General features: G+C 46.6%; 1 protein-coding gene across 1 annotated transcript; it reads right to left on the bottom strand.

The window, feature by feature from the left end:
- Positions 1 to 24,365: 24,365 nt before the first annotated feature.
- CDKN3 (cyclin dependent kinase inhibitor 3) lies at positions 24,366 to 59,033 on the bottom strand. The gene is made up of 5 exons (XM_078766251.1): positions 59,015 to 59,033; positions 40,122 to 40,344; positions 33,263 to 33,294; positions 28,431 to 28,534; positions 24,366 to 25,852 (listed from the first exon to the last, which is right to left on the bottom strand). The coding sequence occupies exons 1-5, from the start codon at positions 59,031 to 59,033 to the stop codon at positions 25,760 to 25,762; spliced, it is 471 nt and encodes a 156-aa protein (XP_078622377.1). The 3' UTR covers positions 24,366 to 25,759.
- Positions 59,034 to 72,089: the final 13,056 nt, after the last annotated feature.

The raw sequence follows: 72,089 nt of genomic DNA, 5'->3' as shown, positions 1-72,089 counted from the left end.
CGAGGACTTCATTTGCAATAACACATCAATATTAATGACGTGCTGATTTTTCTGAACTATGAAAATTATTCTCTTGGATTTATGTATAAACACTTAGCCAAATACAGAAAGCTTGACGTACACAGCCTGAAGCAATGTTTCACTCTGGAAAACAGCAAAGACAGAGCAGTTGAACCAGTTTTTTTTTCCCTCCATCACATGGGACAAAGTGTCTCCATCTAAGAATCTCATGCACGCCATGTGTCAGTCTCCAAAATTGTACACTGTTCAAATACAAATCACCGGTGGTGAGAATTGCTTGTACGTGCTTGTGACTTGCATTTACCCTTAATATCATCAAGCTATGGTATACTACAAATCAGACAAAAAGAAAACGATGAAAAAAACATGTCAGGATGGAATCCCCCAAAATAACAACCAAACAAGGTACGAATGACACCACAATCCTTTTACGAATCGCCACCATGACATCTTTCGACCAACCTCAGGTCTTCTATCGACTCCTCTCCGGCCTTGCTCCCCCAGCTCTGTCTGTGCTCTGTCCCCAAATATTCCTACAGGTCGCACAAGATCTGCCAGTAACCCTCTGATGGTTAAACTGCCAAAATCTCAGCTCTCTGCTCACCTTCACTCTTTCATTCCCCTTTACTCCCACCTCTGGAACAAACTCCCCCACTCCCTTCAATCCCACTCCTCCCTCCAGGTCTTTAAAACAGCTGTTCACCACCATCTCTTATGGGTCACCCCCCATCCAAAACCTTGATATTGTTGCGGATATGGGATTTGGATCCATCCATATCCGCTTGTAAATATTCCCCTATTTCCCCAATACTTCCCAACTATCCCCAATCCCCCATTCCCTAGTCCCATTTTCTGTAAACAACACTCTGTAGCCCCGACCTTCCCCTATTTCCCCCCTTAAATGTCGCATCCAGGTCCACCGCATCTCACGTAGACAACTATAGGACCTCTTGCTAGTTATTCTTAGTCTATGTCAGTTAAGGACTCGTTTCCATTAATTCTGACTCTTCGTTGCACCAGAATGTGATTGTATGGCACCGTTAGAAAGTTTAGGACCTCCCAATACCTCCCCGCAGCTCTCCCTCATGGTACAACAACAACAACAACAACAGCGGCGGCGGCGCGGGGAGTGTGCGTCCTCACTCCGGCTTGGTTAGCCGCCATTGAACATGTGCTCCGACGGGGTTACCACGCAGGGGCTCGCTGTCAGCTCCTCGTCAAGGGCGGAGCCCGGTAACCCCCCGCACCCAATAGAAGCGGCGGACCGATTCCATCTGGGGCGGAGCCAACGAGCCGAGGGCGTGTCACTCCCCGCTGAGCATGCGCAGGAAGAGGGAGGTGACGTCAGATGCGCCCTCAGCTTGGAGAGAGAAGACGCCACCTCCGAGCGCTGAAAAACCTCCCCGCATCTCTGGACCGGACCGCGTTTGATTCTGCCCCTGAGCCAAGGTGCACCTTGTGCTATCGACTGCCTGTCCTTCCCTGCCATCAATCCCCGTGTAAGTCAGTCTTGTCCCGTTTGTCTGTGGTCTGTCGGGGATAGATAAGACTGTGTTTAAGTGCCCATCTTTTCTGTGCTTTACCTCTTACCGTGTAATCTACCCCTTTTCTGCATCGCCAATTATATCCTCCTCCGGAGGTCTTGAGAACTGTACCCCTTGTGTCGTTTCATTTAACCCAGCCGTTGTGTCCTTTCCATCATTGATTTTGCGTAGCGCGATTCGGCCAACGTTCGAGTGGAATCGGGCGGGATAGGGTTCTAATCGGGGAGTAACTGTTCGGACGCAGTAATACCAAACCGCTCGGTAAACTAACATCTAAAACCGCGTCTGTAACAATTGGTAGTCAGGAGTTGGGATTCGGACCTGGGACTAAATTTGTTAGGCCCAAATTTTGGAACACCAATTGTGTTATCTGTAACAATTGGTGTCGAGGAGTGAGATCGGACCCGAAGCGCGCTTCACGCGCTCGAAATTATTAACGGCGAAATTTGATTTTGTTTTACAAAAAAAAAAAAAAACCCGAATTTTGAAAGTCGCGCTATGGCGGATCAAGACGGCTGGGTTCCGGTAGAGGAGAGTGAGGCAGGGTCGATCCAGGACCAAATTGAGGGACATGAGGGACATGAGGAGAGCGAAGCAGTGAGGGCGGCAGGTTCGCAAAATGGCGCCTCGCACATAGCTACGGCGGCCGCACCCGCTGCACAAGTGGGAGGGATGGCCCAAATGCAGGCCCTCATGGAGCAATTTATGGCGCAAATGCAGGCGTCCCTCAAACTGCAGAGTGAGCAAATGGGGGTAATGGGAAACCAAATGGGGGTAATGGGGAACCGGATGGATGCTCAGGGTGAGCGATTGGAGGGCCAAATGGGGGTAATGGGGAACCGGATGGATGCTCAGGGTGAGCGATTGGAGGGCCAAATGGGGGTAATGAGGGACGAAGCGAGGGGTACCGGTGAGGGATTAGACAAGAAATTAGAGGGGTTAGACAATGGGATAGAAGGGGTGAAACATGGGTTAATGGGGGTGGAAAATAGAATGGCTGCCCAGGAGAATCAGATAGAGGGAGTGAAAAATGGGTTAGAGGGGTTAGAAAACAGTATGGAAGGCAAATTGAGGGACATGAGGGACCAAGCGGAAAGGGAAGTTAAAAAAATGGGGCAGCAGATAGAGGGGGTCAGAATGGGGGTGGAAACTAGGTTGGATGCTCACAGGGAGGAAATGGAGCAGATGAGGGTGGCATCTGGGCAGGAGATGCAAGTGATGGGAGAAGAGATCAGAAGAGGTGTGAGTGAGGAGGTCGGAGGGGTGCGCGAGGAGGTGAGGCACTGTAAGGAGCGCATGGAGAAGGAGGTGAGAAAGGGGACTGTAAAGTTACAAGGGGGCATAGAGGCCCTGACGCAGGAGGTGGAACAGCTGACGGTGGGACAGACTGATTTAGTGGAGCAGGTACAAAGGAACACTGCGGTACTAGGAGGGTTAAAAGCGACACAGAAAGAACTGAAAGACGACTTGATAGCGACGAAGAGGGAATGTCAGATGGTACGTGAGGGACTGACAACGAGGTTGGACGAGGTGACAGAGGTAATGGAGACGAAGGACCGGCAGGTGAGGACGCACATGGAAATGGTCAAGGTAGCCTTAGAGGACGAGCTTGAGGAGACGTACCGGGACATAAAAGAGGTGAAGCAGAAATTAGAAGAAGTGGAAGGAGGGGTGAGCGAAATTAAGAAGCGACGGAGAGAGGATAAGAAAGAGATAAAGGAGGAAGTAAAAGAATTGGTCCAAAGTCTGTGTTCGGATCGTGATGATGTGCTCATTAACCGGATGAGGGATTCGCAGGTGATGGAGGAGAAGCGAAGAGGAAGAGGACCCGGTGTAAGTGGTGACCAATATGGTCGTGCGTATGATGCGCCAGGTGATTTAAGAAGCTTGGGGGTCGAGATGGACCCGGGTGTTCGTGAGAGGCCGTTGGTGAAGTGTGCGACAGGTCTGGTGTGCGAAAAAGGAGGTGTGCGAGAAAGTCCGACTCTGGGGTGTGTGAGGAAAAAGTGCGTGCCAAGGAGTGAGGGTGCTGTCGAGAGTGAGTCGGTCGTAGCGCGTGTGCGAGGGAGCACATGGAAGCGCGTAGTGAGGAGTGTTACGGAGGGTGTAAAGGGAGAATGCACGCCTGTGGTGAGTGTTACAGAGGATGTAACGGGAGAGGGTGCGCGAGAAAGATGTGTGACGGACAGGTGCATGGGGAAAGAGTGCGCTGTCAAAAGTAAGGAAGAATGCACGCCTGTGGTGAGTGTTACAGAGGGTGTGACGGGAGAGTGTGCGCAAGAGTGTGCGCGAGAAAGGTGTGTAACGGACGGGTGCATGAGGAAAGAGTGCGCTGTCGAGAGTAAGGGTGAGTGCGCTGTCAAGAGTGGAGGTGAGAGTAGTAAGAGTGACACGGAGCGTGAGTTGGTTGTGACAGGTGAGAAAGGATGTACACCTGGAATGGAAGGATGCACACCTGGAATGGTAGAGCGTGTGTGGGAATGCACGCTGGAATTGGTCGTGAGGCACGTGGTTGGGTGTGCGAGTGAGGGCACACCTGTGATTGTCACAGAGGAGGTGACCGAGGAGGGGGCGCGAAGAGGTGTGTTGGTGAGGTGTGCGACCAACGAATGTGTGCCAAGGTGTTCGGTGGGCAGGTGTGTGACCAAGTCGGTGAGCGGAATGAGTGTACCGAGGTGTGTAAGGAAAGGTACGAGGAGCATGGGGACAGCTGGAGGTATGAGCAAGAAAGGGGTAGCGTATGCATGTAAGCATGCAGGTGAAGCATCGACGGTAACCGGGTTAGAGGTTAGAACGACTTATAGCTATTGCTATTATAGCACTTACTATTATAGCATATAACGACTTATAGCTATTATAGCATTCGCTTGCTGGTTCTATTATTCGCTTGCCGGTTTATTGCCGGTTATATACTGCAGAAGTGTCGAGGTGACCGAGCTGGTGACCGGTGGTGGTTGCTGGTGCCGCAATTCGCTCCTCTCGGACAGGACCACATCGTTGAGATTTCGCGTTGAGATTGAGAGACCACATCTCGTTGAGACCACATCGTTGAGATTGGAGATTTCGCGAGATCTTGCAGACGGCGGCAGGGATTTTCGAAGCTCCACACGGTCTCCACGTTTTTCGAAGACCACATCGTTGAGATTTCGCGTTGAGATTGAGAGACCACATCTCGTTGAGACCACATCGTTGAGATTGGAGATTTCGCGAGATCTTGCAGACGGCGGCAGGGATTTTCGAAGCTCCACACGGTCTCCACGTTTTTCGAAGTTAAGTCTGTTCACAATTGTATTTTGTCGAAACTGTATTTATCTTTCGGTGTGTGAAGTTATTGTGTGCAACTTTGGTTGTTTCTCGGTGTTTATCTTTCATAAATTGATCGTCTGTTTGCCGTGTCGCGAGCAAGGCCTTGTACAGTGTGCACTGTACAACCTTGAGGCTTTGTTTTTCTCTCAGTGGTCCGTCGTTTGTGATCCAATAACTTTCGTTCTCTGTATTCCCAGTCTTTTCACCCATAGCCTACTTCCTTGTGTAAATCTCAACTCAAAAAAAAAAAAAAAAAAAAAAACATTTCCTTCTCTGTTCTCATTCGTTTATTAATTCTTATTCGTTCGTTCGTTCTTCGACCACGTGTTTCTCCCCCATTTCCCCAGATAGTTTTCACTCATTAACCTTCAATGTTTACACTTTCCCCTCAAGTTATGTATTCCGTCATATTTTATAACACCTTTTTCTTCTTCTTCTTTAAAAGGCTGCTTTCGACTTGCTCACCAAATCAATTCATCCCAAAAAAAATATCCATCTCCTATAGTGCCTTTGTTCTACATTCCCTAAACTCTCCTGCACTCCATCCTCCATCCAGCGTCCTTAAACGTATTTTTAACTCGAAGGTCACAAGAAACTCATTTTGCAATAAATGTTCGTTTCCCATAAATCGTACACTTTCAAAAATCCAATCTCACCCCTCCCCTCCAAATCTTCCCCATAACCCCTCCCCTCCAAATCTTCCCCATCACCCCTCCCCTCCAAATCTTCCCCATCACCCATCCCTTTCAAATCTCCCCCCTTGCCCCCTCCCTCCTAAACTACTCCCTCACCCCTCCCCGCCAAGACGCCCCCTCGCCCCTCCCCTCCTAGACTCCTGCCTCACCCCTCCCCTCCAAATCTCCCCCATATCCCATCCCTTTCAAATCCCTCCCCTTGTCCCTTCCCTCCCAAACTCCCCCCTCACCCCTCCCCTTCAAATCTCCCCACCCTCATTGCTTCTCAATTTCCCCCCGCTCACTCCCCCTCCTCAAAGCGTCCTCCCCGCTTCTTCCCCCTTCAAACTCTCACCTCCATCTCCCCCAACCTTCTGCCTCGCTCTTCCCCCTCCTCAAATAACACCTCATTGTGGCTCACCCAATCACCATCAAACCTTTTGTCCGCCCCATCCTTCCCTTTCTCCGAGCTATTCTGAAATCTCTGACACACCTTCAACAGCTCTCCCTACCTCTTCCACCGCTTCCACATCTTACCCTACCCCTCCTCCCCCCTGTTCTGTATCTGATGCTCCCCCTTCCTCTTCATTAACGGTATGGACCTCAAACATCCGGGGCCTTCGTTCAAACTTAACTGATCTCTCCATACAGGTTGCTTCTGTCAAACCAGACGTGATCTGCTTAACAGAAACTTTCCTCCTTTATGATGTCTCTGATTCCATAGTATCTCTCCCGGGCTACTCCCTCCTCCGGTATGATAGACCTGAGCCTCGTCCTGGAGGCGGGGTTGCTATCTTTATCAAAAACTCTCTTCCTCACTCGCCCTGCACTGCACTCTCTCCACCTCACCCCCAGGAATACCTCTGGCTACGGCTTCCCCTTCGCTCCCACCTCTTGTTCATATGTGTGTTGTACCGTCCACCAAACAGTGATGACTCCATCTACATCTCGCTGTCTGATGATATGGACCAACTTCTATCTACTCATCCCAACTCTCTCTTCCTCATATGTGGTGATTTCAACTGTCATCATGCCAGTTGGCTGGGTGTGGGTACCTCTCTCACCAGCCATGGCTCCTCAGCAAAGGACTTCTGCGACTCACTGGGACTGACACAATCTGTCAATTTCCCGACCCGGATCTCAGTCAACGGAACATCTTCTCTTCTGGACTTGGTTATGACTAACTTCCCTGAAAATGTCTGCTGCTCTTCTTCTGCTCCGATCGGATCATCTGATCATGTCCTTGTTAAAGTGGACATCTCTCTGACCATCCTCAGGGAGCCTGCTCAGCGTCGACGAGTCTGGCATTTCACTCAGGCCAACTGGCACGGTCTTCAAGCAGCCATCAATCATCTGGACTGGTCTCCCATCTCTACCACCTCTGACATCAACTCATCCTGGGAATTCTTCCAAAGTAAATTGCTCTCTCTCATGCACAGATTTATCCCATCTCGTCTTCAGTTGTCATACCCTTCCTCCCGTCCATGGTACACGGAATCTTGTGGTGAGGCTGTTGCCCAGAAACAACTTGCCTTCGTCTCCTGGAAAGCAAATCCAACGGAAGGAAATCTCATTTCCTTTCACAAAGCCCGAAACAAGTGTGTGTCCACCCTCAGGAGAGCCAGGAAACAATATCTCTCCGTTCTCAAGACCAAACTCTCTTATCTGTCTCCCTCTTCCAAATCCTGGTGGCGTCTGGTCAAATCCGTTTCTGGTGTTTGTTCCCCCTCCATCCCCTCCCTTACCTCAAACGGCTACACAGCTGACTCCGCACGTGAAAAAGCTGAATGCCTCAACTCTGTGTTTGCCTCTAAATCTTGTGTCCCAAACCCATCCCTCTCTGTACCCACCATACCCAGTCGTACCCTGCTGCTCCTGGACTCCGTGTCCTTTCCTCCTGACAAGGTGGAAAAGTTTCTGTCAACCCTCGACTCTGATTCTGCAACTGGACCCGACGGCATCAGCCCACGGGTCCTAAAATCCTGCTCTGCTGCTCTATCTCACCCTCTCTCTGTTCTCTTCACTCTCTCTTTTGCTCAAGGTCAACTGCCATCTGCTTGGAAATCAGCCAACATCACCGCTTTGCACAAAAAAGGTGCAAAAACAGATCCTAGCAACTACAGACCAATCAGCCTTCTCCCAATTATCAGCAAAGTCATGGAATCCATCATTGCTTCTGATATGAAATCTTTCCTCTTCTCCAATGGCTTGATCTCTGATCATCAATTTGGTTTCAGACCAGGTCACTCTACTCTGGACATGCTGCTTCTGCTGTCTCAACAATGGATGGAGGTCCTCAATGCCAAACAGGAAATTAGAGCTGTCTCCCTCGACATATCACGTGCCTTCGACACGGTCTGGCACCCCGCTCTGCTCACCAAACTCTCCTCCTTTGGTATCCATGGAAATCTCCACGCATGGCTGGCGGACTTCCTCTCTAGTCGTCGTCAACGTGTGGCCCTGAATGGGTTTCTCTCATCTCCTCTTCCTGTTCAGGCTGGAGTTCCCCAAGGCAGTGTTCTGGGCCCCGTGCTTTTTCTGGTCTTCATCAATGATCTCTCTGACTCTCTCGAAAATCCTCTCTATCTCTTTGCTGATGACTCCACTCTCTGCCGCTCCATTCCTCTTCCCTCAGATCGGCAGTCTGCTGCCTCCTCACTCTCTGAAGACCTGGACAAAATCACAGACTGGTCAAACAAGTGGAACATGTCTTTCAATCCTGACAAATCTCACACTCTTACTATGTCTCTCCGAAAAGATCGACTGGACAACCCTCCCATCTACTTTCTCAACAATCCTCTCCAAGAAGTTCTGTCGCTGAAGATTTTGGGTCTCACTATCTGCCATGATCTTTCTTGGGAAAACCACATTTCCAAGCTGGCCTCCAAAGCCAGTCGCCGACTGGGCATCCTCCGTCGTGCGAAGTCCTTCCTCGGCACACCTGAGCTCCTCACCACATACAAGGCTTTCATCCGCAGCTCAATGGAATACTGTTCTCCCCTATGGGCCGGTGCTCCTGCTTCACACCTAGCTCGGCTTCACGCTGTTGAAACCAAAGCTTTCAGAATTATTGGAATCTCCCGCGATGAAGCTATCTCTGAGGGCCTTTCACTCACTCACCGCAGGCAGGTAGGTGGTCTTTCTGTCTTCTACCGACTCCTCTCCGGCCTTGCACCCCCAGCTCTCTCTGTGCTCTGTCCCCCAAATATTCCTACAGGTCGCACAAGATCTGCCAGCAACCCTCTGATGGTTAAACTGCCGAAATCTCGGCTCTCCGCTCACCTTCACTCTTTCATTCCTCTTTTCTCCCGCCTCTGGAACAAACTCCCTCACTCCCTTCAATCCCACTCCTCCCTCCAGGTCTTTAAAACAGCTGTTCACCACCATCTCTTATCTTCCCCCATCCAAAACCTTGATCTTTTCTACCCCCGCTAATTCACCCCAGATCCACCTTGTTTGAAATTCCAACTTCTTTCCTGGAAGTCCTGGCAGTGTCCATATGTTTTATACCTCTCCCACTGCCCCCTTCCCACGCCCCCCCCCCCCAAAGCCCTCGCCCTCTGTCAGATCTCTCGATGTCTCCATGTCTCTCGGTCCCTGCTCTCAAATGTTGTGTTTGTGTCCTTCCCCCTCTCTCCCCATCTTGTCTACCGCTCCCTATGTTATATGTTTTATGTGTCGGTTTGTCTTTCTGTGTGATTAATGTTCGCTCTTTCACGAGCCTCGATATTGTATACAAAAAAAAAAAAAAAAAAAAAAAAAAAAAAAAAAAAAAAGCCGAATCGGGCCCTCGGTGCACGTCGGGCAGCTTCGCGTGCCGCGAGGACCAGCGGGGATCCGAACCACGGCGGTTTCGAAAGAACCGCCGTACGCGATCCACGCTGTGCCTCGCTTGGAACGGCCGCGTCCGGGCTCCACTAGGCGGAGTGGGCAGCCCGATAGGAAGGGTCGTCATGGCGACCACTTTCTATTGAGACGTGCCGGCAGGTCGAGATCCGGACATTGGATGGCTCCGCGCCGAGGTGGTGCGTGGGATCTCGGCACGGTTAAGCCCCCGTCCCTGCACCGAGTGCCGGACGCATCCAGCCGCCGGCACCAAACAACCCGCATTCATTGCTCGGCTTTACGAAGCCGGGCTTTGGACAGGAATTGGCGCACCGAGAGGATGTAATAAGTAGACTGTAATGACGAGGATAGTGTTTTGGACCCAAAATTAGAGAAAAACAAAATTTGATGATTGGCAAAGGATTGGCAGTAATGATTGGCAGAGGATGAGTAGTGATTGGCAAATTTTTGATTTGTTGAAATTTGATGTGCAAAATTGGTAGTGGGAGATGCCCGATGTGGTGGGATGGCAACTCTGTCATCCCTCACAAAAGGGGGGGCAAATGCGCAATAGTTTATGGGGTGTATGGCAGTGAAATCTAGCCCGGGTGGGTTAGGTTATATTGTGTGTAGGGATCTAGCGAAGATGACATTACCCGAGTTACCCGGGTACCCGGGTACCCGAGATACCCGGGTTAGGTAACGTTAAGATTAGTTAGTGACTGATACCTGTAGTGGGGACGCAGGTAGAGTAGAGTGGATGATAATGACGAGGGAGCGCAATAGTTTAAAGGGACGACTGGGAAGCGCAAGTTTCAGAGGGGAGTAGTTAGATGAGATGATGCTGTGTGAGAACTGGACGGGTGTGTGGAGCAGTGTATGAGTAGTGAGTGTGTGGATCAGCGCGAATGCGCTTGGGGAGAGAAGGGTGCAGGTGGCACCAGGTGTGAGAGCACAGGTGTGCAAGTGCAGGTGTGTGGAATACATGGAGTATTGGAATGAGTGGTGTGGAGAGAGTTGGAGTAAGTGGTACGGAGTGGTGTGCATGGTGCGAAGGTGTGGATGGGGGAAGAGTGGACCCCTTTCACGAGTACCCGGGGCGGGTAGTGTAAGTGTTAGGTAGAGGGTATAGGTAAATTGTGGTTGGATATTGGCATTTGTGGTGCGGTTGCAGAATGGTATTGTGGATGGGTGCATTAGTGTTGTGGAAATGGCTGGGCGTGTAGCCTGTTAGTGTGTGTAGTTGGTTTGGGCACTCCACCACTGTGAGGATGTCGGCCAGGTGAGGCCGCAGGTGGGCTCTGGGAGCCGTTAGTGTCAGTGGGTGCCTGAGGATCCCGGGTGTGGATCGGGCAGCCCGTGCCAGAGAGGGCACTGAGGGGGTGAGAGTGCGAGAGGGCCTTCCCCAGTTAGTTAGGTTAGGGTGAGGAGCAGGTAAGCTCGGGTGGCAACTACAGTGGTGGAGGTGTGCAGGTGGGTAGACCTGCTGGGAGAGCTACACGTCACAGCCCAGAAATTGTGCGAGGGCACCGGGAGATGAATCGGGGGAGTGAGACCCCAAATTGAGAAGCACCACAGTTTGGTCAATGGGAATTGGTTTTTAGAACCCTTAGAGTAAGTTGGCCAATGGATTGGCAGGGAGAGACCCCGGGTAATGTAAAGTTGTTAAAGTCATTTAGGAAATAGTTAGGATTGATGAACCTGTCGCACCATACGCAGCCACTTACCTGAGGTGATGATGATGACTCCACACCTGTGTTTCTTTGTTCTGTGTTGCAGGAAATAAGAATTGCTGTTTGGATTTGTGAGACGCATCACGACGTGGATGAGACATTGGGGTGAGTCCATCTCTCCCTCCTTAGGAGGGACTGATGATGAATTGGAAATGGCAAATTTGATTGGTTAGGAGGGAGAGAAGACGAATTTGGTTTATGGGAGGAACGGGGAAGACAGTAGGGACGTTTGTTGATGTGTAAAGTAGATGTTTATGGGTAGTGTTGTGTTTTGTGGATACAGTAAGGGGTAAGGGAGGGGCAATGTAGGTTACCTGGTGGGACGGGGGGGGGGCGTACGGTAGGAACGTACCTGTCTCACCTGGTTCCCATGTGCCCCCAGTGTGCATTATCTTGCATTGCGTGCACTTTTGCGCCCTTACCACCTTACTCACTTGTCTTCTTTTTGTCTCCCACCTCCGAGGATCTGGCTTTGTGGCAGAGAGAGAGGAGAGAGAGGTGCTGGCTCTGCAGTTGTGGGCCTGTACTTTCGCTGCTTGCTGCCTGGATCGATACACCATATGGACCGCAATTTTTGTGGCCGCCCACCATGGACCGCAGTTCTTCTGCGGGCAAGCACCACCCGTGGATGGACCTATGGGTCAACGTGGCACCTATGGCATACAGGTGAACCACTTATAGTTGGCCCCCTGACGGCCACAATTCAGAAATGGCCGCGGTTGGCGCCTTTCTTTATTTCTAGGGAAGCCAGGACACCAAGTGGGCTCCAAGGCAAGACCAGCGGCAGAACATCGGCCGGCTGCGACACCACCGGTGATTATTGAACACTTTATTGGTGCACCGGATGGTGCTGACTGTACATGATGGGGTGGTGCTTTTGGTGCTTGGATGGGGTGCTCTGCACATTATTAAAGGCCGTAGGGCCACAGAGCACTCGTGGGTTGGTGTATCGATGCTGGCATGCGTGCTCTCTCTATGCATAACATCTGCATGTGTTCCTCAAAGAACAGGTCCTGGATCGTAGTGTAAATATCAGTGTAGTCTTGTATAAATGATGCTCCCTACCGGCTGTATGTTTAGTTTGAGGATTCTTTCCGCGATTCGGTTATCCTGTGGGTGTGTTTCTGTGAGGAGAAGGGTGCAACGTCGCAGGGGGACATATTTACTCATTTGTGAACATCTGTAAAACTGTCGCACTCAGGGTTGAGTTAATAGTAGAGGGAACTACATCTGAGTGCCACACTAATGTAGGTAAAAATTTATCGGGTCGGGATGCCCCGAGGTAGAGAAGGGTGCAATGTTGCGGATATGGGATTTGGATCCATCCATATCCGCTTGTAAATATTCCCCTATTTCCCCAATACTTCCCAACTATCCCCAATCCCCCATTCCCTAGTCCCATTTTCTGTAAACAACACTCTGTAGCCCCGACCTTCCCCTATTTCCCCCCTTAAATGTCGCATCCAGGTCCACCGCATCTCACGTAGACAACTATAGGACATCTTGCTAGTTATTCTTAGTCTATGTCAGTTAAGGACTCGTTTCCATTAATTCTGACTCTTCGTTGCACCAGAATGTGATTGTATGGCACCGTTAGAAAGTTTAGGACCTCCCAATACCTCCCCGCAGCTCTCCCTCATGGTACAACAACAACAACAACAACAGTGGCGGCGGCACGGGGAGTGTGCGTCCTCACTCCGGCTTGGTTAGCCGCCATTGAGCATGTGCTCCGACGGGGTTACCACGCAGGGGCTCGCTGTCAGCTCCTCGTCAAGGGCGGAGCCCGGTAACCCCCCGCACCCAATAGAAGCGGCGGACCGATTCCATCTGGGGCGGAGCCAACGAGCCGAGGGCGTGTCACTCCCCGCTGAGCATGCGCAGGAAGAGGGAGGTGACGTCAGATGCGCCCTCAGCTTGGAGAGAGAAGACGCCACCTCCGAGCGCTGAAAAACCTCCCCGCATCTCTGGACCGGACCGCGTTTGATTCTGCCCCTGAGCCAAGGTGCACTTTGTGCTATCGACTGCCTGTCCTTCCCTGCCATCAATCCCCGTGTAAGTCAGTCTTGTCCCGTTTGTCTGTGGTCTGTCGGGGATAGATAAGACTGTGTTTAAGTGCCCATCTTTTCTGTGCTTTACCTCTTACCGTGTAATCTACCCCTTTTCTGCATCGCCAATTATATCCTCCTCCGGAGGTCTTGAGAACTGTACCCCTTGTGTCGTTTCATTTAACCCAGCCGTTGTGTCCTTTCCATCATTGATTTAGCGTAGCGCGATTCGGCCAACGTTCGAGTGGAATCGGGCGGGATAGGGTTCTAATCGGGGAGTAACTGTTCGGACGCGGTAATACCAAACCGCTCGGTAAACTAACATCTAAAACCGCGTCTGTAACAATATTTTCAACCTAAGTCAATTCACCCCAGATCTACTTTTCTGAAATACCGACTTCTTTCCTGGAAGTCCTAGCAGTGTCCATGTGTTTTATACCTCTCCCACCCCCTTCCCATGCCTCCTCCTCCCTCCTACAGATCTTCCGTTGTCCCTGTTCTCTGCTGTTGGACTTGTGTGCTTCCCTCTCTCTCCCCATCTTGTATCTTGTCTCCCACTCCCTTTATTGTATGCTTTGACTGTTTTGTGTGTCCATTTGTATTTTTTGTGATTGATGTTAGCTCTTACACGAGCCTCGATCTTGTATTAAAAAAATAAAAAATGTCCAAATGCCGGTTTCAGAGGGTGGAACGGAGTCCTCCCAGTACTCGAAGTATCCACCTCCGCTTCAGTAAAGGATTACGATTCATGGGCAAAGTTGTGAAGTTTTGTTGTTCTCAGAGTTTTGTTTCAAGTGCTCTTTTCAGGATCGTCACTGAGCCCCGTAGAGCCTCCAACTGTCGTTTGTTTGTGGTAATGTTCCCAGGGATGGTTTTTAAGATCCCTGTGAGGTTCCTCTTTATCAATCTCGTTGCCCCAATTATCACTGGTACAATGTCAGCACTCTTCATCTTCCAGGATCTTTTCACTTCATTTTTTAGGTGTTGGTATTTGGTCATTTTCTTGATTTCTGCATTATTTAGGCCAAAGTCGCTGGGTACTGAAACCTCAATTTGCAATGCTGTCTTTTCATTTTTGTTCCTGAGTACTATGTCGGTCACAATGCTTTGTTTTTTATATGTCTTGTTGGGTGGGATCATCACGTCATATGTGAGCATTATGCCCTTGTTTCCAATGATTGTTTTTGGTTCGTGTTTTGCGGAACTGGGATATTGAAATTTCTGCAGATGTTCCAGTAGATTACTCGACATACCTTGTTGTGCCTTTGGGTGCACAGCTGTTCTGACATGAGTTTTTTACATCCCGATAGGAGGTGACTCATGCTTTCTGTTTCTATCTTGCAGAACCGACACTTGTCCAATTGACTCAGTCCCACCATCTTCTTAAATCTATTTGTGTAGTGTCCTTGGTCTTGTGCATTAATAATGCTTCGTTCTATGTCCTAGTTGAGCTGACATCTTCTTAGCCATTCCAGTAATTCTCCTTTGTCTATCCCCAATCTGTCCAACTCTTTCTTTATATCTCATTGCTCTTCTGTCTTTCTCCCAGTTATCACTATATATCTGCTGGTATTTCATCTTGTATTTTTCTTTTGTCTTTTTTTTCAATCGTTAGGGCTGTATTCGTTGCTGTTTCGGTTTGGTGTTTGACATCTTCTATTCACACCTGTTTTAGGAAGTTTTTGCAAGGTGAGTGAGAGATACCTTTTCTAGTTTGTTGTGTTCATGCTTGTACACAATTTGTATTCAGTAGTCTGTTGAGCATTTCACGCCCTCTGCTCATCCTACAGTCGTCGTTCTCGGCACTTGATTGAGTTCCATCAGGCCACGACCTCCTTCTTTCCTCGGCAGGTACATTCTTGGGATGCACTGATTTTTGTAGAACAGTTTGGATCGTGAGGAGTTTCCTTGTTTTGATATCGAGTTTTTTGATATCCACTTGTATCCAGTTTACTATTCTGCAACTGTACTGGAACACTGGTACTGCTGTTTGGTTTATGGCTTTGATTTTGTTTCTTGGGGGTGAGATATGTTTTCAGGATCAGCCTCGTTCTTTGCAGGTATTCTTTGATAATTGCTTTGCATATTTTTAGGACAAATTTGGTGGACCTCTTCTAGTCCAAGTTATTTGTAAGATGCTTCGTTATCTAGCTCCTGTGTTGTTGTATCTAGGTCTATGTTTATGTTGTCCATTTTTGTTTGTCTACCCTGCATGAATGTGCACTTTATTTTTTTTGTATACAAGATCGAGGCTCATGAAAGAGCTAACATGAATCACAAAAAAGGACAAACAGATACACATAGCATACAATAAAGGGAGCGGGAGACAAGATGGGGAGAGAGAGGGAAGCACACAAGTACAACAGTAGAGAACAGGGACAACGGAAGATCCGTGGGAGGGAGGGAGCTTGGGGGGGAGGAGGCATTGGAAGGCGGGGGAGGGGGTGGGAAAGGTATAAAACACATGGACACTGCGAGAACTTCCAGGAAAAAGTTATTTCCACACTTATTTAGGCCAAATTCCATTTGGATGTCGTCAGACAAACATTTCACAAATTTCAGTTGCTCTGCCAATTTTTCTTGCAGTACAAAGAGTTTAAAATCATCCACGTACTGTAGATATGTCACCTTTCTTATTTCTTTGGACATTATTTTATTCAATACTAGGGTGTATCCGTGTCCTTGCTCATTAATGAGTCATTTGTGGTTATTCTTGCCAACACTGTGGATAGCTTCTCCCATCACTGGGGACGAGTACTTTTGCGAGTGATCAACAGTGTCACAATTGTGTTCTTAAAGATCTCGTTATACATTCGTTTAGCTGGTTGAGGTCGGAAAAACATCAAGGGTTTTATAGAAAGTTGTCCTAAAGTTATATAGAATTCAAAAGAAAATAGAAATCTCCAGAGAAATGTTCTTTAGGATTTCTACAGAACATTTTTTGAAGAGTGAATTTTTTTTATATGCATGATCGACGCTTGTGGAAGAGCTAGAGCAGAATGGAAAGGGGAAACATCAACAGCAGAGTAGAAGTGAAAGTGAGTGTGCGTGAGATCAAGGGGAGGGGGAGAAGGACACATGGGTGTGAGCAAGCTGCACATAAGCTGAAGGAAACACAGTGAGAGGAGGGAGAGGAAGGCAGGGATCAAGCAGAAAAGGAATAAACCAATCAACAACGACCAAATGAATGGATGTGTGGGAGAGAGACGAAAAATCACAATAACATGGAAAATGGGAGTGCTTGGCAATGGAGTCATTTTGGGGTAAAAGGAAAATGGGAGTGCTTGGAAAATTGGAGTAAAAGGAAAATGGGAGTGCTTGGAAAATGGGAGAAAAAGGAAAATGGAGAAAATGGGAGTAATAATGTAAAAAAAACCCAAAAAAAAACACTTCCATGTGAAAAGGTTTTGAGGAGTCATTTAGATGTCATGTAAGATTCCTACAATTCATCGAGCCTTAAATTCCTTAATATACCAGGGAAGAGCAATTGTACATAAGTCATTCATCAGTGGGGTCAATATGCGCACAGCAACATGCGGTGCAATAAATGGTCTCCAATTGTACTGGAAAATGTGATCACAGAAAGATAGCAGCAGAGTTAACTTACTGGATGACCATGCGCTTCCCATCCTCGAGACATTCACGTAGCTCGTCTAGCAGAGCCAGGCAGGATACGATGTCCGGCGCTATGCCCTCGTGCACTGGGTAGTGGTGGGTCACAACAACCCTGGCCCTGTACCCATCCAAAAGTCCGTTGACTCGGTAACGACACATCTCAACATTTGTGCACAAGACAAAAACTTCCTGCACACCCTGAAAGCACGCGGCATCTGCAACACAAGAGTCATGCAAACACATGTGCAAGGAAGACTCCATGATTTCTGCTACTCATGGAGTAGTGCGTGAGATCATCCGTGGGAAGATCGTGCATAGTTGGTGTTTCGTTGGGTTTTCGTTGGGTTTCGTTGGGTAAAAGCTCAGAGGGGGGACCGGGAGGCAAGAGTCCTTTCCACTGGGTAACCCCAGCTAGAGGTGGGTCCCCAAGAAGAAGTTTCACACAAGACCTATAAATACTCTTGCTGCTCATAAGATGGAAGGGGGGTGACCCTGCGCTCATGGGGGGCAGCTCGTTTGGGGTAAAAGCGACACCTAATTTTGGGACTGTGGGCTCAACCTCTGCGTCCTGCGTCCAATGTAGGCCTAGCTGGTGGCCCCTTCGGATCACCGCTCTTAGTATGTTCCCGATTTGCCTCCGTGCAAAAGTTTATTTGGTATAGAATGGAAACTCATTTCACCAAAACAACTATATTTTTGGAGATATAGAGGTGCAACGTTTTTCGGTTTTTCCAAGATGGCGCCTATCCCAGTTTTGGCCGGGTCATCCGGCTTCCCCGCAAGCACGAACGCCGCTACAGCACCTTCAACCGCGAGCTTCCCGGGCTCCACCTGGCGGTCCGACACTTCCGCCATCTGCTAGAGGGCCGCCTGTTCACGGCTTTCATTGACCACAAGCCCCTTGTGTTTGCGATGGCCAAGGTCGCCGAGCCATGGTCGGCACGGCAGCAGTGTCACCTTTCTGCCGTGTCCGAGTACACGACGGACATCCGTCACGTCGCGGGTAAAGACAACCCGGTGGCGGATTGCCTTTCCCGGTCCGTCGCACACGCGGTCCACCTTGGGATCGACTATGCCCGGATGGCGGAGGACCAGACCGCCGACCCCGACATCCAGGCCTTGCGGACCGCCGTCACAGGCCTCCGCATCACTTAGGTGCCGTTCGACGTTGCGGGCACGGCCCTCCTGTGCGACGTCGCCCTCGACCGGCCTCGCCCCATCGTGCCCGCTGGCTGGCAGCGCCTGGTTTTCGACGCCATCCACGGCCTGTCCCACCCGGGCACGAAGGCCTCCCAGAAGCTCGTCATGGCGAAGTTCGTCTGGCATAGCCTCAGGAAGAACGTCCGCGACTGGGCCAGGACGTGCCTCGCGTGCCAGCGCGCAAAGGTCCACCGCCACACCCGGGCCCCGTTGGCCCCGTTTACGGTGCCCGAGCGTCGGTTCGACCACGTCCACGTCGACTTGGTGGGACCTCTGCCCCCCTCGCGGGGGTTCACACACCTCCTCACCATGGTGGACCGCACCACCCGGTGGCCGGATGCCGTGCCCTTGGCGGCGACGACTGCGGCTGACATCGCACACGCTTTCATCGCCACGTGGGTTGCCCGGTTTGGTGCCCCCTCGGACATCTCGTCCGATCGCGGCCCCCAGTTCACCTCGGAGTTCTGGGGCACGGTGGCGCAAGGGCTCGGCGTCAAACTGCACCACACCACGGCCTACCACCCCCAGGCCAACGGCCTATGCGAGCGCTTTCATCGCTCCATGAAGGCCGCACTCCGGGCCAGCCTCCACGACGGCATCTGGGCCGACAGGCTCCCCTGGGTCCTGCTGGGCCTCAGGACGGCGCCCAAGGACGACCTGTGCGCGTCCTCGGCGGAGCTGGTCTTCGGACAGCCGCTGCGGGTGCCAGGCAAGTTTATCCCCGACTCCACGGCTCCTTGGTCCGTGGCGCAACAGCGCTCCACCCTGCAGGAGGCCGCCAGGAGGTTCGCCCCGGTGCCCACGGCACATCACGGTTGCCCGCCCTCCAACGTCGCCCCGGAGCTTCGCACGGCGGAGTACGTTTTCATCTGACACGACGCCCACCGGGCACTGCTGCGGCCCCCGTACGACGAGCCTTTCCGCGTGCTGGAGACCGGGGACAAACATTTCACGCTGGACATCGGCGGTGCTCCGGAGTGTATCTCCGTGGACCGCCTCAGGCCAGCCCACCTCGATCTGGACCACCCCCCGCAAGCAGCTCTGCCTCCGCGTCGAGGCCGCCCCCCGGCGGTCAGACCCCCGGCACCCCCCAGCCCCGCTACCCCCCAGCCCTGCACGCATCGCCAGGGGGCGTTTTGGCCGGGTCATCCGGCTTCCCCGCAAGCTCACCCTTCAGGTGCGTGGGAATTCTGGGGGGGCGCGTGTGGCGGGCACAAGGGTTAATAATTCCATGCACCAGTGGGTGGCGCGAGCGTCCAGGCGGGGAACTGAAATGCATGCCCCGCCGTTCGGCCGATCGGCCACGCCCGGGGGCAAGGCGTGGCCTCGGGACATATATGCGGGCTCTAAGCTTGAGCCCGCCCAGTGCTGAGATGCGAACTCTTAATAAAGACTCTGGTTTGTATCCACGCGTTGTGGCCTACCCCTCTGGCAACCGAGTCGTGTGTGCACAGCACCACACTGTGTTAGCTCTGAAACGAGCCTCGACGACGACTACGTATACAAAATAAAGAAGCCACGCCCCCATCTCGCTGACGCCTCGCCCCGTCCAGCCGACTCCGCGCTGACTTCACCCAGTCACGTCTCTCCCCCATCGTGCTGGTCCTAGCACCACCAGTATGTTTCCGAGAACTCCATGCAGGACGACTCTGCATGACTAACGTGTTTGGCACAAGATATTTTCATGTCTCATGATTTCCTTAACTCTATGGTTGGCTGAAGACCTTTAAGATTAGATACTTAAGAACCTGCCAATCATTCCTTAACTCAAGGGGCCTGCGATAGGGGTAAGGTATTTGTTGTTAATGAATTACTGTTATTGATTGCTTCATTTTGTATCCTCTTACTCCGTGTACATTTACACATACTGTACATTTACACATACTGTACATTATAAACCTAACTTGGTTTCTGCGTCTCTGCAGCGGATACTGTCTGTGCGGATACTGCAGCGGATACTGTCTGTGCGGATACTGCAGTGGATATTGTCTGTGCGGATACTGTCTGTGCGGATACTGCAGCGGATACTGTCTGTGCGGATACTGCAGTGGATACTTTCTGTGCGGATACTGCAGCGGATACTGTCTGTGCGGATACTGCAGCGGATAGTGTCTGTGCGGATACTGCAGCGGATACTGTCTGTGCGGATACTGCAGCGGATACTGTCTGTGCAGATACTGCAGCGGATACTGTCTGTGCAGATACTGCAGCGGATAGTGTCTGTGCGGATACTGCAGCGGACACTGTCTGTGCGGATACTGCAGTGGATACTGTCTGTGCGGATACTGCAGCGGATACTGTCTGTGCGGATACTGCAGCGGATAGTGTCTGTGCGGATACTGCAGCGGACACTGTCTGTGCGGATACTGCAGCGGATACTGTCTGTGCGGATACTGCCATGGATACTGTCTGTGTGGATACTGTCTGTGCGGATACTGTCTGTGCGGATACTGCAGCGGATACTGTCTGTGTGGATACTGCAGCGGATACTGTCTCCTGGTGGTTTTCTATGCTGGTTTCATGAAATCCTGTCGAAGGTGGATTGGTTGGTGGAGAGATCGCATCACATTATTTAGGTTGCATGGCCTTACAATAAGATCAGTCACATGATCACCCATTCGCACAGGGCTTGGGGGAGCTCTGCAGTGCCATTGGGCATGGCAGCGGAGATGAAAGGCCGTGATCTGACTCGGAGGTGTGGACTCACCTGACCTCGGTGGTCGTTTTGACATGACTCGCTGGGTTTGAACCGGGCAACTGGAATGCACAGGTCCTGCACAGACCCTTGCCAAGAAACTGTGTCGGCAGTACTGAACCTGTCTTTGGGCAGAATACCTGAATACGAATATATTGTGACGGTTGTGGGCCCGAAGAGGACATTGTGCACCTCTTAGGCGAGTAAAAGCATATATACGTAAGATTGGAGTTTGTTATATTGTAGTATTACGTTTAGCATTCAGATTACATTGTACACATGGGATAAATATGCGTTGTGATTGTGAGTTAGCGTAAGTTTCTGCTCCTTTCGCCCTCTCTATCTTCCCTCTTCTCAAACATCTCGCAAACAATGCACTCACACATCCTTTTCCAATCCTCGAGTGCCTCGCTTCCACAAATGAGCGAATGAGAAAAGACAAAGAGCCAAGGAATAAAAGAGCCAAATACCTCCTCTGCCTTCTGGAAGTGACGCCGCTGTGACACGGCTCCGCCAATCCAGTGTGGCCACAGCATGTGTGCAGCATCCTACGGCAGTCCGACCCATGTTGGGAATGCCCTATGCCAGCCCAAGTATGGTGGAGTGGAAAGAGTGAATAAAAGGCGAGACGCACAGTCGAGTCTTTCGTCTGTTTTTGTCTGGGTCTGTTTATGAGTGTGCTCGGATTCATTTTGTCTCAGCAGTTCGTGTGCGCAGACACTGAAGTGCACGAAGTCTTTTTGCCCTTCCACTTTCATTCCACTTCGCCCTTCTTTATTCCTCAACATCTTGAAACTTCTCCACTCACTTAATTTCCAGACACGCACCTTCACATGAACCACAAACACATCATCTTCGTCGCTTTTCTTTCTCCATACTTTCCACGTCTTTTACTGACACTCTTACCAACCAGGTGCACCTTCTCCTCACCACATCCATTGCCACGCTGCCTCGGTGACTCTGCCTGCCCTCGCTCGACGGAACGAGAATGCTCAGAGACATGCAATGCAGGTCATCGTGTTGGGTGAACGGACCTCTCACAGCTTCCCAATATGACCGGGCGCTGCCACAGCAGGGAGGAAGGAACCACGACAGAGGTGAACTTTAACCGCCGAGGAGTGGTCATGCACACTGCACAGTCACCTCAACTGAGGTTGCTGAATGTGCGCATAGAAGTCCCCATACCTCTCTCTCACACATCCCCATCTCCTTCCCACTCTTCCCAAACTATCCGTGTCCTTCCTTCAGGTGTCTGGATCCATTTCTAGTATACAGCTGCTACATCATTGTTCTAAGGCATCCGAAGGCAGGTTTCGTGTATAGGCCGTAGGGGATAAGTGGGAATGCATTTGTGCTGCAAGTATTTGAATATGCTTTGCTTTGCCATCCTTTGAATTCTCCCACCATTTTTCCCATTTGACTTCCCCAACTGCCATACTTCCCACTATTTTCGCATTCAAATTCTCCCATCCATCATTCCTCCCATCATTTTTTGCTCAATTGCTTGTGTTGTAATGAAACATATGGAAGTTTTATACCGTGTTTGACTTATTCTGCTTGGGTTTGATCTGGTATAGCATTCCCGGGATTGATTGGTCTGAATACATCATTCTAGTGGTAGCCCATAGAGTGCTGACCGTGGCGTTTTGTCGCTCGGCCAATTAAGTTGCCGCAATGTAGTCAATGGCACGATTCCCCATCTGCTTAATTCATCTCACAGGTATGGTAAAACGACCAAGGGCACGAAGATCCAGTCAGAGGTGGGTGTTGTCAATGGCATCCATTGTCTTTTTATAGACATGGTTCGGAGTTATCTGCCCACACAGCCATCACAATACAAATATATACAGTGCCTTCAGAAAGTATTCACACCCCTTGACTTTTTTCACATTTTGTTATGTTACAGCCTGAATTAAAAATGGATTAAAATGAGATTTTTTTGTCAATGATTTACACATAATACCCCATAATGTTAAAGTGGAATTTTTTTTTTCTTTAGAAATTTTTACGAAATAATTAAAAATGAAAAGCTTAAATGTTTTGCATCAATAAGTATTCAACCCCTTTGCTATGACATTCCAAATTGAGCTCAGGTGCATCAAATTTCCTTTGATCATTCTTGAGATGTCTCTACAACTTCATTGGAGTTCAACTGTGACCAATTCAATTGATTGGACATGATTTGGAAAGAAACACACCTTTCTATATCGGGTCCCACAATTGACAGTGCATGTCAGAGCAGAAACTCTACATTCTACAATGAAGTCCAAGGAACTGTCCATATAACTCTGAGATAGGATTGTGAGGAGGCATAGATCTGGGGAAGGGTGTAAAACAATTTCTAGGGTGTTGGAAGTTCCCAAGAGCACAGTGGGCTCCATTATTGGGAAATGGAAAAAATTATGTAACTACTCAGACTCTTCCTCGAGTTGGCGATCCGACCAAACTGAACAATCGGACAAGAAGGACCTGGGTCAGGGAGGTGACCACGAACCCAGTGACCACTGACAGAATTATAGAGTTCCTTGGCTGAGATGGGAGAACCTGCCGGAAGGACATCAATCTCTGCAGCACTTCATAAATCTAGGCTTTATGGGAGAGTGGCCAGATGGAAGACACTCCTGAGAAAAAAGCACATGACAGCACACCTGTAGTTTGCAAAAAAGCATGTGAAAGACTCTAAGAGCACGAGGCAAGAGATTATGTGGTCTGATGAGACGAAAATTGAACTCTTTGGCCTGAATGCAAAGCACTACGTCTGGCCGAAACTGAGCACGGCTCAATGGCTCATCTTCCATCTAACATGATCCTTGCTGTCAAGCATGGTGGTGGCAACATAATGCTATGGGGATGCTTTTCAGCAACAGGGACTGAGAGACTTATAAGGATACAAGGAACAATGAATGGAGCCAAATATAGACAAATCCTTGAGGAGAAACTGCTTTAGAGTGCAAAAGACCTTAGACTGTGGCGAAGATTTACATTCCAATAGGACAATGACCCCAAGCATACAGACAATACAAACATCTAGAATGACTTCAGAACAAGAACGTAAAAGTCATTGAGTGGCCCAGCCAAAACCCAGACTCGAATCCCATTCAAAATCTTGAAAGATTGCTGTTCACCGACGCTCCCCATCCAACTTGACAGAGCTTGAGCAAATCTGCAAGGGAGAATGGGAGAAACTCCCCAAATTCAGATGTGTAAAGCTGATGCAGACATATCCAAGAAGACTCGAAGCTGTAATCGCTGCCAAAGGCGCTTCTATCAAGTATGGACTCACGGAGTTGAATACTTACTGTATGTAAATTAGATATTTCCATATTTCATTTTAAATTATTTTGTAAGAATTTATAAAAACATGTTTTCACTGTGTCATTATGGGGTATTTTGTGTAGATCAGTGACAAAAAAATCTCAATTTAATCCATTTTAAATTCAGGCTGTAACACAACAAAATGTGAAAAGGTCAAGGGGTGTGAATACTTTCTGAAGGGAGTGTGTATTTATATATTGGATTGTGTTTGGAAATCCATTTCACTACTCTAGGAAGTGCCATGGCAGCAGCAATATGGATAAGTTGACTGTTTGCCGTTCATTTCTCCAGTGGAACGTGGGTGTGCCATCTACTATAAAAAGAATTCGACATGACGGGCACGCCCGACTGCAGCAAAAGGCAACAAATACTCCCAGACAGAAAAAATTGTTACATCTTTTCAAAATATTTAATCTTTTGGATTATGCAACAGTTGTAAAGTGCAGTTAAGATAAAAGGCACATCGCAGGGGAAAAAAGGGCATAAAATTTACTATCTGTTTTAGTTAGCAGATTTAATGGAAAGGAAAATGTGAAACGATTGCCAAGAAATATGCTGAAACTCGTTCTCCCTGAGGTCACAGCTAAATAAAGAAGGAAAATCATTTCAAGAATTTAAAACCTTGGTGTGTTGGTGCAAGGGGCAGGAGTGCAGAAGACACTTTCCCCTGCAAAGTGGCAACAGACATCCTGTTTTGTGACCTTGGCGATAAAAGGAAAAACCATAAACAGGGGCGTGGTGGTCAAATATGTTTGCGACAGAGATACTGCGATAATTCACAAAACAGCAGCACGCAGATACAGAAAATGGTTCATTTGTCCACCACGTACACATTTTTAAAAGCCTTGCTTCAATGCAAGCTGTGCTCACAATTAGGAAGGAGGTAAGATGAAATATCACAGGAAATAGCAACTCAGATCAAGATTGCCTGAAGAGATCATGCTGAGATGAAAGACCAAGTGTGAGTGTGAGTGACCAATTGTCCAAGTGAGTGACCAAGACCAAACAAGGTCCAAACAAGGTTCAAACCAACAAGGTCCAAACAAGAAGATGTCATGCGGAGCACGATACTTGCAAAATCGCCCCCCCCCCCACCTCAATAAAAAATTTTCCATTGATACAGCAAATTGTCCATTTCATAAAGATTTAAATTGACAATCTTGATCAAAACTCGGGTCAACAGGAAGAAAAGTGACGATTTTTCAGATGAAAAATGATGATTTTGGAAGGTTGACCTTGAGTTGACCTTTGACCTTTTGACCTCGAAAATAGTTAGTTTCCCTATTTAGTGACTTAATGTGCAAATGCTGTTCAATTTTCAAGTCAATCGGATTAAAATTGAGGATTTTTGAAACTTGGCCTATGTTGACCTTTTGGCCTATGTTGACCTCAAAAATACTTGGTGGTTGAATTCAGTGACCAGATATGCAAGCCCTCTCCAAATTTCAAGTCAATCGGATGAAAATTGAGGATTTTAGAAATTAAGCAAAGTTGGTGACCTTTGGCCTATGTTGACCTTTTGAGCTTTTGACCCCAAAAACAATAGACTTCTTGCTTTTGACCAACTCTACCATTTGGTGAAGTTTCGGGAAGATCGGTTGAAAATTGTGACCTGTAGGCCGGTGACAAACAAACAAACAGACAGACAAACAGACAGACATACAGAACCACAAACACAACCGACCAATACACTTGAAAAATCTTCGATTTTGCAAGTAACAAGTGACCAAGACCAAGTGTGAGTGACCGGGGAGGATGAAAGAATGGAATGCCCGAGTGAGAAAGTCTAGCGTGAAACAGACCGAGCTGTTGCCGTGAGAAACCTTGCTTCCCGATGCGCTTCTGACAAGGTGCGGAACTCTTGAACAAACTTGTATTGCTGTGGAAAACGGGCAGAAATGGACATCCACATGAGCCAGTAAAAATGGTCACGGTACAATCACCGAGTGAAACTTATGGAGTTTAACTAAACTGCGAAGACCAGGACTTCCTTGATCTTCGCAGCAATAATGGTTGGCAGTTCTCTTTGTGCAATAAAACCGTCTAATAAAAGCTAAAATTACTCAATAAGCATCTGGGAGCAATTTGCTGTCCAAAACAATTTGCTATCTGCTACAAGTATATTACCTCATGAACAGACAAGTCAAAGCAGTTGGTTTTGTAACCGTAGCTATGTTGGTTACACTCATTCCCACAAGTGAAAACAATCAATACAATTTTGGGAAATAAGTGTTTCGCAATCTCAGTTTTGGCAGGTTCCGCAAATTGTTTTCGGACGAGGCATATTTTGCTCAAACGTGTCATCAACTGTGAGATTTTGACAATCCTCGGCCTTTCTGGCTACCCTGATAAGCACCGGCCCAGTACCATAGTGAACCTTGCTGTGGCATCCCAGCAGTTGTATTGTATTTCCAGGCCGACTTCTGAGTGCACGAGTTGTTACTGTATTCGGAGAGCTGCCCAAAGTGGTGTAGAATCTGGAAATTCCCACCTGCTGATTGGAAAAGTTGTTCACCTGATCTATCATCTCCTCGACACCTGATGTTGATTCTTCCTGAGAATGCCTTCACCAATGCTTGCTCTCCTCCATCAATAAACTCTATTACATTTCTCCATCCTCCACAAGACATGGCGGTAGCTGGTGAAGTCAGTCTTTTGTGGGTGAAAACACAGATCCTCTCAATCCCCAGTTTGGTTTCCATCCCAGCCATTCAATTACAGAACTGCTGCTTCTCCTCACACAACAATAGATGGAGGTCCAGAAACAGAATCACGAGACGTATATTTCAGCACCGACATTTTGCTTCTAAATGAAAAGTGCTCGATAAGAAATATTGATTGATTGATTGATATCCCGTGCTTTTGCCATACTTTGGCACCCAAGCCCAAGTCTGTGACATTCAAGGCTGTCTCCATGATTAACCTGCTGACTTCCTCCATGTGTGCAAACATCACCTAGCTCTTGATGACTCCTCGCTGTGTCTGTCCAATCATGTTCCATCCTCCAATACTGCAAAGTTGCAGCTCATCACCATCTCCTGTGGTCTCACATTTCCATTCACGATCGATTTTACTTCTGATAACCACCTCTTGTAGGTTATTTATTTATCAAATGACTGCGTTCTCCCTTCTGCTTTTTAGTGTCGGTGATAAAATAAATAAATAATCACTTAATCAATGAGTGACCTCCATCAAACAGCATCTTGCATATAACTCCTGCTGCAGATGTTTCTTCTCCCTTCCCTCTACCTTTTATTTATCTTCGTGCACCCTTCTATCCCCATCCCCACTTCTTCCTCTCCTCCACCAATCCATCCACATTCCCTGGAATCATCTGTGGCAGTGCGGGGACCTAGGGTCTGACCATTTGGTGAAAGTGCGTAAAGAACTCGACTGTCAATCTGGACAGGATTGCCAGTGCCGTGTTGACACGCAGGGCCACGTCTGCTCCCAGCGGAGGAAGCTTCGGCAGATGAAACCCTGATAATTTACCATCAGAGCGACAGGGCCTCCTTTCCCCATACCTGGACTTTAAATTTTCTCCACCACCGCTGTATAATTTACCTATTTGCTGTCCTGTTTTCATCTTGTTCATTTGGTTCATTTAGTTACCTGTTTTCAGTACAATTTCGCTTTATATTTTGTGGCAGTATTTTTTTACCGCCGCCACCGGAGATGGATGGAGGTTATGTTTTCGCACCTGTCTCTGTCTGTCGGTTTGGATATCTCAAAAAGTTGTGGACAGATTGAGACGAAATTCGGTGGACAAGTTGGGTGTATGACAAGGACACACAGCTTTGACCACTTTTAGACGTTATTTTATTGCTTGTCCAAACCTAAGCTCTACTCCAATCAATTATTTATTGAGGGCAAGGGAAGGACACAAAGGGGTGAAGAAGATGGATGGAACTCTCAATCACAGAAGTGGAAGGGAAAACTGTAAACCCTGAAAGAGGTGGGCTTGTGGAGCGTTGGTGGGGATAGAACGGACCATGTTTTCGGATTGGGGATGACCTGAAATTGTGGTGAACAGCCATCTTGAGGCCTTGGAGGACAAAAGTGTGATTAAAGATACTGAGGAAGTCGATTCGACAGGTGGGGGAAAAAAGAGTAACTAATGATTGCCCATTATTTATTTATTTTTAATATTCAGAATTGATTTCTGAAGCCTTGCAACGGACATTCCGCCTCCATACAGTGAATCCTCCCTCTTGCCTCTTGCCTTGAAACACCTTTCTTGCCAAAGCGGGTGTGTATACTTTTATTTTGAGTAGCATGGTTTGAAAAACAATCCGATATGTCACAAATGATAAATAAACAACATCACACGAAATGATCTGAAGGTTTACAAAAATCATGGTCATAACTTAATGCCAACACAGAGTTCAACCTCAAGAATTGTGGTTGCATGTTTGAAATGCATGTGTTTAGAGATTAAGGGAAGACCAATTACGTACCTTGATTGTCTGGATCGCCTGGGAGCCACGGGCTGAACACAGCGTAGTGATGGCCTGGTCAGCCGTCAACGTGTCTGACAGGGACAACAGCAGGCAAGCGGCTACTACAACCGTGGCATGGATCAGGTGGGTTGGGGCCAGAGGATGAAAAATGAAAATAGAAATTAAACAGTTTTCCCCATAAATTTGATGAATGGTTGTTTGTTCAAATGCATTAGTTTCTGGAAAGACGACTTCCGATCATTTCACAAATCCCGCAACAAGTGTGTGTCCACTCTCAGGAGAGCCGGAAAAGAATATCTGTCCAACCATGAGAATTATATTTCAAATGTGTCTCCCTCCTCTAAAACCTGGTGGCACCTTGTAATGTCTGTCTCTGGATTATGCTCCCCTTCCATCCCTTTCCTTACTTGATGACACCACAGCCAGCTTTGCTTGTGAGAAGGCCGAATTCCTCAATTCTGTGTTTGCTTCCAACACTTGTCCAACTCTCTGTAGCCTACCCAGTACCCATTCTCCACAGTTGCACGCAACTGCTCCTGGACTGTCTTTTGCACCTGAGCAGGTGGAGAACTTTCTGGCAACCCTTGACTCGGATTCTGCAACTGTACCAGACAGCACTGCACTGCCTTTTTCACCCTATCATTTGCCCTAGGCCATCTTCCATCTCCTTGGGCATCAGCCAGCATCACTGCACCACATACTGTAAAAAGATGAACAAAACTGATCCCCTTAACTACAGACCTATCAGCTTTCATGCAATCATCAGCAAGGTCATGGAATCCATCATCACAGTTGACATACAAATCGTAACGTTTAACGACTTCATCTCAGATCATCAATTCGGATCCAAACCAGTTCACTCTAACTTGGACATGCTGCTTCTCCTCTCCCAATAATGGATGGAGGTCCTCATTCTCACATGAGATCAGGGCTGTCTCTCTGGAAAATCCTCTTTATCTTTTCTGATTTATCCACCCTCTTCCGTAACATCCCTCATCCCTCAGATAGGCAGGCAGCAGCCTCTTCCATCTCTGCAAACCTTGATAGAATCATGAGCTGGTCCTACACTTCGATTATGTCGTTCAATCCTGACAGATCTCACACTCACTACCTCTACGAAAAGACAGTCTGCTGAACCCTCCCATCCACTTTCTTAGCAATCCTCTTAAAATTCAGTCACTCAAACTTTTGGGCCTCATCTTCAGCCATGATCTTTCTTGGGCAAACCCCAAATACAGACGAATACATGAGACGCAACACAATGACACAGAAAACCAAATACTACATTGGAGTCATCATAAAAAACCAAAAAAAAGGTAAAGAGCAAAGAAGGAGTCATCAGGAGAACCTGGATAGGATTCGGCTTTCGGTCGCTACTCCTCCACCCTTAAACCCATCCAAGCACAGCCAAGTGAACCTTCCAGAAAAAAAAAATTCTGCAAGAATTCACTTCTCCGAAGACAGATAGATAAAGAAAGAGAGAAATAAAGAAGAAGCAAGAATTAGAATGAACAAGCATTCTGAGTATTGCGCTGCAATACATGTCCCCGACCGGCATTGGGTAGCACTGTCATAGAAGACAGTATTATGACTTACCGCACTCCAAATTATAGTCCAGAAAACTGTTGGGGAAATTCCCAAAGTTCAAAGTGCCATAACTTTGTCAAAAATGATCGAAACGTCATGAAGTTCGAACTTGATCTGTAACTTATCATGACGAAACCATGTACCAAGTTTGAAATCATTAGCATTAAGAGTTTAGGGAAAAAGTCCGGAAAGCTGTTCTTTGTGTGACGGACTGACGGACCAACAGACTGACAGACGGAGGGACAGAGTGCAAACCTATAGTCCCCTACGGTGTACACCGGTAGGGGACTAATAAAGAGAAATATGAAAATGTAGAAAGAAATGTGAAAGGAGCAAAGATCCCTAACTCCTAGCCGTAGCTCCTTCCCTTAACCCCTACCTCCTAGCCCTAAACCCTAGCCCCAACTCCTAGCCCTAACTCCTAGCACTAACTCCTATCCCTAACTCCTAGCCATAGCTCCTTCCCTTAACCCCTAGCCCTAACCCTAACTCCTAGCCATAAACCCCAGCCCTAACCCCTAGCCCTAACTTCTAGCACTAACTCCTATCCCTAACTCCTAGCCATAGCTCCTTCCCTTAACCCCTAGCCCTAACCCTAACTCCTAGCCCTAAACCCTAGCCCTAACAAGACTGTTAGATGAGACAAACACAGCCACCGAGTTGTCCCTGGGCCCTGGGCTTCTTTGGGTGAGCTTCTTCTTTCCCTGGGCGCTGGGCTTCTGGGTGGGCCCTGGGCTTCTTCTTTCCCTGGGCCCTCTTTGTACCAGCGACACCACAACAATGGCACTGTCTTTCTCACCACACTCAGTGGCGCATTTCCAAAAAGAGATATTTCCTCCTCCCCATGGGGATTTTCCATGCTCATATCCGTTTAAATGACGAACGTCAAGGAAGGAAACAGAGCAATGACTACCCAGTCAAAAAACCACCAAATTACAGTCAACAAAACAAGTTCTGCTCTCATTCTTCCCATGTCTGTTATTAGTCCCCTACCGGTGTACACCGGAGGGGACTATAGGTTTGCACTCCGTCCCTCCGTCTGTCAGTCCGTCAGTCCGTCAGGCAAAGAACAGTTTTCCGAACTTTTTTTTCCTAAACTCTTAATGCTAATGATTTCAAACTTGGCACATGGTTTCCTCATGATAAGTTACAGATCAAGTTCGAACTTCACGACGTTTCGATCATTTTTGACAAAATTATGGCACTTTGAACTTTGGGAATTCTGATAATTCTGATGATCCTTAACTCAGTGCCATTTTAAGTTTTAATTTCCTTTAAAAAAGATTTTATCTGCAATAATAGGACTGATTGAGATCAAATTTTCACCATAGGAGGGACTCGGTCTGTAGAATATTTTAATGGTAATTATGACGTCACAGGTCACGTGGTTCGGCCGCCACATTGTTTTTCGTGAAAACACGAAAACCCCTTTTTCTCTGCAACGGCTGAACAGATCGAGGCCAACCTTTGCAGGCAGAATCGCATACCCATGACGAACAAAAAAGTCAGCGAGCATGACGTCATGCGTCACATGGTTTCAGAGTTATGACGTTTTTAAGCATGAACCTTTAAAACCGAGCAACTCCCTCATTTTTGATCCAATCGAGGGGAAACTTCACATCTGTTCAGCATGTCAGTCTACTAAAATGTCCTTTTGGAATTTGCGATAGGGCACGTGGTTTCGCAGGTATCGTTAATTAAACGAAAATATTTAGAAAATGGATATCTCTTGAATCGCTCGTACCTCAGACCGTGAGTTGGTAATTATATAATTCACACAGTGCAATACGTGCAGGCCGCTCCACGGAGCGACCTTGTGGGCTTATCAACGAGGCGAGGCGTGACACACATGTGTCTCAGCATACCTCAGATCAAGTTTGAAAACCAGCATCAACCGTGCATAAATTTGCATATTCGATCATTTTTGACACAGTTATGGCACTTTGAACTTTGGTAGGGGACATGTATTGCAGCGCAACAGTCAGAATGCTTGTTCCTCAAGGTTTCCCTCTATTTCATCCCTTTATCCTCGCCCCACTTCTTTCTGCTGTTATTACCCTCGCCAGAGGAGAGGGTATTGCATTTGAGTCCGTTTGTTACTTGCTGGAAAAGATTCCGGCAAGTATGTTGATCGGTTGGTTTGTCTGTCTGTCTGTCTGTCTGTCTGTCTGTTTGTCTGTCTGTTCGCAGTACTACGTCTACATCGTTGCACGTAGAATCCCCAAACTTTACACACATATTTGTCTTGCCCTGGAATAGACTGTGCCCAATTTTTAACTCTCTCGGCCCTAGGCCTCCATGATGACGTCATAATTTGATAATTTGACAAGTACAAAACTTCATCCAATCAAGATGCAATGTCTTGAGCGACATGACCACATAAACTGGTGGAGAAAAATAAATAAATGATGACGTCATCGGTCACGTGGTTCGGCCGCCATCTTGGAAAAACTGAAAAACTTTGCACCTCTATATCTCCAAAAGCGCTGAATAGAAAAAATTGAGACATGGCTCATTGTAAAGAACTCTCCAAGGGGAATAAAATATGTTAATGATGATGTCATAGGTGTCTCCATTATGACGTCATAATTCGACAAGTACAAAACTTCATCCAATCAAGATGAAATTTCTTGAGCGCCATGTCGGCATAAACTGGGGGAGAAAAAAAAATAATGATGACGTCATGGGTCACGTGGTTCGGCCGCAATCTTGGAAAAACCGAAAAACTTTGTACCTCTATATCTCCGAATATGCTGAATATAAAAAATTGAGATGTGGCTCATTGTAAAGAACTCCCCATGGGGAATTAAATTTGTTAATGATGATGTCATAGGTGCCTCCATTATGACATCATAATTCGACAAGTACAAAACTTCATCCGATCAAGATGAAATTTCTTGAGCATAATCTAGGAATAAATTACTTTAGAAAAAAAAAATGAGGACGTCATCGGTCACGTGGTTCGGCCGCCATATTTGTTTTAACACAAAAGCCTTAAAAACCACTGAAAATGCACCCTGGCGAGGGTTTGCAATCTCAGATTGCTCTTTTTCTTGTTTTCTTTCTGTGATGCACTGGGTCATTTGACTATGTGTACAAAAAGCAACAACTGAAGCCATATACGTATTGAGGACACGTTTATACAAAGTCCCGTCTTATCAAATTGTTCCACCTTTTAGATTTTTCTGAAGCGAATGCAGATAGCATGCGATTGCATGACCCCATTAACCCCAAGTACTTACTCAGACAGGAACGACCAAGTCCCTCAAAACAGCTGAAAAAGGTTGGCAGGAAAGGTGAAAACAATTTGTATTGTATTAAAAAGAGAGTACAATATTACAACATCATCAAGTATGATTCAGAGAGACTAGTACGTACATACATTTTAAGGACAAAATTTCACAAGTTGTATCATATTCATTCCTACACATATTTGTTAAAATCTCATATTTTGACCAAAACCCAAAGTACTATTGGAATCCATTGTAGAACAGAGTTGTGCACAAAATATTGGTATGGGTAAGTCACAGGGTCACGAGTGGCCTCTATTGGACCCACTTCCCTACCTTTGACCCCGAAGCGGATGAACCAGATTACACTGTGACGTGACGGGTTGCTAAGCAACCAAGGACATCATCTAAGGTGACTAAATCTGGCAGGATCCCCACGCCAAACTCTCGCCTTACCCTCCGGGATGCCCGTTCCACTTTGCGCATTGGGGAGCACCCTGCTCAGCCCTCTCCCGTTCTGCTTGGCAATGCCTCGCCTAGCTTGGCGCCTTCTTGTCCCGCCGGATGCTCCAGAAATCCGGTCAACCCAGCCCGGTCCCCTTCCTTCCGGTCGTGAACTCCCTCAGGATTTGACATGCTCTGCCCCAGACTCAGGCTGCTCTCTTCTGTACGCGTACTTATACTCCAACTCCAACTCCTCGCAAAACCACCCATCCGGGGTTTTATTGTCCCATGCACGGTCTCCAATCACGTCCGCTTTTGACAACCGACCCGATTGGCTTAGGCGCACTGTGACTCTGCGGCTGGGATTGGTTACTGAGTTTCAGCAAGCGCCTTATTTGATCAGATTTCACTGGGATTAAATTTTGAAATGTGTACCATTGGTCGGATAGCTACCAGACCACACCCACGTCTGTCGCTTGACTCCACCCACCATAGCACTGAGACAAAATGATATGGCCGCCATCTTGGTTTTCTGGTGGATCCAACAAATCAAGTCCATAGGCCTCTCCTGTTTATACACTGCCCGGGTTTGCTGCATCAGATTTCCAATGGCTTTGTTTGGGTCGAGTGTTATTCATGATGAGAGACCCCGAAAATCTAATCATATGTCGAATAACAGTAAGGTTTTATTTGGCCCGTCAGAATACACGGTGAGGGGTCGAGTTAATTTTTTAATAGCGCATTAAATGCGTGTTTCCCACTCGGCCCATTAACGGATTTTGTCACAGGTTGTGACCACAGCGCGGCCATTCTTGTTATATGTACTTTATACGTACTTTATACATATTTTATTGTTGTACGTACTTTATAGACGTACTCACATTCTTAATAGTACATCCATAAAGATGTACTCACATTCTAATTGGACATACTTCATAGAAGCATTCGGTTGAAAAAAAGATGTGTAATACAGGCTACCACCAGGTGGCGTTTTTTGGCCTACATTAGCACATTATGTGCAGACAGACAGACAGACAGACAGACAAACAAACTGACCCAAATACAATTTTTAATGTACCACCTCATGGCTGGCTCACCTTAGTCTTTGAAGGAGTTATCATAAAAGCATTTACTCACTTAGAGAAGCTCAAATTGTAATTAGCATAATCCTGGCATTTTATTACTGTACATCATTTTTTGGGGGGGGTTAAAATCAGAAAGTTTTGCCACCTTAATGAGTCAATTCGATCCATATTGCGGCACGCAAACGAGTCGTATATTATACATAGACGTACCCTACGGTGCGCGTACCTATAAGTATTCATATGAGCTGATTATTATACTAGGAATTCATTTGCAATAACACATCAATATTAATGACGTGCTGATTTTTCTGAACTATGAAAATTATTCTCTTGGATTTATGTATAAACACTTAGCCAAATACAGAAAGCTTGACGTACACAGCCTGAAGCAATGTTTCACTCTGGAAAACAGCAAAGACAGAGCAGTTGAACCAGTTTTTTTTCCCCTCCATTACATGGGACAAAGTGTCTCCATCTAAGAATCTCATGCACGCCATGTGTCAGTCTCCAAAATTGTACACTGTTCAAATACAAATCACCGGTGGTGAGAATTGCTTGTACGTGCTTGTGACTTGCATTTACCCTTAATATCATCAAGCTATGGTATACTACAAATCAGACAAAAAGAAAACGATGAAAAAAACATGTCAGGATGGAATCCCCCAAAATAACAACCAAACAAGGTACGAATGACACCACAATCCTTTTACGAATCGCCACCATGACATCTTTCGACCAACCTCAGGTCTTCTATCGACTCCTCTCCGGCCTTGCTCCCCCAGCTCTGTCTGTGCTCTGTCCCCAAATATTCCTACAGGTCGCACAAGATCTGCCAGTAACCCTCTGATGGTTAAACTGCCAAAATCTCAGCTCTCTGCTCACCTTCACTCTTTCATTCCCCTTTACTCCCACCTCTGGAACAAACTCCCCCACTCCCTTCAATCCCACTCCTCCCTCCAGGTCTTTAAAACAGCTGTTCACCACCATCTCTTATGGGTCACCCCCCATCCAAAACCTTGATATTGTTGCGGATATGGGATTTGGATCCATCCATATCCGCTTGTAAATATTCCCCTATTTCCCCAATACTTCCCAACTATCCCCAATCCCCCATTCCCTAGTCCCATTTTCTGTAAACAACACTCTGTAGCCCCGACCTTCCCCTATTTCCCCCCTTAAATGTCGCATCCAGGTCCACCGCATCTCACGTAGACAACTATAGGACCTCTTGCTAGTTATTCTTAGTCTATGTCAGTTAAGGACTCGTTTCCATTAATTCTGACTCTTCGTTGCACCAGAATGTGATTGTATGGCACCGTTAGAAAGTTTAGGACCTCCCAATACCTCCCCGCAGCTCTCCCTCATGGTACAACAACAACAACAACAACAGTGGCGGCGGCGCGGGGAGTGTGCGTCCTCACTCCGGCTTGGTTAGCCGCCATTGAACATGTGCTCCGACGGGGTTACCACGCAGGGGCTCGCTGTCAGCTCCTCGTCAAGGGCGGAGCCCGGTAACCCCCCGCACCCAATAGAAGCGGCGGACCGATTCCATCTGGGGCGGAGCCAACGAGCCGAGGGCGTGTCACTCCCCGCTGAGCATGCGCAGGAAGAGGGAGGTGACGTCAGATGCGCCCTCAGCTTGGAGAGAGAAGACGCCACCTCCGAGCGCTGAAAAACCTCCCCGCATCTCTGGACCGGACCGCGTTTGATTCTGCCCCTGAGCCAAGGTGCACCTTGTGCTATCGACTGCCTGTCCTTCCCTGCCATCAATCCCCGTGTAAGTCAGTCTTGTCCCGTTTGTCTGTGGTCTGTCGGGGATAGATAAGACTGTGTTTAAGTGCCCATCTTTTCTGTGCTTTACCTCTTACCGTGTAATCTACCCCTTTTCTGCATCGCCAATTATATCCTCCTCCGGAGGTCTTGAGAACTGTACCCCTTGTGTCGTTTCATTTAACCCAGCCGTTGTGTCCTTTCCATCATTGATTTAGCGTAGCGCGATTCGGCCAACGTTCGAGTGGAATCGGGCGGGATAGGGTTCTAATCGGGGAGTAACTGTTCGGACGCGGTAATACCAAACCGCTCGGTAAACTAACATCTAAAACCGCGTCTGTAACAATATTTTCAACCTAAGTCAATTCACCCCAGATCTACTTTTCTGAAATACCGACTTCTTTCCTGGAAGTCCTAGCAGTGTCCATGTGTTTTATACCTCTCCCACCCCCTTCCCATGCCTCCTCCTCCCTCCTACAGATCTTCCGTTGTCCCTGTTCTCTGCTGTTGGACTTGTGTGCTTCCCTCTCTCTCCCCATCTTGTATCTTGTCTCCCACTCCCTTTATTGTATGCTTTGACTGTTTTGTGTGTCCATTTGTATTTTTTGTGATTGATGTTAGCTCTTACACGAGCCTCGATCTTGTATTAAAAAAATAAAAAATGTCCAAATGCCGGTTTCAGAGGGTGGAACGGAGTCCTCCCAGTACTCGAAGTATCCACCCCCGCTTCAGTAAAGGATTACGATTCATGGGCAAAGTTGTGAAGTTTTGTTGTTCTCAGAGTTTTGTTTCAAGTGCTCTTTTCAGGATCGTCACTGAGCCCCGTAGAGCCTCCAACTGTCGTTTGTTTGTGGTAATGTTCCCAGGGATGGTTTATAAGATCCCTGTGAGGTTCCTCTTTATCAATCTCGTTGCCCCAATTATCACTGGTACAATGTCAGCACTCTTCATCTTCCAGGATCTTTTCACTTCATTTTTTAGGTGTTGGTATTTGGTCATTTTCTTGATTTCTGCATTATTTAGGCCAAAGTCGCTGGGTACTGAAACCTCAATTTGCAATGCTGTCTTTTCATTTTTGTTCCTGAGTACTATGTCGGTCACAATGCTTTGTTTTTTATATGTCTTGTTGGGTGGGATCATCACATCATATGTGAGCATTATGCCCTTGTTTCCAATGATTGCTTTTGGTTCGTGTTTTGCGGAACTGGGATATTGAAATTTCTGCAGATGTTCCAGTAGATTACTCTACATACCTTGTTGTGCCTTTGGGTGCACAGCTGTTCTGACATGAGTTTTTTACATCCCGATAGGAGGTGACTCATGCTTTCTGTTTCTATCTTGCAGAACCGACACTTGTCCGATTGACTCAGTCCCACCATCTTCTTAAATCTATTTGTGTAGTGTCCTTGGTCTTGTGCATTAATAATGCTTCGTTCTATGTCCTAGTTGAGCTGACATCTTCTTAGCCATTCCAGTAATCCTTCTTTGTCTATCCCCAATCTGTCCAACTCTTTCTTTATATCTCATTGCTCTTCTGTCTTTCTCCCAGTTATCACTATATATCTGCTGGTATTTCATCTTGTATTTTTCTTTTGTCTTTTTTTTCAATCGTTAGGGCTGTATTCGTTGCTGTTTCGGTTTGGTGTTTGACATCTTCTATTCACACCTGTTTTAGGAAGTTTTTGCAAGGTGAGTGAGAGATACCTTTTCTAGTTTGTTGTGTTCATGCTTGTACACAATTTGTATTCAGTAGTCTGTTGAGCATTTCACGCCCTCTGCTCATCCTACAGTCGTCGTTCTCGGCACTTGATTGAGTTCCATCAGGCCACGACCTCCTTCTTTCCTCGGCAGGTACATTCTTGGGATGCACTGATTTTTGTAGAACAGTTTGGATCGTGAGGAGTTTCCTTGTTTTGATATCGAGTTTTTTGATATCCACTTGTATCCAGTTTACTATTCTGCAACTGTACTGGAACACTGGTACTGCTGTTTGGTTTATGGCTTTGATTTTGTTTCTTGGGGGTGAGATATGTTTTCAGGATCAGCCTCGTTCTTTGCAGGTATTCTTTGATAATTGTTTTGCATATTTTTAGGACAAATTTGGTGGACCTCTTCTAGTCCAAGTTATTTGTAAGATGCTTCGTTGTCTAGCTCCTGTGTTGTTGTATCTAGGTCTATGTTTATGTTGTCCATTTTTGTTTGTCTACCCTGCATGAATGTGCACTTTATTTTTTTTGTATACAAGATCGAGGCTCATGAAAGAGCTAACATGAATCACAAAAAAGGACAAACAGATACACATAGCATACAATAAAGGGAGCGGGAGACAAGATGGGGAGAGAGAGGGAAGCACACAAGTACAACAGTAGAGAACAGGGACAACGGAAGATCCGTGGGAGGGAGGGAGCTTGGGGGGGAGGAGGCATTGGAAGGCGGGGGAGGGGGTGGGAAAGGTATAAAACACATGGACACTGCGAGAACTTCCAGGAAAAAGTTATTTCCACACTTATTTAGGCCAAATTCCATTTGGATGTCGTCAGACAAACATTTCACAAATTTCAGTTGCTCTGCCAATTTTTCTTGCAGTACAAAGAGTTTAAAATCATCCACGTACTGTAGATATGTCACCTTTCTTGTTTCTTTGGACATTCTTTTATTCAATACTAGGGTGTATCCGTGTCCTTGCTCATTAATGAGTCATTTGTGGTTATTCTTGCCAACACTGTGGATAGCTTCTCCCATCACTGGGGACGAGTACTTTTGCGAGTGATCAACAGTGTCACAATTGTGTTCTTAAAGATCTCGTTATACATTCGTTTAGCTGGTTGAGGTCGGAAAAACATCAAGGGTTTTATAGAAAGTTGTCCTAAAGTTATATAGAATTCAAAAGAAAATAGAAATCTCCAGAGAAATGTTCTTTAGGATTTCTACAGAACATTTTTTGAAGAGTGAATTTTTTTTATATGCATGATCGACGCTTGTGGAAGAGCTAGAGCAGAATGGAAAGGGGAAACATCAACAGCAGAGTAGAAGTGAGAGTGAGTGTGCGTGAGATCAAGGGGAGGGGGAGAAGGACACATGGGTGTGAGCAAGCTGCACACAAGCTGAAGGAAACACAGTGAGAGGAGGGGAGGAAGGCAGGGATCAAGCAGAAAAGGAATAAACCAATCAACAACGACCAAATGAATGGATGTGTGGGAGAGAGACGAAAAATCACAATAACATGGAAAATGGGAGTGCTTGGCAATGGAGTCATTTTGGGGTAAAAGGAAAATGGGAGTGCTTGGAAAATGGGAGTAAAAGGAAAATGGAGAAAATGGGAGTAATAATGTAAAAAAAAACAAAAAAAAAACACTTCCATGTGAAAAGGTTTTGAGGAGTCATTTAGATGTCATGTAGGATTCCTACAATTCATCGAGCCTTAAATTCCTTAATATACCAGGGAAGAGCAATTGTACATAAGTCATTCATCAGTGGGGTCAATATGCACACAGCAACATGCGGTGCAATAAATGGTCTCCAATTGTACTGGAAAATGTGATCACAGAAAGATAGCAGCAGAGTTAACTTACTGGATGACCGTGCGCTTCCCATCCTCGAGACATTCACGTAGCTCGTCTAGCAGAGCCAGGCAGGATACGATGTCCGGCGCTATGCCCTCGTGCACTGGGTAGTGGTGGGTCACAACAACCCTGGCCCTGTACCCATCCAAAAGTCCGTTGACTCGGTAACGACACATCTCAACATTTGTGCACAAGACAAAAACTTCCTGCACACCCTGAAAGCACGCGGCATCTGCAACACAAGAGTCACGCAAACACATGTGCAAGGAAGACTCCATGATTTCTGCTACTCTGAATGAACCAGTGCAAAATGAAACATCAACTTAATCACTTCCCCTTTTGTATGCAGCACAATGCTGTGGGGTAGCATCATTGGCTGAGGGCATGGCTGTGCCACTGATGCAGTCCACCTGTAGGTTAAAGCAGGAATTGTAATTTGGTCATGGTGCGACGATAGCTCACCTACTCTATGTGAACGACACCATAGGGTCTTTAACGTCCTCCAACTAATTCTGGCAGACGGGACACTCGTTTAACAACCATCCAAGGGACATTTAATCACCCTGCCTGTGAAACACCGAGATTAGTCCCGCATTCAAACCCAACCTAGACAGCTTAGAGGCGGCTGTGCATACATCTATGCCATTCTTTCAGCCCAACTTGATCTCAGAGATATATATATATATATCAGATAAGAAAAAGAACTCTACATCCCCCTTATATCAACGAAAAGGGCATGTTAATTAGCTCGGGGATTATGTTAATTAATTCCTTGTATGATGTTCCCTCTGTGATTTATCCCTATGTCCCTTATGGCACTGCATTAGACACCAGTTAGAATCGTGCATGTAATGGCACTAATTAATAATAAACATACTGGAAGCCAGGACGTTGAGCCATACAGCTGAAAACCCCGACTTGGGAGGCACACACAGGATGGGCAGGCCGAGGCCACGCCCCAAGGAGCCATGGTTGGTCAGGGTTCTTGATTGACAGGAGGACTGGTAAGAATGGACTCGCTGATTGGCAAAGCACGGCTGATGATGTGAGAGCATGGGTGATAAAAGTACATGCTAGCGGACATTTTGCTTTCCTCTCTTCGCTTCGGTCTCTCTCTCTCTCTCTTCGCCCTCTTCTCAAGAACGATCGTGCTTGGACCATGGGCTCAAGGAAGCGATCGGACTAGCCGTGTTCGGAGACACCACTGGTGGACATGCAGGGGAAAAGGGCAGGGCCGCGGACCGAGGGCTGCAGCTTCCCACCGGGGATGACAGGGACAGGCCCGGCTGGAGGAGCGAGCTGCACGCGGCCCGTTCGATTCGCGTGGAAGGCCTGTTGCACGCCGGCGGTCGCGGCCTAGTGAGCGAGGGCATGTGGAGGCCTAGCAGCGCGGGAGCGAGCAGTTCCCGCCAACGAGCGAGCGGTTCCCGCCAACGACCTTGACGACCCCTGACAAGACCCCACCAGTGATCAGAGTTAAGTGCACCCACACACACATTATTTTCAGTTACCTTTCCCTGTGTCCTTGTTTCAAGTCTGTGTGGGGACGTCCAAATTTAGGAAATTATTTGATCGTGTGTTTCTTTGTTACCGGCATTTCTTTTAATAAAACCTGTTTCTTTTTGTACATTTTAAATCCGTTTCGTGCGAGTTATTTTCTGCAGGGTTTGGAGACTGACGTTGGTATCTGTGTAGGTAAGTGCTCTTCAGCATCCTCCCATCTTGGAAACATTTTAATCGCCAGGAACGCGACATGTATATATATATATATATATATATATATATATATATATATAATTTCAAAACACACCTGGTCACAAGTGTGCCTCACTGACCGGGTCCTCAGTCGAGGTCCTCAGCATCATCCCGTTTCGGCCCTTCAACCTCAATATGGTCAGCTAAAGTGGGCCAGCAGGGGCACATACGCCTCCACATGCAGCAGCTACACCTGGATGCATCCATACCCCCACCCAGTGAGAACACATACAACATCAACAAAACCGCCTCCCCTCCCACAATCCACAGCCCCTCATCTACTCACTCACACACCAAAAAAAACAAAAAAAACAACCGAGCACCTACCCTTACAACATGCACCACTCAAACAAAAACACATTCAAGCAAAACCACACCCACTCCTGCAAAACACACACACACACACACACACACACACACACACACACACACACACACACACACACACACACACACACAAACACACATCTCCATTTTTCTTCCACACTCAGTCACTATCCCTTTTGGCTGAAATGAACCACAACCCACAACCTAAACCTACACCGTTCGACGTGCCTCCATAAACTTACTCCATATCCAAAGTGAGCCTTTCAAGGCAATCTGGACCACTTTGTCACACATCCTCCTTCTTTCTGTACCACACACTCCAAGCCGAGAAAGAAATGCAGAAAAGGAATTGCCAATATATCCTCTACACCCCACCACAAATGGCTGACAAGAAACTCGCCAACCCTTCTCCCGACACTCTGCTTCCAGCTCACTGTACTTTCCTCTCTTCCACTCGTGCACCTCCTCCATGTTCTCTTCTCAGGGTCTGGACAATTCCCATAAGATGACCTGTCTTGTTGCACCTGACCAGATGACAATGTCAGGCCAGAACATTGTCACACAGATCTCCTCTGGGAATACCAATTGTGGCTTCAGGTCCACCATCACCTTCCAATCACAAGCATCTGACAGCCCTCTTGCTTTCCACCTCCTCCTCCTCTTTCCACCTCTTACCACTTGGCCCTCTTTGACAAACAACAACTCTCCCCCATCAGTTTCCTTCTCCACTCTCCTCTCTCTCGATCTCAGCACCTCTTGTTGCATCATCTGCACTACCACCATATATATATATATATATATATATATATAATCCAAGTATTTCCCTCACCTAATGCCCTTCCTAATCAGTGGGCAGCCGATTAAATAATTGGCTATCATGCTCACCACGAATGTGTCTGCTCCTGAATTTGATACAGATGCTTTAAAGCCACAGAGAAAAATGTATGGATTTGAGATTTCAATGCCTGGTGCTTCCAAACCACGTTTTTGAATCCAAACAGTGATAAGCGGTGAAAACAGTGATAAGCGAAAAGTGAAAATGTTCAAAGTCTGCCGGTTCACTGTATAGCTAACAACACGGTGAAGTGATAAGGTAAACCATAAATTCATAGCAACCACATACATACAAATTTTGAAAAATAAATAAATAAAAGCAGTCAGCCTGTCACCAGTGACAATGTTACCGTTGTTTTACAAGCCACAGGAACCAAAGCAATTTACCGAGATCTTCATTCATGTCACGTGACATCTTTAAAACGGCATCCTGTGGCACAAACAAAGTCAAAATAAACCTCAGTCAAAATGTTTTTTGACATAGTTCCTGTAAGTTAAAAAGAATAATAAAATGTCTCATTCATATAACCATTAGGATTCAGAAAAGTGTGCACGAAAGGAGCTTTTAGGGCCCGCTCGAAGGCCTGCCTTTTTTACTTCAAAAAAGGTAAAAAGTCAAACATTTGAACAGCCTTGGACGTGCACCTTGACCCCATGGCCAAGGCACAACGTCAACAAGGCTGTCCCAATAACATTACACATGCGCCTCAACCCCAAGGCTTAAGCACATGGTCATTCAAACGCATGCATCATGCCCCCAAAGGGCCACAATGCATGGTCATACAATTGGGACCACTCCTCTCAATAGGAGTGAGCCCCCTTAATCCACTGACAGGGAATTTACTCCTGTCAGGTGACTGCACCCTGGGCAAGTAGCCTTGCCTGGGGCGCAAAATAGTCTGTGGAGTCAAAATAGTCTGCACGAAAGGAGCCACGTGACAATAAGAAGACCTGTGTTTTTGGTTTCAAGCTTTCCGAGATGGCGTAGATAATACAGAGCTTCAGCGTAGCTTGATTGGTCTGCTCACAACGTATCTTCTTATATTTTCAATGTTCAAGATACAGTAAATCTATCTGGTATGTCATATTGTGTTTCATTTTTGTAAGCACCAATCACATTTCTCGTTCCCAATTTAGACTGGAATTTAGCTCTGCGCTGCTTAATTTGCACCATCACATGTGCAGATAATGCATAAATTAACGCACTATGACGTGCATAAATTAAAGCGATCTTCTGGGATTTGTCACATTGTTGCGGTGACTGTGGGTGCTCATTATTGTCGTGGGGATGCTCGGGTAAACAACCATTAAGTAGTCCCTGTGCCAGGTTTTAGCGGAAGGGATTTATTTCAGCCATTATAGACCAATCAAATGAGTGGAAAAAGAGAAGCCTGAGGTCAATCTCCGAAAGTATTACTTTCACACCATCATCCACGCGATGTGATGTGGCTTTTAATTGAAATACTACAAATACTGTTTAGATTTTGATGATTTGCGTGTGATATGATTTAACGGATGTTTATATAAATCGTTTAAAATAAAATAAAAACCCTTCAATTTCTGATATTTTGCCTTTTCATTTGGACCTCCCATTTGAAGCACACCCGTAGCGTGGGTACCGTTGCTAGTAAAGTATAATTTGAAATAACTTCCTTCGTTTTGTTTCTCGAATAAAAACAAGATATTGATGGCAGGTTATGAATAAAATATTTTTTTATATATCTCTTGAAAGGGACTAGTACTACGTATTTAATGGCCCCAATTATTCCCACATTCTTGTAATGTAAGGTCGAGGGAAGGTTTTCGCCCAAGTCTTTCATTAACTGATTCATTCAAGCATGACTTTAACTGAAGGTGATTCGGGAAGGTATTTTAAATTTGTTAAGTACGCGCGTGTGCCGGTGATAACTCACCTACTCTTTGCGAAAGACACATTGAGGGTCTTTAATGTCCACCAACTACTTCTAGAATATATGGCCACCAAGGTGACGTAAGGTTATGCTTATCCAGTGGACAGACAGATCTTTTCGGTTTTATTTTATATCGTCATGTTCTAATCATATGTATTTTATAGACGTACTCACAATCTAGTCATACGTACTCGCGGTCTAGTTTGTACTCACATTTTTATTGAACATACTTTGTGGATGTACTCGGTTGAAAAAAAGATAACGTGCAACACTAGCTATCACCAGGTGGCGTTTGTGGCCTATGTTAGCACATTATGTGCAGACAAACTAACAAACACACCCAAACAAAACTTCATACGAGAACGGCACTTAGGAGAGAGCATACCTCCACCTGGTTGGCCATATCACCCAATGGTGAAGAAATCACTTAAAAAATTATACCAGCCGGATCCGGATCTGAATCTTCACCAAAATTGAATCAATTCTTCCTTTTCACACACACAACATGTCCAACAAGTTTCGTCCAAATCCGTCCGTAACGTTTTGAGATATCCTGCTATGATGCATCGTTTTTGGCCCTATGTCCCAATTAAATAATTAAATAATTCTCATATCCGAATCCATATTCAGATCTTCACCAAAATCGAATTGATTCTTCCTTGTCACACACACAACCGGTCCACCAAGTTTAGTCCAAATCCGTGTACAACTTTTTGAGATATCCTGCTATGTATCGTTTTTGGCCCGATCTCCCAATGGTGAAGAATCACTTAAAAATTTCTAGTCGCCGAATCCGAATGTGGATCTTCACCAAAATCTAATAATATCGTGCTTGTCACATAAACATATGTCACATAAGCAACCTCTTTGCTAAATTTCGTCCGAATCCGTCCACAACATTTTGAGACATCTTGTTCACAAACAAACAAACAAACAAATGGACAAACAGGGGTAAAAACATAACATCCATCCACCTTTGGTGGTGGAGGTAATAATCCCTGGCACGTATTATGTTTTCCTTCAGCATTGCCTGATGTTCTTAATTAAAGGAGATTTGTAAATCGACACCCAATCATAAAGGCAGAACATTTGACTTCCTCCAGCCCTCTCCCATTTACGCCCCATAACTTCCCCTCCCCTGAGTGCATCTTCACAGATGAGTAATTGTGTCTAGCATCGAGGCCAAAGTTGCCTTGAATAACGATTACAGATCTTTTTTTAATCATGGTGTTGATTTAAGTGATGCGGGTGTGCTAGGTTCGTGAGAAACAAAGGACAATTTCACACGCATATAAATAATCAGGGACATTCATCAGCAACCGCATCCCAAAATTCCACAATTGCAATGATTCAGAATGATGGAAAAGGAGGTAATAAAAATGTACACATTTCTGGGTGCTGTGCCCGTAGGAAGGTTCAGTATTGCCAAAGCAGTTTCTTGGCAATGGTTATACTGGGTGGTTTGCCATTGCCTACCCATCAGTAGATTAGAGCAGGAATTTGGAATTTGTTCAGGGTGCCGGTGATAGCTCGTCTACTCTTCGCGAAGGACGTTGATTTTCTTTTTAATATTTAATGCCCAACAACATATGCTGGTCGACGGGGTGCCAAGTTCAACATGGAAGGCACACACATTGATGAATCACTCTGCCTGTGAAACTCTAGGATGTCAGTTTATACCTGGGACAGGGTTCAAGCCCAGACTGTTATAGGCGAGTGTGACACATAGACATCCTATGCAAATATCAGCTTTTGTGATTGGATACATCGCTGAGTCAGTCACTCGACAAAAGCTAAATAAGGTGCCAAAAAGGAGAAAAACCAAATACAGACAAAAACTTTGAATCATTAAATACAGAAATTTTTATCATAGAAGTTGTGAAATAAAAACTTTGAATGCGTAATAACTGCATCTGATAAGATTTTGTGAAACATGAGGAATGAGTAGGATGAAAAAGAAAAATATTTACGACATACATATTGTTGCGGAATCCAACGTCGGCCTTCCCCACTTACCAAGGGGGGATTAGTCCCCTCGTTTATTTGACTGACCGACGTGGTCCTGGGGGTATTATGTCACGCCCGGTCTGCGCTGGGTAGGGTATTAGGCCCAACCGTCCTATGACCTAAATACCAGCACCTACCGGTACGCAAGGAAATACTCCCCCGCCCACGGTCGCAGCGTAATGGACTAGTTGCGCCGAGCGAAGCGAACTGCACCGTGAGCCGGTTACCAAGACTGACCCGATTGATCTTCGTCGGCCGAATCGCGCCACGGGCCCTCAATGGGGAAACCTCTAAAGCGACCGAATGCGAAGGAAAGAGGACAAAGTCGGAAGAACAGGCTTTATTACTATTAATTACTATTTACACAACGAAAGAAACCAAGGAGAAGGAAGAATAACGAAAGTAATTTACAGGAGAAGAAGACACAGTGCAACACTAGCTTACCTATTACACTCTTAATTAATACCCCAGGACAACGTGAAAGACAGACGAACGATCACACTTACACGGGGAAATGCAGGCAGGAATGAATGGCTGAAAGTGGATGGCTTTGAGAGGCAAGGAAGGTCCAGCGGGGACTGGGCACGGTCGGGCCGGAAAGCACCGCCGTCAAAAAGCCGAGCCGCGGTCGTTCGAACTCCCGCGGTTCCAAACTGCGCGGGCGAAGTTCCTTTCTCCGCACTGCTGCGTCGCGCGCTCCTTGCGTTGCCTCGGTCCGTATCTCCTCTGCAGCCCGGCACGTATCTCAGCTGCTTGGACTCATCTGCTCATCTCCGTAGCTCATCTGAGGTGGGGGCGTCTCCCGCGGGTTATATAAGCCCCACCCTTGAACCTTCGCGAACCTCCCAGATCGTTCTCTCTCCGCCCGCTCAAGCCAAACCCCTTCGTGCTGGGTTGGTTGAGCGGGGCCGACTCACTCCTCCTTTCTGTGACGAGGTGCGGAGACACGCCTTTCTTCTCCAAACCGACCGCATGCTCAATGGAGTCCATTTGCGGCGAAAACCATCCAAACCTGACACTTTGCAGATGGGACCTACTCTTATTTAATTCGGTGCAATGGAGAGTCGACTATTGGGAAACACAGCCTTAAACTACATAGAATAAGGGAATAACTATTTAAAAGGATATATGGTGCCCTGCATGTATGTTTATTGAATTAACTAAGAGGACGAGCTTCGACCTTTCTTTACATTACGGAGGGTGACATTTACACACAACAAAACCATAATTCTCACATTCGTTATACGTTCTCAAATTCGTTACACTGCACCCCCCTTCCTTCAGGCCCGTTCTCGGGCCTATAAAACTTTACTTTTAGTGTGACACGTAGGTGTAGTTCCCTCTACAATTAACCGGACCCTGAGTGCGACAATTTTAAAACACAAATAAATATGTCCCGCTACTCCATTGCACTCTATCTAACAGTTTCGCACCCACAGCTAACCGAATTGCGGAATGGTTTTCAAACTATACATTTACGGTGGGGAGCATTATTTACAGTGACGTTATTCCTTATTTACAACGCACCCAGGACCTGTGATTTTTTTTCTTTTCAGGGAAACAAAAAGAAATTCCTGTCGGGAGGGAGGAGACAGCACGCATTGCATCGACGCACCAGTACCATAAGCACCAAAAGCACCAAATGCACCAAAAGCACCAACCAGTGCACAGTCATTACAGTTTGTAATAAACACAAAAAAACAACTGGTGGTGGTCTTCCTCTTCTCTGCTGGGCCGATGTTCTTCCCGATGTTTTCTCTCTTCATGCGGCCTATTTGAACTATAAAAAGCACAAAGTGTCCATTTTTTATTTAGGGCCACAGGGGCAAACTAAGGATGGTCCACCTGTTGGGCATAGGTGCCACCTTACCCAGGTCTGCAAGCAAGATTACCTGGCCACTATGGCTGGTCCCCAGCAGAGGTGCCCTGCCCCAGAACCTGGGGTCCATCAAGTGGTACTTGGCCACAGAACAGCGGTCCATAAAGTGGTACATCAATGCAATGCATGCTGGTTGCGAGAGTCCTGGCACACAAGGCGACCTCCCCGCACGCTCCTCGCAGTGCCCAGAGAGCACAGTCCTCGGGTGCGAGACAAAGGGGGGGGGGGGGGGGGAAGAAGACAGGTGAGCGAGGGGTATGGTCACAAGGGTACACATCAACAAGGCAATGCAAGATGAGGTGCGTACGGAGAGCGAAGTGAGAAAGCTCGTCCCTACCGTACGCCCCCCCCCCCCCACATGTGACCTACACTACCCTTGCCCTTACCCCATATTTACAACAATTTACACATTACAAATTCGTCACTACCGTCACGTCTTCCCCATATTTCCCCTATACCAAATTCGTCACCACAATCCCTCTAACCAAAATTTGCCATCACCAATTCATCATCAATCCTCATAAGGAGGGAGAGATGGAACACGAAGCACAATGTCACACCCACGTCATGATGCGTCTCACATTCCAAACATTTGCACAATCAAAATAATCAAACCTGGCATGGTGTGGAGTACCATCGTTACCTCAGGTGAGTGGATGGAGATGGTGCGAGGAGATCTCAACCCTATCTACCTTCTAAATGACATTAACACACTTTACACTACCCGGGGTCTTTCCCTGCAAAACCATTGGCCAACTTACTCTATGCGGTTTTAAGAACCAAATTCCCATTGACCAAACTGTGGTGCTTCATCAATTTGGGGTCTCACTCCCCCGATTCAACTCCCTGTGCCTTTGCACAATTTCAGGACTGGGTCGTGTGGCTCTCCCAGCAGGTCTACCCACCTGCACACCTCCACCACTGTAGTTGCCTCCGAGCTTACCTGCTCCTTAACCTAACCTATCTACCTGGGGAAGGCCCTCTGGCGCTCTCCCCACTCGGTGCCCTCTGGCACTGGGCTACCCGGGTCAGTCCTCCGGATCCTCGGGCCCCATCCACAACCCTACCGGCTCCCAGAGCCCACCTGCGGCCTCACCTGGCCGACATCCTCACAGTGGTGGAGTGCTCAACCAACTACACACACTAACAGGCCACACGCCCAGCCATTTCCACGTCACTAATGCACCCATCCAAACTCCATTCTTCCACACGCACCACAGATGCCAATATCCAACCACAATTTACCTGTACCCTCTACCTAACTCTTAAACTACCCTCCCCGGGTATTCGTGATGGGGTCCATCCTCCTTTCACACCTTCGCACCATCCACTCCACTCCACAGTTTCCACCATACTCACTCCATACCATCCATTCCATACTCCATATATTCCATACTCCATACACCTGTTCAGTTGCACACCTGTGCAATCACTCCTGGTGCTTCCTGCACCCTCCTTCCTCCCTGGACCATTTGGTCAACACAACACTCAATCACCAATTACTCACTCATGCACTGCTCCATACACTTTCGATTCTCAAAACCATTGCCTCAGGCACCCAGATTTTCCCACGCTCATACACACATCTCTCCCGAGCATTGCCTCGCAATTCCTCATTAGCTCGATATCAATACTCACACATACGGCATCATCTAATCTACCTGGTGCCCTGCTAAAACTCGCGCTTCCCCATCGCCCCTTTAAACTATTGCGCTCCCTCGTTGTTATCATCCAACTACCCTCTCTATGTCCCCACTACCTGTTCAAAGTCACTACTAACCTTACCGTTACCTATGGTCATCTTCTCGAGATCCCTATCATTATCCTAACCCTCCCGGGCTAGTTTTCACTGCCATAAACCCCATAACTAGTGCTCCTTTGCCCCCGGTGTGAGAGATGGCAGAGTTGCCATCCCACCACAACGGGCATCTCTCACTACCAATTTGGCCCATCAAATTTCAGCCAATTCTATTCACTATTCTAAATTTTGGATCAAAAACACTATCATCATTACAGTCCGCTATATCTGAGCCTCGGTGCGTTGTCACATCATTAAAACTCGGCTTCGCAAAGCCGAGCAATGAATTCGGGTGGTTTGGTCGCCTGCAGTTGGATCCGTCCGGCATTCACGACTCTGGGGAGGAGGCATGCTCGGGCCGAGATTCCACGCATCATCGCGGCTCGGAACCTTGCGGTCTCCGACCCGATGACCTAGGCTCACCCGGTCGGAACCCCGTCCCCGCCAGGGGGCGAAGGTCCGACCCGGCTCCCCTCCCCCTGAATCGCGCCGATCGCCGCTCTGACGCGGCTCCGACCGTTCAGTGCGGGACCCGGCCCGAATCGAGTGCGACGCTCCGAAGCGGGGCGACGCAGCATCGATCCGCGTGAAGCTTCACATCCAACAAAGCGCGTCGCGCACCGAGCGCCCGCGTCGGCTATCCGTCACTCTAAACGCTACCCCCGTTCAACGTCGATGCTTCACTTGCATGCCCACATGCACACGCGACCCTTTTCACACTCACAAAACCCAGCGTCTCGGCGCCTCCAGTGCATCCCACACACTCCGTCCATTCCACCACCGCACTCCCTGTTACACACCACACCTCTCGCGCACACTCGCCATTCGCACACTTCCTTAACACACCTCACGCACTGTCTTGTGCACTCTCCTCACTCGGTACGTACTCCGTACCACTCACCATGGGCGTGCACTCTTGCATCCACCCACTAACGCGCTCCGATGGGCTCTCCCACACCCGCGCCACAACCAACTCAGGTGTGCTTCCTCGCCCACGTTCCACCACCACCTTACGCTCCATGTCACACTCACCCTCGCACGTACACTCCGTATCGCTCTCACTCCCTGTGTCACACTCCGTACACCCCGACGTGCATTCCCGCTCGCACTCGGTATCACTCCCATACTTTATAACACGCTCACTCTTTGACGCACACTTTTTCCTCACACGCGTGCCATTTTTACTCACACGGGACCCTTCACCAACGCCCGGGTGCCATATCGATCCCAATCGCGCGACAATTCTCTTCGCGCCAAACACTCTGCCGAAAAACCTCTTAGCACCATATACAGCCCGTCTCACCTTTGGGATCCTCCTCTCCATGTGCACCTGCAAATCTTTATAAGGATTAGCAAGTACGGCATCAGGATGTGAACTTAGACTTTGTGCACAATCCATTCCTCCCTGCCGCGAGTGCTTTTCTAAGCCCCCGGTCTCTCCAATTTCAATTCCCATAATTTCTTTGTTCACCTCGACGACCGTTGGCTTTAATAAAATTCCCTCTACCTCAGCGGTCGCCGGCTGCCCCAAACCCCGGGTCGCGATCTCTATACCAGTCATTTTACCCGCGCTTTTCTCCTCCTCGCTCAACCAGCGCTCCTCGACCCGCGTTACCTCGTCGTGCACCCGTGTGCTCCTCCCGCCCAACCTGCGGTCAACCTCCCTCTCGGCTTCCCTCACCTCATATGCGGCTTGTCCCCTCGCCAACCCCTCATTAATTTCTTTGGCTTGGCCAACTATGCCCCCCAGTTTGTCCCCTAATCCGCTTCCGAATCCCTCAAATTTGCTTCCGAGTCCCTCAAATTTGCTTCCGAGTCCCTCCAATCTGCTTCCGAGTCCCTCCAATTTGCTTCCGAGCCGCTCCCCCATTCTGTTTTCCAACCCTCCGAGTTGGTTTCCCATGTGCTGCTCCATTCGATTTTCTAATTGCTCACCCATTTTTTTCAATGTCTCCCCCCTTTCGTCGACTTTTGCCATTAATTGGTCCATAAAAAAATCGCATGTACCCTGGTATCTCGGGCTCGGCTGCCGCGACCACGTGCGAAGCGCCATTTTGTGTCCCTACAACCACGTGCGTGAGGGCGCCATTTTGTGTCCCTACAACCACGTGCGCGAGGGCACCATTTTGTGCACCTGATCCCCCCACAACCACATTACCATTGCTCTCCTCCTCCATTTCCCCCATATACATTTCCCCGAGGTCCTGGGTCGATTCTACCCCCCCTTCTAACTCACCCACCTGCATCCGATCGCCTTGATTGTCCATGGCACGAGTTTTAAATTTAGGATCTTATACAAAATTTCGGCCGCTCCAAATTTTGACCAAATTTTTTTTTGATGTTTAAAAATTTGGTTCAGGCCTCGAATCTCACTCCCAGACACCAATTGTTGCGGAATCCAACGTCGGCCTTCCCCACTTACCAAGGGGGGATTAGTCCCCTCGTTTATATGACTGACCGACGTGGTCCTGGGGGTATGACGTCACGCCCGGTCAGCGCTGGGTAGGGTATTAGGCCCAACCATCCTATGACCTAAATACCAGCACCTACCGGTACGCAAGGAAATACTCCCCCTGCCCACGGTCGCAGCGTAATGGACAAGTTGCGCCGAGCGAAGCGAACTGCACCGTGAGCCGGTTACCAAGACTGACCCGATTGATCTTCGTCGGCCGAATCGCGCCACGGGCCCTCAATGGGGAAACCTCTAAAGCGACCGAATGTGAAGGAAAGAGGACAAAGTAGGAAGAACAGGATTTATTACTATTAATTACTATTTACACAACGAAAGAAACCAAGGAGAAGGAAGAATAACGAAAGTAATTTACAGGAGAAGAAGACACAGTGCAACACTAGCTTACCTATTACACTCTTAATTAATACCCCAGGACAACGTGAAAGACAAACGAACGATCACACTTACACGGGGAAATGCAGGCAGGAATGAATGGCTGAAAGTGGATGGCTTTGAGAGGCAAGGAAGGTTCAGCGGGGACTGGGCACGGTCGGGCCGGAAGGCACCGCCGTCAAAAAGCCGAGCCGCGGTCGTGCGAACTCCCGCGGTTCCAAACTGCGCGGGCGAAGTTACTCTTTACGCACTGCTGCGTCGCGCGCTCCTTGCATTGCCTCGGTCTGTATCTCCTCTGCAGCGCAGCACGTATCTCAGCTGCTTGGACTCATCTGCTCATCTCCGTAGCTCATCTGAGGTGGGGGCGTCTCCCGCGGGTTATATAAGCCCAACCCTTGAACCTTCGCGAACCTCCCAGATCGTTCTCTCTCCGCCCGCTCAAGCCAAACCCCTTCGTGCTGGGTTGGTTGAGCGGGGCCGACTCACTCCTCCTTTCTGTGACGAGGTGCGGAGACACGCCTTTCTTCTCCAAACCGACCGCGGGCCAATGGAGTCCATTTTGCGGCGAAAACCATCCAAACCTGACACTTTGCAGATGGGACCTACTCTTATTTAATTCGGTGCAATGGAGAGTCGACTATTGGGAAACACAGCCTTAAACTACATAGAATAAGGGAATAACTATTTAAAAGGATATATGGTGCCCTGCGTGTATGTTTATTGAATTAACTAAGAGGACGAGCTTCGACCTTTCTTTACATTACGGAGGGTGACATTTACACACAACAAAACCATAATTCTCACATTCGTTATACTTTCTCAAATTCGTTACAATTTCAATTTGTTACAATTTCAAAATTTCAATTTCACACGCATATAAATAATCAGGAACATTCATCAGCAACCGCATCCCAAAATTTCAGAATTGCAATGATTCAGCATGATGGAAAAGGCTGTAATAAAAATGTACACATTTCTGGGTGCTGTACCCGTAGGAAGGTTCAGTATTGCCAAAGCAGTATCTTGGCAATGGTTATACTGGGTGGTTTGCCATTGCCTACCTATCAGTAGATTAGAGCAGGAATTTGGAATTTGTTCAGGGTGCCGGTGATAGCTCGTCTACTCTTCGCGAAGGACGTTGATTTTCTTTTTAATATTTAATGCCCAACAACATATGCTGGTCGACGGGGTGCCAAGTTCAACATGGAAGGCACACACATTGATGAATCACTCTGCCTGTGAAACCATAGGATGTCAGTTTATACCTGGGACAGGGTTCAAGCCCAGACTGTTATAGGCGAGTGTGACACATACACATCCTATGCAAATATCAGCTTTTGTGATTGGATACATCGTTGAGTCAGTCACTAGACAAAAGCTAAATAAGGTGCCAAAAAGGAGAAAAACCAAATACAGACAAAAACTTTGAATCATTAAATGCAGAAATTTTTATCATAGAAGTTGTGAAATAAAAACTTTGAATGCGTAATAACTGCATCTGATAAGATTTTGTGAAACATGAGGAATGAGTAGGATGAAAAAGAAAATTATTTACTACATACATATATATGTATGTATATATATTGTTGTGGATATGAGGATTGTGTTTTTTTATTGTGTTTTTTTTATTGCTTTATTGTGGACCCTCCTGCCTCCAGTTGTGTATAAAGGTCAAAGGGCGTCCCGTAGTTAGGTCATAAACAATCACGGTTAGCCAATCATAGATTTCCTCCTTGTTGGTAGTTATTTCCCTATTCTGTGTATTAGGCTAAGGATTTGTCTTCCATTAATTAATACTCCATTGCACCGAATTCAGACAAGGTAGATTCCCTGCACATTCCCCTTTCCTCAATTGCCAACTGCATTGAGCGGTTCGCTGAATTCTGCTGCAGCTGTGGGTTGTTGTTTTCGCTCCAAGACTCCATGAGCCACGAGGTCGTCTCGGAGCCAAAGGTGGGAGGAGTCGGCCCAGCGGCGGGGACAAGGTTGGTCCTTGTCATTAATTTTTAATTAATTAATTTATATCATTAATCCTTTATATCTACCCCCACTCTAAGGGTGGGGTCGGTGAGCCCTCGTGACCAATCAGGGCCGAGGCGAGCTCACCGATGGGCGTGTCCAAGCGGCCGGCGGCTGGATCACCGGGGGGCGATATAAAGTGCGTGCGCATGCGTCAGGACAGTGGTTAGTAGTTGGTTGTCGGTGGTGAGGAGTTGGTTGGTGGTTGGTGGCTAAAAGTACAGTTGTTGTTGAAGGAGGAAGGGTCGATGAAGAAAGAGAGTGGCGTTGGAGGAGGACGAGTTGAGTGTGGCATTAAGTGGCATTAAAGTGGAGCTGAAGAGCCCGGAGTCCAGCACGAAGCGCCCATCCGCTCGTGGTGAACAATACGCGCCGCTGCACACGAAGGCTTTCCCGCCAAGAACGCGAGTCGACTCCTGGAGCGGGACCTTGACGCCTGCAGTGGCCTGGGCCTTCCCATTCCTCCTTCCAGCCAATCCACTCTGCAATTCCCCATGTGAGTCTGTCTTTGTTTGTTCTGTCCCTGGGTTAATTAAGACTGTAATAGACAAGCTAGAATTTTCACTGTGTCCTTCTGGTCCGTCCCTCTTTCTGCTTTATTTTCTTATTCTTCCTCCTCCTTGGTTTCTTTTGATTGTAAATAGCAAATAAATCCTATTCGTATTTCAAACCCTTTTTGTCTTCTTCTTCACATCCGTCATCTTTGTCTTTTTCCTCATTGAATATCTGTGGCACGATTTGGCCAACGTTCAGAATCGGGTCTAGTCATTGTTAACGGTTCGGGCCGCGGCGCCATCCCCTCGGCAAATTAACATCTTATCCGCGGTCCGTAACAATATATATATATATATATATATATATATATACACAGACTTGGCATTCAATATGGAATATTTTTTTTGTGGGGGTGAACTTACTTTTCAAGATGTCTTAGAACCAAAAGTTCATTGGCATTATGTTGAAATTATTCTAGATTTTGTTAATGTGACCTTTAAAAGAAACAAAAACCACATTTGACATTTCAAAACAAATAAATTGATCCTTGAAAGTGATGTAAACTGATATCGAACTCAATTCATGGACAGTACTGTGTTAAACTTCTGTACGTTTTCCAGAAGTATCTCTTGATTTTGCACATTAGCCAAATTTTTTTTAAACTAAAACAAAAGTTTAATTACGACTGGGATTACGGACAGTAAAATTACAGTTCAGTACTTCGTGTAACCCCCACGAGCATTCAGGAGAGCATGTACACGTTGAGGCATGCTGTTCACGAGATTTGCCACGGTTTGGACAGGAATCGCTTGCCATGCAGTGACAATAGCCTGCTGCAATTCACGCACAGAGGTGGGCTGCTGGTCCAAGTGGTCGATTTGACGCGTTAATTCTGCCCACAAGTTCTCTATCGGATTCATATCCGGGGACATGGCAGGCCACTCCATATGCTCTACACCACGGTCAGCAAGAAAGTGTTGGATCATGCGAGCACGATGAGGCCGTGCATTGTCATCTTGGAAGACAAAGTTTCCTTGAAAGGTTGCACGAGAAAATGGAAGCAATGTTTCTTCCAGAATTGCCCTGTACTTGAACTGGTTCAGGTTTCCATTCAGAACAACCAGGTCAGTTTTGCCCCCTGCATGAAAAGCAGCCCAAACGGTCACCCCACCACCTCCAGCTTGGACTCTTGGCACTATACAATCTTTGTTGTAGGCTTCATGCACTTGTCTGCACACTCGGACGCGGCCATCTTGACGATAGACCAGAAATCTAGACTCGTCACTGAAGATCACGTGATTCCAGTGTCCTGGCTGCCATTGACGGTGCTCTCTGGCCCACTGCAATCGGCGCTGGCGGTGTTGTCTGGTCAGGCGTTGCTTTCTCAGGGGACGCCTGGCACGATAGCCTGCTTGAACCAGTCGTTGGTTGACTAGCCTTCTGGATACAGGCACATTTGTCAGTTGCTGCCACTCAGCCCTAAGCCGATTAGCTGACTTGATACGGCCATTGTGGACTAACCGGTGCAGCTGGCGATCATCCCTCCTTGTGGTTCTGCGGGGACGTCCTGGCCTCGGTATTGGAGTAGGGACACCCCTCTGAGCATTTCGTTTCAGGATCTTTGACACCTGACCTTGAGTGATGCCATACTGCCGAGCAATAGCACGCCGTTTCATGCCGTAATTTCGTAAAGCCACCACTCCATGACAAACAGCATTGTCGAGTTGACGGACCATCTCCAGAGGAAGCGGCAATAACTTTTGGAGATGTGCAGCAGTTGTTTTCCACTAATACAGAACGCAATAACCCTTGTATACCCGACTGTGAAGCAAGTCATCAAATGCATCTGTCCGTACATTTTGCCACGCCACCTGTGATATAATCCTGTTGTTGACTTCTTGCTGCGACAGACAATCAGTGACATGGTTCTTTTAACAAATAAATCACCAAAGTGCAAAAGAAACTCAACAGATTGATATACTGAGTTAAGAAAGTAAACCCAAGTCAAGAAAAAAAAAAAATTCCATATTAAATGCCAAGTCTGTATATATATATAGTTACGGTTTGTGACCTTTTTCTTCTTCCTTCCCCCACACCCCCCTGTGAGTTAGACCAAGTGGTTTGGTCCATGGGTATAAATCCTATGATTGGCTGTGGGGCAGGGGAGGGGCCAGGAAGGTGATTCAGAGGGGAGAGGGGCCATTTTGGAAGAGACCTCATGGCGGAGTGCCTTTTCGTGTGCTCGTCGAGTTGTCAGCAGAAACCTCTGTACCCGAAGGTTGACTTATGCCGGATCAACCCCTGCTACCACCTCGGTACCTGAAGGTTGACTTATACCGGATCAACCCCTGCAGCCACCTCTGCACCTGACGGTGGACTTGGATTAAACTCCGCCTGCCCTGGGGCCTACTGCTGGGCTGCCTTGGGGCCTACTCGTGAACTTGCCTACTCCTACCCTCTTGTGCTGGGCCTGCACTGGGGCCTACTGCTGGGCCGGCACTGGGGCCTACTGCTGGGCTTGCCTTGGGGCCTACTCGTGAACTTGCCTACTCCTACCCTCTTGTGCTGGGCCTGCCCTGGGGCCAACCACTGGGCCTGCCTTGGGGTCTACTACGGGGCCTACCCTTGGACCGGCCTACCCTTGGACCGGCCTACCCTTGGACCGGCCTACCCTTGGACCGGCCTACAATTGGACCGGCCTATTCGGGTTTTTCCCTCTCTTCTCCCTTCTTTGTTTTATGTGTAGGAAGAGATGTTTTCGTGTGATAATAAATAAATAAAGACCGTGTGATTGAAGGCTTGGTCTGGTGTGATTCAGGCCGTAACAATATATATAAATATAAAGTTGCGAATTTCGAGCTCGTCGACCGACTGAGGGGGGGGGGGGGGGGGGGTTAAGCCCTGCTCCCCCTCGAGCTTCGAGTCCACGAGGCCACCCCCACACTATACTCATGGTGGACGGATTCCTGGGCAATTCCAGCCGCTGAGCCTGCAGCTAACGCGTGGAAGGGTTAACGGTCACGACCCGAGTACCTTCGACACACGCAGCCATGATACGGGGGCTGAACCTTGCATGAGTCACGCTGGTCTTTAACGCCCGAGCGGTTTGTGCATCGTGGAACTCGTGCCGTTAACACTATGAACCCAATCGAGCAGTTTTAACTCGTGCAATGCCAGGCCAATGGTGAAAGGATGAAGACGGCCAGGTTGGAAACAAACCACAGGATTTATTCACAAATGTACAATAGTTATAGAAAAGGGATACAGTGGAGAACCTTAACGGCCTTACTTACTTTCACGGACAAGGGCTCTCAGACTCGTTCGGGGAAGGGGAGGAAGAGGGGAATGCGCCCAAAGCACGGCCGCTTGGTGCAGTTCGCCTGGACGGCTCGTTTGGCGGATCCCCCCCAAGGATGTTCGCGGCAGGGACGTCGATCACAGTCGTGCACGTAACGGGAATCCGAGGAGCATATCCCAAAGTCAGCGAGGCAAAGCGCACGTAACGGGAATCCGAGGAGCATATCCCAAAGTCAGCGAGGCAAAGCGCACGTGCAGGGAGTCCAGGCAGAGGTCGTCAGGGCAGAGAGCGCGTTCAGAGTCCCGGGCCAGAGAGAACCAGCCTGCCACAGAGAGAGGGAGAACGGGGGTCCAGGCCGGGTTTTATAGCCCCCCCCCCCCGGAGCCCCACTTGAATGTTCCACGGGCCTCCACTGGCCGCCGGGGGTTACGTGTCGTGACAGCCCCTTATTAGTCACTCCCTTTAGCTCTCATTGGCTGCCGTTATTGGCCACTCACTTTAGCTCCCATTGGCTGTTCGCTGCTTACCAGCCACGCCCTCCAGCTCCTCCCTCGGGCCTGCTAGACTTGTCCTAGGCCCATGACATGGCATTCCAGGCTTCAATGAGGCCTACCCTTACTCTACCTGCCTCAACGCATACTAACACTGGGAAGGAGACTATACTTCACATTTAATAAGAATAAGTAACTAAGCAAGGCTACATGTTGTGGTGCAACTAACTATAGGGGGGTTGCCATGGATTGCAGAATTGCAATGATTCAGAATGATGGAAAAGGATGTAATAAAAATGTACACATTCCTGGGTGTTGTGCCCGTAGGAAGGTTCAGTATTGCCAAAGCAGTTTCTTGGCAATGGTTATACTGGGTGGTTTGCCATTGCCGACCCATCAGTAGATTAGAGCAGGAATTTGGAATTTGTTCAGGGTGCCGGTGATAGCTCGTCTACTCTTCGCGAAGGACGTTGATTTTCTTTTTAATCTTTAATGCCCAACAACGAATGTTGGTCGACGGGGCGCCAAGTTCAACATGGAAGGCACACACATTGATGAATCACTCTGCCTGTGAAACCATAGGATGTCAGTTTATACCTGGGACAGGGTTCAAGCTCAAGCTGTTATAGGCGAGTGTGACACATACACATCCTATGCAAATATCAGCTTTTGTGATTGGATACATCGTTGAGTCAGTCACTAGACAAAAGCTAAATAAGGTGCCAAAAAGGAGAAAAACCAAATACAGACAAAAACTTTGAATCATTAAATGCAGAAATTTTTATCATAGAAGTTGTGAAATAAAAACTTTGAATGCGTAATAACGGCATCTGATAAGATTTTGTAAAACATGAGGAATGAGTAGGATGAAAAAGAAAAATCTTTACTACACACACATATATATATATATATATATATATATATATATATATATATATATATATATATATATATATATATATATATATATATATATATATATCTATATATATATACACATTTATATTTTTATATATATATACTGAAACACAAAAGAAACTTACCACCTTTGAAACCTTTAAATATCAACAATAACACTGCGTGTAGTAAATGTGTGAACTTATTTGTGGACAATAGTGTCCTCACTGTCAGACAAAACGGTCACGGATGGTCACTTGAACCTTCAATGGTCACTTCATAGCACAGCTGTTGAACAGCCGTTTTGACTGTCGGTGATTAGCCAAGGGGTACGGGATGATTTTAATGAGCTGCACGTGATGTCTTGGTATTGGCTTTAAAAAGGCCAGTGCAAAATGGGAATTTCAATCAACATGCCACGATTGTCAAGGGATCAACGGCAGCGTGCCCTGGGCATGCTGCAAGGCGGACTGAGCTACCGTGAGGTGGCACGTCGCCTTGGCTGTTCACACCAGACGATATCGGCCCTGGTGGACAGAGACACCCTCCACAACTCTGCAGATAACAGACCTCGATCAAGGAGGCCAAGAGTCACCACTGCAAGGCAGGACAGGCAGATGGTCCAAAGTCACCTGCGGGATCGATTCCGTCCAGCATCCTGCACTGCGGCAGAAACTCCGGGGCATGCAAACCCACGGATCTCCAATGATACTGCACGAAGACGACTGCATGACTATGGTCTGACTGCCAGAAGACCATACAGAGGCCCCGTGATGACGGCTGCCCATCGCCGCAACCGACAGAGATGGTGCCAGCAGCATCAGCGGTGGACCTTGGCACAGTGGAATGAGGTCGCTTTCAGCGATGAGTCAAGGTTCTGTGTGGACAGTCCTGATGGGCGTGAGCGTGTCTGGAGAAGAACTGGCGAGCGATATGCCGATTGTTGCGTGCGTCAAGCCAACAGGTGGGGTGGCCCAAGTGTGATGGTGTGGGCCGCCATATCAGGCCGGTACAGGACGCCAATGGTGGTTGTGGATGGGAATCTTAACGCCCAGCGGTATGTGGATAACATTCTGCGACCTCATCTGCTGCCATTCCTGCTAGACCACCCAGAACTGAGAACCTTTCAGCATGACAACGCTCGTCCCCATGCTGCTCGCTTTACCACTGCATTTCTCCAAGGCGAGAACATCAACACCATGCAGTGGCCTGCGCTCTCCCCTGACCTGAATCCCACAGAGCACCTGTGGGATGAGCTTGGGAGACGCGTAGTTGGCAGGGCCAGGACACGGGCAGAGCTGCTTCAGACATTGAGGACTGAGTGGGACAGAATCCAGCAGCAATCCATCCAAAGACTGGTAGGCAGTATACGCCGACGATGCACTGCCTGTATCCAAAACAATGGTGGCCACACACGCTATTGAAAGGGGACTGACATTGCACCCTGTGCTGTTCTGTACTGTAGAACAAACTGATGAGATGGTGTATCTTGGTCAAAAACTTGACATGTCATCAATAAAATGCCAATGTTTCAATTAGCAATTGTTGGTTTGTTTTATTTTGAACTGTTACAATTTTATTACATTTCAAACAAGTGGTAAGTTTCTTTTGCGTTTTCGGTCTTTTTGAAGTTGGTCAAAATGGTCAAATTTTTCGGTCAAAATGCCAATTTTGCACTGGCCTTTTTAAAGCCAATATCAAGACATCACGTGCAGCTCATTAAAATCATCACATACCCCTTGGCTAATCACTGACAGTCAAAACGGCTGTTCAACAGCTGTGCTATGAAGTGACCATTGAAGGTTCAAGTGACCATCCGTGACCGTTTTGTCTGATAGTGAGGACACTATTGTCCACAAATAAGTTCACACATTTACTACACGCAGTGTTATTGTTGATATTTAAAGGTTTCAAAGGTGGTAAGTTTCTTTTGCGTTTCAGTATATATATACATATATATATATATATATATATATATATATATATATATATATATATATATATATATATATATATATATATATATATATATATATTGTTGTGAATATGAGAATGTTTTTTTTATTTTGTGGTGGTGGTAAAATGTTGTAAAAGGTTGTTGTAAAAGGTTGTTGTAAATATCACCCCTCCTCCCTCCGTTGTGGTTGTATAAAGGTCAAAGGGCGTTCCCGTAGTTAGTCCATAAAAAACATACATGCAGGACACGATATATCTTTTCTTTTGATAGTTATCTCTTATTCTGTGTTTTAGGATAAGGCTGTGTCTCCCATTAATTAAAAGTACTCCATTGCACCAGTGAAAGAGAATAGATCCCCCTTTCATTCCCATCCCCAAAAATCCCCATTTCCTTCACATCCCCCTTTCGTGATTGCCGACCCTCGATTGCCATATTACATCCCCTCTCGTCATTGCTGAGCCTCGATTCCCAATCACCTCCCCTCCAATAACCGCCATTGACCACGAGGCTCGAGTCAGGGAAGAAAGGCGTGTCTCCACCTCGTCAGAGGAGGGGAGGGGCGCGCCCGCCCGTCGTCGTCCGGGGCGGAGCCCGAGGGTCGTGCGACCAGCCAGGGCCGAGGTGAGCGCCCCGATGGGCGTGTCCAAAGCGCCGGGGGCGTGATCGCTGGGGGCGCTATAAAAGGGCGCAACCGGAAGTGGAGAAAGAAGAAGAAGAAAGAGAGATGCACTCTGGGTTGGAAAAAGAAGGGTTGTGAAGAGAGGAGGAGTTGGTTGCAAGGAGTTGGTCACAGTCGGTTGCCAGAGAGGGGAGTCGGTGGTGAGAAGTGAGAGAAGCAAGAAAGAGTTGAGGGTTGAGGGTTGAGGGTTGAGGGACCAGACCAGTGAGACAAGTCCTGGGAACGCAGCGGACGGAGGCCGCCGCAGCAGCGACACCCGGCAACCGCCAAAGGGGGCCTGAACGGCGGTTTGGAGCAGGGCCAACAAAAAGGAACGGCGGCTGCCAAACGCACGATTGAGCTGCAAGACCCCCCCTTGGACCTTTCCTCTCCCTCCAGCCATCCACCTTCTGCCATCCCTGGCATTCCCCACGTGAGTCAGCGTTCTGTTTGTTCTGTCCTGGGATATAAGTTAAGTCTGTAGGTAAGCTAAATTTGCACTGTGTCACCTGCGTCTTGTGCTTGTAAATAAACGTGACATCTGTCTTTTTGCTTGTGTGTAAATAGTAGGAATAAATGTAGTAGTATTTCAAACCTTTTTTTGTCTCCGTTTTCCTCTTGCATTGCGTCGCTTTTGTCTTTTCCCTCATTGAGCAGCTAGGGTGCGATACAACCAACGTTCGGGTGGAATCGGGTGAGTTTTGTTAGGTCGCGGTTTTAAACCACCGCTCGGTCTATAACATCCTAACCGCGATCTGTAACAATATATATATATATATATACTGTATATATACTGTATATATATATATATATACATACATATATATATATATATATATATATATATATATATATATACGTATATATATATATATATATATTACCTCCCCAAACCCCAGTTACGGTGCACCTCAGAGTCTCGAGAGGGAACGCGGCAGAAAGATTTGTTATTTTGAGTGTTTTAATAAACCATGCTAAAACCACACCAATGCAATTGTAGAACAAAACAAGTAATTGCATTAAGAACTCTCACATACACAATAATAACACTATTAAAGAAAGTACCATGAAAACATCACTTGCATTAAATGAACATTACATATGATGGTACTATCATTCCCCAATGCTATCAAAGCAATAAACTCACGATACGACAAACGTGAGTGGAATGTAACATTCCCCAAAGTCCGTGCACGGATCCCCACGTGGGGTAAAGCCATGCAGAACGACGAGGACAGGCAGGTATCGGAACGGAGGTGGACGAGGATTTACGAGGTGAAAGGTCGATATGGGAATTAAGCCGATATGTAAACCAATGGCATTCAACACGATGATGTCGATATGGGAGACAGACCCAGAGTGGAATAATGCAGGTGTAGAGGCCTGTGAGAGGGAGACCAGCCAAGAGCAAAATGCCCACGTACTCAGTGGGGCAAGAGAGAGCGGCCAGAAAGCGAATCAATGTCTTGAAAATCCCTTTGTTCACCCTCGCTGAGGGTGGGGGAGAATCTTGGAGGTGTCCTGGCTCTCAATTGGTGGAGCCCTTTACTCCGCCCTACAGGCTCCCCCAAAAATTTTCAGGACCTGATTGGTTCGTTTCTGAACCTGGACACCATGGTGTGCCTTGGAGCGGAAAAATCCCTTTGTTCACCCTCGCTGAGGGTGGGGGGGAATCTTTGAGGTGTCCTGGCTCCCAATTGGTGGAGCCCTTTACTCCGCCCCACAGGCTCCCCCAAAAATTTTCAGGACCTGATTGGTTCGTTTCTGAACCTGGACACCATGGTGTGCCTTCGAGCCTGGTGCATAGCCTGGTAAATTATCCCTCATGAGAGGAGGACCTGTCTTTCCCTTTCCCAAACACATAAAGACATATCCCAAAATAAGGGGAAGGGGCTAAGATAATGGTCTGCTATGAAATAACTATTCTAAGGGACCTGCATGGTGGTTGACATTACTTTTTAGTGGTTTCCCAAAACCACAACAATATATACAGTCACGTGAAAAAGTATGTACACCCCATGTAAAGTTTTGACTTTTTCAACATATTTCAACATATAGCTATTTGATCTTCATTTTAACAATATTGATAGATAAAGGTGATATAATATAACAAATATCATGAAACATTTACATTTTGTAGTCCATTGTATAATTTAAATAAACATAAATGCAAATTTTGCATGTGGAAAAAGGAAGTACACCCCTAAATTTATCACTATTTCAAATACCTAAAATTGATTGATGCCATGAGTATTGTGGCCATTGATGATGTATGATATTGCAATTGGGCATGTAGAGAGGATGGAGGTTGTGGTGAGCGGGTTTGTGAGGAGGTGGTTGGGAGTGCCACGCTGTTTGACGAACATTGCCTTTTATGGTCAGGGTGGAAAACTCCAGTTGCCCTTGACATCATTAACCGAGGAGTTTAAGGTGGTGAGGGTGCGGGAGTTCATGATGTTGCGGGATTCAAGTGATGTAGTGGTAAAGAATGCTCTCCCAGAGAAGAAGGGAAGTTGGAAGTGGAATGCAAGAGCAGAGGTGGACGAGATGGAGGAGCGGTTGCAACAGGAGGAGGTCGTGGGGATGGTACAGCATGGGAAGCATGGCTTGGGGGTGGATGAAGCATGAGCGATGGAGAAAGGCATGTGTGAAAGAGAGGAGGAAGATGGTTGAGAGGGAGGTGAGAAGAAAGGAGGCGAAGCAGTCAGACAGGCACAGCAAGGTGCTTGGACGCGGTGGGAAGGTGTGCGGGTGAGGATGTTGAAGTGGCAAGAGATTTGGAGGATGGAGCCAATATTGTTGAGTTTCCTGTTGAGATTGTGGGGGTTGTTGCCGGAGGAGAAATGTTATTTGTGTGGAGGGGTGGAGGTATACAAGATCAAGGTCCGTGTAAGAGCTAACATTAGTCACACAAAAAAAACAAACGGACATATAAAACATACAATAAAGGCAGCGGGAGACAAGATGGAGAGAGAGGGAAGCACACAAGCACAACAGTAGAGAACAGGGACATTGGGAGATCTGTGGGAGGGAGAGGGCTTGGGGGGAGGAGGCAGGGGTTTTTCAAATTATGCATAAATATTTGTATTAAATAGCCTACACTGACTTAAAAATGGTATAATATATATAATATATACATTACAAAAATTAAATATTCAATCAATTAATCAAAGTATTTCAAATTTATGTCTTATTTCAGTTATGCAGGAAAAATGTATTTACTTTGTGTCAAATAGCACAAGCTGTTAATAAAAATTAAATATTCAATCAATTAATCAAAGTATTTCAAATTATGCATTTTATTTCAATAATACAGGGAAAATGTATTTACTTTGTGTCAAATAGCACAAGCTGTTCATAAAAATTAAATATTCAATCAATTAATCAAAGTATTTCAAATTATGCGTCTTATTTCAATAATACAGGGAAAATGTATTTACTTTGTGTCAAATAGCACAAGCTGTTAATAAAAATTAAATATTCAATCAATTAATGTATTTCAAATTATGCGTCTTATTTCAGTTATACAGGAAAAATGTATTTACTTTGTGTCAAATAGCACATGCTGTTAATAAAAATTAAATATTCAATCAATTAATCAAAGTATTTCAAATTATGCGTCTTATTTCAGTTATACAGGAAAAATGTATTTATTTGTTTCAAATAGCACATGCTGTTAATAAAAATTAAATATTCAATCAATTAATCAAAGTATTTCAAATTATGCATTTTATTTCAATAATACAGGGAAAATGTATTTACTTTGTGTCAAATAGCACAAGCTGTTAATAAAAATTAAATATTCAATCAATTAATGTATTTCAAATTATGCGTCTTATTTCAGTTATACAGGAAAAATGTATTTACTTTGTGTCAAATAGCACAAGCTGTGAATAAAAATTAAATATTCAATCAATTAATGTATTTCAAATTATGCGTCTTATTTCAGTTATACAGGAAAAATGTATTTACTTTGTGTCAAATAGCACATGCTGTTAATAAAAATTAAATATTCAATCAATTAATCAAAGTATTTCAAATTATGCGTCTTATTTCATTTATACAGGGAAAATGTATTTACTTTGTGTCAAATAGCACATGCTGTTAATAAAAATTAAATATTCAATCAATTAATCAATGTATTTCAAATTATGCGTCTTATTTCAATAATACACGGAAAATGTATTTACTTTGTGTCAAATAGCACATGCTGTTAATAAAAATTAAATATTGTCACGCAACCGTGATTAACACCACAGTTACGGATGGCCGATTGCGAGACTTTACACTCCCGAGGCGAAAACTCAATGGCGGATTCAAACTCAACACAAAGTTAAACGCGCGGAAGGGCAGACACAGCAAGCTCCGCAGCCCTATCTATTAAAATGAAACACCCAGGAAAACTGCGTTCAGATATATACAGAAAATAATATAAGGATTTATTATTTATAAGTAAAGACAGTGAAAAAGCCCGCGCCGGTAATACTAATAACTCGAATAAGCCTAAATTGGGATCCCACACACAACAGATATCAAACACGATACGAGGGAGGTGAATACGAAAATAACACGTCTTTTAGTTTTATGCAAAGTGTATTCGCGGGTACGGCCTTACCTCGTCCTTGTCGTCTTGGTGACCGCCGTCCAACACCCGGCTCCTTTCGTCCCGCGGCACGCCTCACTCCAAGTTCCACGGCCCCGCGGCCCTCTCCGTCCGCCTCCAAGCGCCACCAGGCCTCGTCGGTTCAACGGCCCACCCACACCACGAGCTCCTTGGCTCCAACGGTCCAACGCAGGGCTGCACAAAGCAAACGAACTCCACTTGACTCGACTCGACTCTCTTCGGGAGTGCTGGCAGCCAAGTCCAACTGTTCAGTGCCAACTGCCAACTCCAACGAACTCTCTCTCAAAATGGCGTCCGACCGTCCAATATATCTCTCGCCGATGACGTCACATTGGCGCACTCCTCAGCCAATAATAGCCTCCCAACTCGCCGGCTCGCCCAGGTCACGCCCTCTGCGGCATCGCTCCACTCTCCCGTCCCCGACCCCGCGGTCCTTGTGTTATAACACGTGCCAGGCGAGGTTTGTAGGCCTTGGAGGTGTAAACGGTGGCGGCCAATTGTGGCGGTGTTTTTGGCCTGGTTTCCTGTCCATTTGTTCCGAAGTCATTGTCAGGGAAAGGAATTATTTAATGTTGCGCTAAGGACCTAACTAATGTTTATGTGGTTTGCAGTGCCATAATGGACAAAGGTTTGACTACTAGGTGAAACTCACAGGGGCGTTACCTTTAATCCCTCACTATTTAACACTCGAACCTCCAGGTAGATCCACAATCATACATCTTCCCCCGACAAACGCCTAAACATCAAGAACTTATTACATGTAGAGTCCCTGTCACGACAGCCGAATACCTACCTATTCAGATCTACCTAGCTCTAGATGTTGCTCTACCAAATTCATAACAATATTCAATCAATTAATGTATTTCAAATTATGTGTCTTATTTCAGTTATACAGGAAAAATGTATTTACTTTGTGTCAAATAGCACATGCTGTTAATAAAAATTAAATATTCAGATGATCTCTGATCATCAATTTGGTTTCAGACCTGGTCACTACTCTGGACATGCTGCTTCTACTTTCTCAACAATGGAGGTCCTCAATGCCAAACAGGAAATTAGAGCTGTCTCCCTTGACATTTCACGTGCCTTCGATACGGTCTGGCACCCTGCTCTGCTCTCCAAACTCTCCTCCTTTGGTATCCATGGAAATCTCCACACATGGCTGGCGGACTTCCTCTCTGGTCGTAGTCAACGTGTGGCCCTGAATGGGTTTCTCTCATCTCCTCTTCCTGTTCAGGCTGGAGTTCCCCAAGGTAGTGTTCTGGGCCCTGTGCTTTTTCTGGTCTTCATCAATGATCTCTCTGACTCTCTTGAAAATCCTCTCTATCTCTTTGCTGACGACTCTACTCTCTGTCGCTCCATTCCTCATCCCTCAGATCGGCAGTCTGCAGCCTCCTCACTCTCTGCAGACCTGGACAAAATCACAGACTGGTCAAACAAGTGGAACATGTCTTTCAATCCTGACAAATCTCACACTCTTACGATGTCTCTCCGAAAGGACCGACTGGACAACCCTCCCATCTACTTTCTCAACAATCCTCTCCAAGAAGTTCTGTCGCTCAAGCTTTTGGGTCTCACTATCTGCCATGATCTTTCTTGGGAAAACCACATTTCCAAGCTGGCCTCCAAAGCCAGTCGCCGACTGGGCATCCTCCGTCGTGCGAAGTCCTTCCTTGGCACACCTGAGCTCCTCACCACATACAAGGCTTTCATCCGCAGCTCAATGGAATACTGTTCCCCCCTCTGGGCTGGTGCTCCTGCCTCACACCTTGCTCGGCTTCACGCTGTTGAGGCCAAAGCTTTCAGAATCATTGGAATCTCCTGCGATGTAGTCAACGCCGAGGGCCTTTCACTCACTCACCGCAGGCAGGTTGGTGGTCTTTCTGTCTTCTACCGACTCCTCTCCAGCCGTGCTCCACCAGCTCTCTCTGTGCTCTGTCCCCCCAATATTCCTTCAGGTCGCACAAGATCTGCCTGCAACCCTCTTATGGTTAAACTGCCAAAGTCTAGGCTCTCTGCTCACCTTCACTCTTTCATTCCCCTTTTCTCCCGCCTCTGGAACAAACTCCCACACTCCCTTCAATCCCACTCCTCCCTCCAGGTCTTTAAAACAGCTGTTCACCACCATCTCTTATCTTCCCCCATCGAAAACCTTGATCTTTTCTACCCCCGGTAATTCACCCCAGAGTCCTTGCAGTGTTCATATGTTTTAATCCTCTCCCACCTCCCCCCAAGTCCTCCCGATGTCCCTGCTCTCAAATGTTGTGTTTGTGTCCTTCCCTCTCTTCCCCCTCTCTTTTGTGTCCTTCCCCCCCTCTCCCCATCTTGTCTGCCGCTCCCCTTGTTTTTTGTGTTTTGTGTGTCGGTTTGTCTTTTTGTGTGATTAATGTTAGCTCTTTCACGAGCCTCGATCTTGTATACAAAAACCAAAAAAAAAAAAAAAAAAAAAAAAAATTCAATCAATTAATGTATTTCAAATTATGCGTCTTATTTCAGTTATACAGGAAAAATGTATTTACTTTGTGTCAAATAGCACATGCTGTTAATAAAAATTAAATATTCAATCAATTAATCAAAGTATTTCAAATTATGCATCTTATTTCAGTTATACAGGAAAAATGTATTTACTTTGTGTCAAATAGCACATGCTGTTAATAAAAATTAAATATTCAATCAATTAATCAATGTATTTCAAATTATGCGTCTTATTTCAATAATACAGGGAAAATGTATTTACTTTGTGTCAAATAGCACATGCTGTTAATAAAAATTAAATATTCAATCAATTAATGTATTTCAAATTATGCGTCTTATTTCAATAATACAGGGAAAATGTATTTAACTTTGTGTCAAATAGCACATGCTGTTAATAAAAATTAAATATTCAATCAATTAATCAAAGTATTTCAAATTATGCATCTTATTTCAGTTATACAGGAAAAATGTATTTACTTTGTTTCAAATAGCACATGCTGTTAATTAAAATTAAATATTCAATCAATTTTTTTTTTTTTTGTTTGTTTTTTTTTGTTGTATACAAGATCGAGGCTCGTGAGAGAGCGAAATTATTTCAAATTATTTCAAAAATTAATCAAAGTATTTCAAATTATGCATTTTATTTCAATAATACAGGGAAAATGTATTTACTTTGTGTCAAATAGCACAAGCTGTTAATAAAAATTAAATATTCAATCAATTAATGTATTTCAAATTATGCATCTTATTTCAGTTATACAGGAAAAATGTATTTACTTTGTGTCAAATAGCACAAGCTGTGAATAAAAATTAAATATTCAATCAATTAATGTATTTCAAATTATGCGTCTTATTTCAGTTATACAGGAAAAATGTATTTACTTTGTGTCAAATAGCACATGCTGTTAATAAAAATAAAATATTCAATCAATTAATCAAAGTATTTCAAATTATGCGTCTTATTTCATTTATACAGGGAAAATGTATTTACTTTGTGTCAAATAGCACATGCTGTTAATAAAAATTAAATATTCAATCAATTAATCAATGTATTTCAAATTATGCGTCTTATTTCAATAATACACGGAAAATGTATTTACTTTGTGTCAAATAGCACATGCTGTTAATAAAAATTAAATATTGTCACGCAACCGTGATTAACACCACAGTTACGGATGGCCGATTGCGAGACTTTACACTCCCGAGGCGAAAACTCAATGGCGGATTCAAACTCAACACAAAGTTAAACGCGCGGAAGGGCAGACACAGCAAGCTCCGCAGCCCTATCTATTAAAATGAAACACCCAGGAAAACTGCGTTCAGATATATACAGAAAATAATATAAGGATTTATTATTTATAAGTAAAGACAGTGAAAAAGCCCGCGCCGGTAATACTAATAACTCGAATAAGCCTAAATTGGGATCCCACACACAACAGATATCAAACACGATACGAGGGAGGTGAATACGAAAATAACACGTCTTTTAGTTTTATGCAAAGTGTATTCGCGGGTACGGCCTTATCTCGTCCTTGTCGTCTTGGTGACCGCCGTCCAACACCCGGCTCCTTTCGTCCCGCGGCACGCCTCACTCCAAGTTCCACGGCCCCGCGGCCCTCTCCGTCCGCCTCCAAGCGCCACCAGGCCTCGTCGGTTCAACGGCCCACCCACACCACGAGCTCCTTGGCTCCAACGGTCCAACGCAGGG

Source organism: Myxine glutinosa, chromosome 12, assembly GCF_964187855.1.
Source record: "Myxine glutinosa chromosome 12, kmMyxGlut1.1, whole genome shotgun sequence".
In the NCBI taxonomy this organism is placed as follows: domain Eukaryota; kingdom Metazoa; phylum Chordata; class Myxini; order Myxiniformes; family Myxinidae; genus Myxine; species Myxine glutinosa.
The sequence above is the reverse complement of the archived record's forward strand: the minus strand, read 5'-3'. Positions and strand labels throughout refer to the sequence as shown.

Bases quoted from the DNA above. Each gene is read 5' to 3' on its own strand.
- CDKN3 (XM_078766251.1), bottom strand. The intron at 33,295-40,121 runs GTAAGTTAACTC...AACCTTTTTCAG, and splicing joins GGGAAGCGCACGGTCATCCA to CTGTTTTGAGGGACTTGGTC. The intron at 25,853-28,430 runs GTACGTAATTGG...CGTTTTCCACAG, and splicing joins AGGCGATCCAGACAATCAAG to CAATACAAGTTTGTTCAAGA.